This window comes from Ostrea edulis, chromosome 3, assembly GCF_947568905.1.
Source record: "Ostrea edulis chromosome 3, xbOstEdul1.1, whole genome shotgun sequence".
Classification (NCBI taxonomy): domain Eukaryota; kingdom Metazoa; phylum Mollusca; class Bivalvia; order Ostreida; family Ostreidae; genus Ostrea; species Ostrea edulis.
In genome coordinates, this window is record NC_079166.1 from 21,682,906 (window position 1) to 21,754,994 (window position 72,089).

The 72,089-nt window shown below is 34.7% G+C and overlaps 1 protein-coding gene, 2 long non-coding RNA genes and 2 pseudogenes across 5 annotated transcripts; 2 read left to right on the forward strand and 3 right to left on the reverse strand.

Moving 5' to 3' along the window:
• Window positions 1–13,376: 13,376 nt before the first annotated feature.
• On the reverse strand, window positions 13,377–27,037 carry LOC125677596 (uncharacterized; annotated as a pseudogene).
• LOC125677628 (uncharacterized) lies at window positions 15,453–20,380 on the reverse strand. Of its 2 annotated transcripts, XM_056157539.1 has the most exons (6): window positions 20,184–20,380; window positions 18,933–19,079; window positions 18,479–18,548; window positions 17,941–18,032; window positions 16,638–16,747; window positions 15,453–16,346 (listed from the first exon to the last, which is right to left on the reverse strand). In XM_056157539.1, the coding sequence occupies exons 3-6, from the start codon at window positions 18,499–18,501 to the stop codon at window positions 16,083–16,085; spliced, it is 489 nt and encodes a 162-aa protein (XP_056013514.1). In that variant the 5' UTR covers window positions 18,502–18,548; window positions 18,933–19,079; window positions 20,184–20,380; the 3' UTR covers window positions 15,453–16,082. The 2 variants fall into 2 exon arrangements, with proteins under 2 accessions (XP_056013514.1, XP_056013513.1); XM_056157538.1 differs by lacking the exon at window positions 18,479–18,548.
• On the forward strand, window positions 20,394–24,624 carry LOC125677647 (uncharacterized). The gene is made up of 2 exons (XR_008800802.1): window positions 20,394–20,719; window positions 21,730–24,624. It is a non-coding gene; the product is annotated as an uncharacterized LOC125677647 (long non-coding RNA).
• An 847-nt stretch (window positions 27,038–27,884) lies between the features above and the next one.
• LOC125676629 (uncharacterized) lies at window positions 27,885–33,424 on the reverse strand (annotated as a pseudogene).
• A 1,508-nt stretch (window positions 33,425–34,932) lies between these two features.
• LOC125677663 (uncharacterized) lies at window positions 34,933–42,174 on the forward strand. 2 transcript variants are annotated; one of them, XR_008800803.1, is made up of 4 exons: window positions 34,933–35,649; window positions 36,206–41,767; window positions 41,851–41,976; window positions 42,107–42,174. It is a non-coding gene; the product is annotated as an uncharacterized LOC125677663 (long non-coding RNA). The 2 variants fall into 2 exon arrangements; XR_008800804.1 differs by lacking the exon at window positions 42,107–42,174 and having other exon boundaries at window positions 41,851–42,097.
• Window positions 42,175–72,089: the final 29,915 nt, after the last annotated feature.

A 72,089-nucleotide genomic window follows, 5' to 3' on the forward strand; every position in this document is an offset into this window, starting at 1 on the left:
GGTATCCGCAATATAAAAAAAATAAAACTCATACAACTTAAACAAGAATGACATTGGGATCTCCCTAACATTTTAATTAGAATATTTTTAGATAAAACATCAGAAAATAAAAAAAGGTAGGAGCGTTCCCACAGCTTAATAATTCATTAAAAGGGAAAGGTATACTGGTTGCCTGTATTAGTTTTCGACTTTGTGAAAGTAAGCGCTCACCGTTATTCACGTGTTTTAATTCATTCTGCATATTCATTGCACTGATATAAAAATTGTTTTATCTGTGCATGTTTTAATTCGGATATACGATAAACGCATTAGATGTTAAAATTTGATATTGAATTTAATGGCGATGTACATTCATTACCAAGTCAGGTAAATTAACTCTAGTATATCAACCCCTGTATGATAGTTTATCTAAATAATCACCATAGCTGATATGTAACGGCGGTTGTGCATCAAATCACAACAACATGATAATGGATACTTAATTGCAAAATAAAGAATGGAAGTGAAGTGATTATGAGAAACATACCAAGACGGTTGAGAGTGTACTCTTGTGGTACTTTTACCGCGAGTGAGTCTCCATACTTTTAAAGTCGTAACTATGGGGATGTGTGTGTTTTATTTCATATGCGCAAAGAAGAACATTGATATTTGTTTTTATTTGTAAGTAATGTTCATAAACTAACAACATATTAATTAAAACATTACATTTTGTTTTACTTATTTTCTCATTTTACGACATTCATGATGACGTTACGATTGTAAACAAACTCGAGCTCGAAGACGCACACTGTACGATGTCGCATTTAATCTATTCTAAAGCAATCCAGAAAAATACAAGGGCGATTCGTTAGAAGTAAAACGGCAGTCATAGATCCGTCTGCATCCGATATTCTCACAAGTGAGTGGTAGACAAAGAAAATTACAAACAGGCACAACCACGCACATGGTGACACACTACAGTACAGTACATACATGTAGTGTCAGACGGGAGGGGGGAATGGAAGGATGTTAACGATGTAGTGCCCGAATCAGAGGCTGCTGATATAGTATTGAATGAATTTGTAAGTTTTTCAATATACAAGAATTTTTTTATGAAAATAAAATCTACAAACTATGTAGATCTGTACCTAAATTGATCTGCGATCTTCCCAATCCCGCCTAGTCGGTCATGAGCAAATCTCGCTCCTAACGTTCAATGTATCATTATCGAAGCATCATTTTGATTAAAAAGTGTAATCTATATCATTATTTTTAAAAATCGCCAAAGTATACAACGAATTTAATCGATGAAAAAGAGTTCAAAGAGGGGAAAAAAAAGGGGGGGGGGGTCTCCCATCTAGATGATTATGGCGCGCCATTCGTGTACAAATTAGTTAAAAGAAAAGAAAATTTTGTTGACTATATGTACATGTATAGATATGTTTTTGTTTTTTGTTTTGGTTTGGACTACTAGATCGATTATTTGTTTTTAATCAGTTCTGGAAAATTAAATTTTTTTATCAAAATTTTATTTTAATCATTCCTTCAAAGTGTAATTGTCAAAACGTTTTAATAATGTTAAAATTTGTTTATAGGGTATTGAGAATGCACATTAAAAAAAAATGCTTATTTGAATTTTAGCATATATTTTATAAACAGTCATTTATGCATTAACAAATTCATATATAACATTTTGCATAAGAAATTCTTTTAAAGTAACAATTTGTTGGGCAAGGTATTAAACATTATCCCTGGCTACACAAAAATTGGAGTAAGTTGAGGTGGTGTTGTACCAGTCTGGTGGTAAATCTAATAGTATATTCTGTTCTGTTGTTAAGAATTTATAGTATTGATAGAAATTGAGTTCCAATGTTTTCTTTTTAGCTACATTCATTTGGTAACCAGAGTGAGAGGGATGCGTTGTGCTATCATCATATGAAGAACCATACCAGGAAATATATTTTTTTTTCTCATGACCACATGGAAGTTGACTGTTAAAACTAGTTTCTGGATAATAACTCAAGTACTTTGCATTCTATTCAAACCAAATTTGGACATAAGAATACATACAAAGACGGGAAGATGCCTATCAATTTCGGGGTCAGAAGGTCAAAGATCAAGGTCACAGTGCATGGAAATTAGAAAATGCTTATGGGGGGGGGGGGACATATATTTTACACATTCTGTAGTTATAAATGAATTAGTATTGTATATATGCATATATTTTTGTTTGATTATTTTTGTATTTTGATTATTTATCATATAATGAAATAAATATATATAATTTGTAAATATGAATTGAAAAATACACATTTTATAACAAATCGTATATTGTTATTGTTTAGAATGTATGTCAGTGTAAGAAGGGGGTGAGGACACAAAATGGTTCAAATCTTTGTTCCAATGCACACTACCCACGCATTTTTTTTTCATTCAAATCAAGCAAAATTATGATTCAAATTTACATTTGTAATTTCAGAAAAAAGTTTGATACAGATATTCTCCCTAGGTTGAATTTTTTGATGAAATAGATTTTCAAATTAGTGTGATATTTTATACAATTATGTTAATTAATGCTTGATTTTTTGTAGAATTAGTGATATATATTATGTAAATGTTATTGAAATAATCAATTATGCTTAATTTTCATAAAATAAAAGAAAACCAAGATTATTATGTCCTTAATATTTGTTTTATAGTATGCAAGGTGAAGATAACGAACAGTGATCAATTTCATAACTCCTACAAGCAATACAAAATAGATAGTTGGGCAAACACGGACCCCTGGACACACCAGAGGTGGGATCAAGTGCCTAGGAGGAGTAAGCATCCCCTGTTGACCGGTCACACCCGCCGTGAGCCCCATATCTTGATCAGGTAAACGGAGTTATCCGCAGTCAAATCAGTGTGCCAAGAACGGCTTAACAATCGGTACGAAACACGTCAGACAGCATTTGACCTAATGCGAGGTTGTATTGACGAACTAGATCGTTATAACGACCATAGAATTTGCGAAATGCTGACTTCAATCGAGACTGTTGAAATCCCTGTCCCATCAACTTGTTTGTCAGTAGCTTACCTCGATTTAAAATCTGACTATACCCAGAACAAGCTCTTGCATATCGAATCAGTTGAGATATATAAACACCATATGCAGGTGATAATGGAATATTGCTACATAAATGTGGGAAGTTGACGATGGAGAAACTGAAATCATCCCGTTTGTCATACAGTTGAGTTGTCAGTTTGCCGTTGATGTCTACTTTCAATAAAATATCTAAGTATGAAGCAGAAGTGGACGACTCTGTGGTGTCCTTTATTTCGAGCTCACAGGGATATATCAAATCGACATATGAATGAAAGTTATCATTGTTAATAGACAAAACGTCATCGATATATCTAAAAGTCAAATTGAAGGTCACAGTGAGAGATTTTTTCTTCTCACGTAGAAGTTTTTGAATAAATTCTGCTTCATATGAATATAAAAACAGGTCAGCTAACAAAGGAACACAATTCGTGCCCATGGGAATTTCAACAGACTGTTGGAAGACCTGATCACCAAAGACCACGAAGATATTGTCAATGAGGAACTCTAGCATATTTTTTATTTCAACTTCAGAGTACTTGTGCGTGGAATCAGAGTGGTGTTTAACAAAGTAAGTTTTTGAATGACTGATCACTAGATATGAATATTTCCGTTTTTGTTGAAGAAGCAACTGTCTATGATGTCAAAAAGTCTAGTCTTTAATTTATCGTGAGGAATGGTCGTGTATAGTGTTGAAAAGTCATAGGTTTTAATGCTATTGATTTGGGAACAATTCTGTGATTTCAAGTTTACTAAAAGTTCTTTAGAATTTTTTAGAATCCACATTTGATTAACACCACTTCTGGCATATGTAGTCGCACAGTAAGTTTGAAGTTTCTCCTTCACAGCTGTTAACATTTTCGTGAGGAGCAAAGCTAGGGGCTTGATAGAGCACTTACTAGATCCAGCAATGTATCTTTGTTTGTAAGGGTTTTTATGTAGTTTAGGAATCCAGTATAGGTACGGTAACTCATATTCATTCGACCCATTGACTGGAATATTAAATGTGTCTAAAACTGAAGCATGGTTTTGAAGAATTTCGTCTTTTGAAAGGGCAGTTGGAGTATAAGTATGATTACCAAAGGTGGAATTAATGCCAAGTTCGTTTAAAATACAGTTGTAATAATGAGCCTTACAAACAAAGACAATGTTGTTACTAGCTTTGTCATCTGGAACCAAAACATATTCCTCATGTAACCTATCTAATTCTTTTATCACTTCTGGTTTACTAAACACAGAAGGATATATGGTACGTACTTTTGTTTTCATGTGTCTAATGCAGGATTTTAATATCCCTCTTATGCTTTTAACCCATTCTGACAGTGTATCAAGTTCTTCTTTTTCATATTTAGCCCATCGTCTGACATAATCTTCGACAGAACTCATAATAGAGATGAAGTTCTGTCGCCAATTAAAAGACCGAGGTTCTCTGTATTTAGGACCTTTAAGAATAAGTGATTTGAGGTCCTCATTTTCAACTATATCAACATCACCAGTAATGACATGTCCAGCTGGACTGTAGTTGAAAGAAGATGAAGAACAAGAACATGTTGGTGGATTACGTATAAGATGGTCTATATCTAAGCACTGCAAAGTTTGTTTATAATTGAAAAGTGTGGATGCAATAGTAGAAGTATAGCTGTAGGAAATACAGGGTGTAGACTTGAACTTGAAATAAGTAGGAATACACGACTGAACCCTTTTATGACGAAGAATGTTGCTTATGTTGACGGCATCTATTCCTTTGTTTGTAAATTTGAGCTTAAGGAACTGACGGCATGATTTGGAAGGAATATCTTGTTTCTTGTGAAAATTAATGGTTTTCATGAAAAATTAAGTTTCAGCAAAGGGGCAACTTTGAGGGGCTGTAATTTTTTAAAGACAGCATTGACATACTTTTTTATTTTTAAATGTCTTTCGGATAAAGATGTATCGGTTAAAATGGTTTTTCAAAAAAGTTTGATACTTCTGCAAAAATTCAAACCAGGAGAGAACTCCTTAATAAAAGGGTTAAATTAATCTTCATTCCAATATTGTCTCGTAAAATGAAGGGAACTGCCTATAGACCAACATAGATGATACCAATTCTGTCTGTATCATCCATATAGTTTTTTAATCATATCGCATTCTACGTTAACCCGAGACTCCAATCTTCAAAGATTTTTTTTTGTGATTGATGCTGTATAAGAGAAACGTCAAGACAACATATTCATTAAAAGTAACAAACATTTGAAATACCTAGACCTGCATTTGCTTGCAAAATGATTGCTTTATTTCAGTGAAATAAGTTTGTTTTTTGTGATAATGTTTGCTGACAGTTTGGGACGTTCTATTCTATATTTATAAGTAATAAAACCTTCAGATGCCTAGAAGTACGTGTGTCTGAAATATGTTTTCATGTACTTTACCTCAATGAAATGAAAGTTTTGTTAATCAAGTTAACAAAAGTCTGCCGATTGACTAAAATATTTAAATAAAGGTCATTTATATCGAATGTTGAAATAAGTTATATAAATGCGACATTTATGATTCTTCAAGTCTATACTGAGAAGGAATTACACTGATTCCATGCTCGAGAGTGATAAGTTTTTACACTGAAGCAGACTTCTGAAAAATGCCGGTAAGCTGAAATTACAGGATTACAATACTTTCGTTTAAAGTCAACAGTTCGCAAATCAAATGGTCGTTAAAATGATTTGATTTGTAAATACAACCTAGCAGAAGTTTGAATGATGTCTAGTGCGTTTCATACCAATATCTGAGTCGCTATGTACATAGTGATTTGATAACAAATTCACCCATTTCCTCATCAAAGTATAGATTTCATGGCTTGGTTCAGAACTGTCGAACTGCAGTGACGATTGGTACGAATATATTCAATAGACCCTTGAGATTCTAGGAAGTATATATATGTTGTATTGTGAGAACATTATTTAGGTTATCCCCATTAATGCTAAGTATAAGAGCTAAATATATAGAAATTATATTTTCAAGGTCGGAAGAACATCAACTCATTTGAATTGATTCCATCACTAGCATATTATTCCAATGGATTCTAATTTGTTTTCATGTCTCATTTTCTGGTTTTTGTGTCCTTATATCACGTTCTCTGTCTCACAATTATGTGGCAGGTAAGTTTCATTTTTTTCCCATTAAATTTCTGCCATACGATATAGTAAATGTTGTCATTAATAAGATAAGCCATTTATCTAAGATTAGTAGGTAAAATATTCACCAGTAAAATCCATTTTCCAACTCGTTTTTTCAAGTTTTGCTGACAGTAATGATAACAATATACATGTAATGGATTAGAATTGTAGTTAAAACTGGCTATGTATAACATTGAAATTTTCAATGCTAAATGAATCACAATCTAATGTGAAATATTCAATCAATTTTGAATGACTGAATTTTCACTATTTTTAAAAAAAAAAAGATTGATTAAACACAAGACCAGATGCTATATATCAGTGATGTATTTGATATCTTGCTGTGGGTGTTAACTCAGCATTTTGGTATATCGACAATACCACAACGCTTAATTCATTTTCATTTATATGTTGATCCCATATATCTCAGCGAACTCGAAATAAAAAGATTCAACAGAGTCTTCCACTTCTGCTCCATTCATAGATATTTTTTCCACATCGATATTAACGAGAAACGAATAACTCCACTTGATGACAAACGCAATAATTTCATCTTTAACTTCTCATACTTATCTAACAATATTACATCATCACCTGAATGCAAAATTTCTTTCTTTCAAGTGATTCGATATGCACAAGTGTGCTCTTTGTATGTTCAGTTTCTGCATCGATGTAACCTACTTATAAACAGGTGCATGTTGCAGAGGTGTTAACAGTTTCGATTAAAGTCAGCATTTCGAAAAAGGTTGTCATAGCAATCTAGTCTGCGCATACAACATATCATTGGGTCAAATGTTGTTTGGTGTTTCATACTTATTGTTAAGGCGTTTTTGGCACACTGGTTTTGACTACGGATAACTCCGTTTACCAGATCAAGATATAGGACTCATGGCTGGTGTGACTAGTCGACACGGAATGTTTACTCCTCGTAGAAACCTGATTCCACCTCTGGAATAGCCAGGGGTTAGTGTCTACCCAGCTATACACTTTATATTGCTTATAAGAGTTGTGAGATTGATTACTGTTCTTTATCATAACCTTTCCTTTGATGCTTTCTGACGTGTTTTATACCAATTGTTAGTCCGTGTTCGGTACACTGATTTTTAGTACGATTACATCGTTTATTTGATCAAGGTATAGGGTTCACAGTGGGTGTGATCGGTTGACAAGTGATAGTTACTCCTCGCAAACACATGATCCAACTTCTGGCGTATCCAAGTAAAACTCACCTTGCATGTAAATGTGAAGTTGCTCTAGAGATGTGGAATATAGGCAGAAATATTAGTTTTTAGAAAATTCATGAACATCTGTATACAGCATTACCTCATATCACGAATACGCATGCAGCAAATACAACATATATGAAATAATCTCAAACATTAAACGATACGAGCATGCATTCGGAAAATCACATTGTCAGAAAATTATAAATGAATGTATGTATGTAAACTTACAAAACATAGACAATATGATGCCAGATCAATTGTAAAAAAGCTATTTCAGGTATATTTTTTCCTGTATGTCACATGCTAATGAAGTATCACGTATAATGTTTGTGCAAGCGTAAAACAACAACCCATCCTGTTCGCGAGTTCCCACAGGTTTTACATGACTGTACTCATGTATATATGTTTAAATTCATCAAATAAGATACATATTCTTAGCATGATGTAAAACTGATACAGTACCAATGTTGATGCACCAGATGCGCATTTCGACAAATAATGTCTCTTCAGTGATGCTCAACCGAAATGTTTGAAATCCGAAATAACAATGAAGTTTTATAGCTATTATAGCCCAAAACAGCGTGCCAAAAAGTGGAGTCAAATTCGTCTAAGGATAAGAGCTATGCGTGAGGGAGATAATCCTTAATTTTGAAATGAATTTCTAAATTGCATTGCAGCTATTAAATATACATCCGTATTTTCACCTTCCCTTGCATAACTAGCGTGACATCCTGAAGTGACATAGTTTTGACATTCACGTAACACTACATGTATGTAAACAAACGATGCGCATTGTTGCAAATTTGTTTACACTTTCAAAACGTCAGAAGTGGAGTGTAAATGTATAAAAAATAATCAATGTTTTACTTGACCGTTGATACTTTGGTTTACAGTATCCTTCCAACATTAATTCTAAGTACATATATGTATATACCTTGATTTTAGTCCAATATATATTTTCACAGCTGAAATCTTTACGACGCCTTTGCAATGTGTAGCAAGCGCTTATTAGACACGGATGCCAACCAGCCGACAAATTTCAATGGATTCCTTCTATTCATGTAGTCAAAGCATGCAACTTTGATTTATTTTCAACGTAAAATAAAAATCATTCCTAAATATGTTTTTGATGTGCTAAAATTAGGGTCTTGCTTGCATATCCTGATATGGATTGGTCACAATGAAACAACTGTCATGACGTAACAGTTCATTATAACCTGATTACCATACCATTTTAAAGGCCGTAACTCTACTATGTACTATATTTTTAGATATTGACGTATGATACATGTACATCTAGTCTTGTATATCCATGTTGATAAATATCAAATAAAATGTTAGTAGATATCAATTATATATTACCATTTGCTCTGTCCTGAACGTTTGTCATATTTGATATAAAATATCATGTCTTTCACGTACATTATAGTGATTAAAACTAACAATGCTAGATTAGTATTTTAATATATGTTTTTAAATATTTCAGTCGTGACGGGATAGTATGCTGTAGTGGATATCAATGGAATGAAGCGCAAAGAAATTGCACACGTCTGTATATATCAGAATCCAAGTTAACACATGATAGCAAGTTCATAATGAAAATAACTTTTAAGTATATTTACATACTATTCGTGGATTATGGGGGGATTCGTGAAGGTACATTACAATATTCATAGCCGCGTTTTGTATTCATTAGCAACATCTTCTGTGTTCTTTTCTGTAGGTTGTATGGATGGATTCTACGGTACGAACTGTAATATTCCTTGTCCATACCCAAGGTTTGGCTGGAATTGTCATTTAGAATGCATGTGTGGCAGCGAAGACTGTCATCACGTGTACGGGTGCAAAAGAAATACTTCAGGTTAGGATCCAATTTCTCCAATCTAGCCTTTTTTTAATAAAGGCATTCTTAAATATATTTAGCGTATGAATTTAGCCTCTTAAAATCAAGAAAAATAAAGTACATAATGACACACTTTTGCTCCTCAGGTGCGAAACACGTCACATACACGAAGTAGAATAATGAACTTCAAATTTTACCTGTATTACTATTTCTTAACCAAAAATTTCAAATTGTAGCTACATTTGCCAATATATTGATCTATACAGAATGTTAAAATAAATATTTGAATCAATGTAAAAAGGGTTTTTAATAAATTGTCTTCACTTAGTGAATATTGTAGATTCCTTATTTTATGTGAGTACTTAGAATGGCGAAACATGAATACGGGTGTCGCCTGTTATTCAAGAGCTCTTACGTGTACTTATAGTAACACAAAAGTGAAAGCGAGTGATTTTATTTCGCGAATTTACCCGATGATAAATTATTTGTGCAGAATTAAGAATCAACAGTAATTGAATTTTAAAAACCGACTTTTATCATCACACACATTTAATATTAGGGTTAAATATACGCGTGACAAATGGTAAATTAATTTGAGCATTAACTTTTATGTCGTGCATATATGATATATAAGAATAAAATCGCTTTTTCATTATTTTTTGGGAGCATTGTGATTTGGATTTTACCTTATCGGGTATTTGTGGCATAATATTACTCACGTTTGAAAATGGGCCAAATCTGACCCTTAGTATACCGTCTTTCCTTATCCAAATTTACAGAATGTGATGTTGGAAAGTATGGCAAATACTGTGAGCTATCTTGTCGTTACCCAAACTATGGGAATGGATGTCAGTTGTTCTGCCATTGTAATGAAGCGTCGTGTGATCCTTCCAGTGGATGTACAGGTTTATTGTATAGTAATCTTCAATCCAGTTTCAATGTTTTCCTTTTCTATCCATATTCCACTTTAAGATGGAGATACTATCAGATAAAAATTCAAAAGTCTTGCAAATAATAAAGAGTAACCAGATTGTACATCTATGTCTTTTCGACTTCAATGTATCATCGGTAAAACAGACGGTATACACTCTATTTGACAAATGTCATCATTTTAGTAATGTAGGTGGATACATACATGGAAATTTGGAAAAACTCGTTTTCTCTTCTTGTGAACCCATTTTGTCCTGATCTGAAATAACTAATTATATGCACATGCTAACTTTAAGTATCACAAACCACTTTGTGCATTTCAAGATGATCAAAATATTCAATGCGTTTTGGCGAGCAAGAGGTCAGGCAAATTACCCACTTCCACAGTATTTCTTACACATTTTGATGTGGTTGCTATACCTTGGAATCCCTGTTTTGAAAATTACTTCACGCATATTTCATAGAAACCCTTATTTCAAATATTAGATTCATCGAAGAAACTCGCAAATGACCTTCTGTTATTAACACAAACCACAACAACAACTTTTCATCCCAATTAATCATTAATATTCTGAAAGTTCCGTGTTAACCGGAAGAAGCCCATATACGTGAAAATTGAATATCGATTTCGGAAGACATTACTAACTACTTATTTTGCTGTGAACATATGACAGATGGAACCCCAAAGGTTTCATGAAACAATTCACAAACTTTAAGTTCTCTATATTCATTGTTTAGAACCTTTACAGGAAAATTGCACGGTCTTTACCGATCAGCTCCCAGTAGAAAATTTGAAAACACATAACATGATCAAGCATGTACGTTAGGTTACGCTGGGTTAGACTGTGCATAATTTTCTCGGTATCTAAGTTATGGCGTCGTCCGTCAGTTACATTGTAAATGTTAGTTGGATCTTTGTAAAAATAAGAATTACTGAAACAGTTTTTTCCCCTTCCTTCCCAGACAGTTCATCTACAGTTTACAGAATTGAACCGTCAACTATCCGTGTATCTACCCCAAGGACACATTTTGAATCAAGCACACATTATGACGGTAATGTTTGAGATGTTTATGCATGAAAACACTAGTCGTACTTTCAGAAATATTAATGTTATTTTCATGTACACAAATAGCATGGGTGTGTTTTTCGCCCATTCTGTAGACGTTTCGTTATAATCAAAACAGAAGCTGCACCGAAGTCTACCAACATCCTCCATATGGACAAAATGTGTGCTGCAGAGAAGGGGTGCGTATATGAAAGTAATTCTACATCTTTAATAGCTGGTATTATCAGTCTTCTGATCGTTGCGGGAATATTGATGATCTTGTACGCAATGACGTATTTACATAAAGTCACGTGTAGAGTTCACAGAGATACAGACTGTAAAGGTACACTTTGAAAGAATAAAACTCGTGACTTCCATGTTCAATGGAAATTATTTTCTAAGGTGCTTTTCCATGGCCAAATATGACAGCATGAACTATTTTCTCTGTATATTTGTTTAAAAAGGTTTACGATGTGGTAAACTATTCAGTATTTGTTTTGGATGTCATATTTATATGGATTATACTTACATGCATATTTGTGTGTATTACATTGAAGATTGTAAATATAAAGGCAATTGTGTGCTCCATAAGAATTGATATCATTACTTGTTAGAATTACTATCACTACTTGATAGCTGGCAGTCATAGCCAGCGCAGCGCTGGCTCGTACTGCTAGCTCTAATGACTAGAGCGCGGGAAATAATCCGAGCTAAGTCTCAACCTCTAACAAGAATTTTTTTGACGCCAATCCCAGAAGTCCCTCGTACAAAATGGCGGATGGTTCGATTCATAAAATAATAATAAAAAAAATCTTTGAAGTATTACAAACCTTTCTTATTTGAAAGGAAAGGATGAAAATCATATTCTTCCCCCTTTCTTTTTCTTTTAAAAATATTTTCTAAAGAAATGTAAACAGTCACGTCACAACTACCAGGCTACGTCACAACACGCTCGTTGCATTTCCCGCTAAACTGGTTCTACATTGGCGAGAAGAGCAAGACAGTAATCCTACGTATTGACAGTGAACCAGATCAGTTTTTCTTGTTTTCAATATAGTTTTTTTGAAAATGTATTCATATATACTGCGCTCGCCCCAACGGTCACACCGTAATCATATTAATTGTAATGACAAATGATTGCGCCCATGACAAACGGTCCTTATGGCATATTCAGTAGAACAGAGATAAAACGTCACAAAGATTTGACGTTACGTAGCGCCGCGCCGTAAATATTCGTGCACCAATAATTCAGAGATCCACGTGTTAAATTTATTAATGTATGTATGCATATAATATAGAGCTCTACACTTTATACCAAACGAGAAAGACAATTTGAAAACAATGTGTTTGAATGAAACATTTATATATCCAATGATTTTCATGATAAACATATTCTTTCTTCTTCTTTTTTTAAAAAAAAAGTCGGAATGTTCCGTGTCGGTTTCTTTTTTCTATATATGCAGTGAACCGAAATAAACTTTTAACAAATAGGGCCTAGGTATCACTACACCACGAAGATTCATCAAAGATTATGTCATTTCTTTGAACAACTAATCATGGATGAGTTTGAGGTAAACACAATTCATAATTATCAATACAAAAGTTGAACCCACTTTCAAAATATGCAAGATCCGCCTCGTTATTTGCAAAGTGTACAGTTGTCAACGGGATCGATGCAATGTGAAACAGACGATTGTTGTACATCCCTATATATAAGGCTATATATTATTAAAATCCATTATATAGTCGATATAAAATTTACAACGTAGTCATGGAAAATTGGATAAATTTGGGAATAGTAGAGATCTACACTTTGTATGAAAAGTCTGTGAGTCTGGTAGTCCTATTTATAAATCCAAGAGAGATAACTCTTTGGCAATAGCTTAATTGTTGGGTTACACCAAAGGAAAATCTTATGTGTAAATTTAACAAAATTACGATTTCATGCATAGTCGATATATTTTATTGTACTGATATTGATAAACTGGTGAAACTTTAAATTTTTTAAATATCTTCATGAAAAAAAAAGAATTATTTAATAAAACTTTATCCTCCTCATTATTTTTTTTATCAAAGATGAAATGCAGAAAATAACTACGGGGAATCACCCAATGACAAGATGACTACGCAACATATATTTTGTAAGTTTATTGGCGATGATTGGTCATGACTGCTTATAAATGTGGGAGCCAGGCATCAATTCTTGCCTTAGAGGGCATCCCTAAACACAAGCAAAATATTTGAGCCCTGGGAACAGATGTTCAGATTGCTTGCTCACCTAGTCCATAATAGAAAATGAAAATGTCAATTGAAGTGAAGTTAACATAGAAGCACTATTGGTAAGCCAGAATGCCGCCACGAGACGATGCACAGCATCGTCTGCGCTACCAGTAGAGCTATGCCCCATGTTGTGGGCTTTCTTTCTATCAGAGGCCGGTGTTCGAAGCAGAATGAACAAAAATGTGAAATTTGGGCGAGCTTTTAAAACCAGTTGGTAGAGAGACCCCCTCCCCCATGAGGAGAAAAAAGACAACCAAAAAACAAAACCCCAACAAACAAATGATATGGCTCCCCTACATACATATTAGTCTGTAAATATGTGTCTATATATAGGTATAGACTGACGGTTTAATCCCGCCTATAATAGTCAAAATGGAACAAACAAGATAATCTACATCCGTCATAGCGGATATATTAGATATCTGGTAGACTGGACTAGGTGAAAAGAAAATCATACATCAGTGTCAAGTATGAGAGACTATGACCCAATTAGTCATAGCGCAGCCATGGCCCTTCTTCCCCGGTTTTAGGAGATGCAAACACAGTTGAATCGGACAAAAATGTTTGCTTGCTATAATTTGTACACAAACAAGTCATTCCCGAACTTTGTCTGACGAGAACAGATCAGGACAATATGAACGTAGCTCAGGGTATCGAATGTATTTTCCACCCGACCTCTTTAAAAGGGATGCCACAGCCCTATTTGTCCGATTCCTGACTCTCTCTAAAGCCACATGATTCCTCTCACCCCTCCATTCACCTCGAGGCAAAATCTGAGACCAAACTAATGTAGTGGATGGCAAAATTTTTGAAAGATGCTGCAGCGTTTTTATTATGTTAAACCTAAGTTTAATGGACTTTCCCTCTTGAATTGGGATATTATTGCCCCTACAATGTAAAAGTAAAATTTCGGGTGGTCTTTCAGCCGAAGCAACAATTTAACTCTTTTATAAATTTGCCCCCACCTCATGCACCCTTGTCCTTGCCAGAAAATGGATGCATTGCGTCTATCTAACTGCAGGTTGGTACCAAAGAGAGACTTTCTTGCATGACAAAAAGCATGTTTAACAATGGATGAACCGACGATCCAGATTCTTCTATGCTCTAAAATGGGTAATAAACAAACTAACATTAAAAAAAACAAAAACAAAAAAAACAAAAAAAAAAAAAACAACAACAACAACAACAAAAAAACAAAAAAAAAAAAAAAAAACAAAAAAAAAAAAAAAAAAAAAACACCCCAGCTAATTTATCTGGATGAGCTAATTCCTAATATAATTACGCAAGCATTGAGATTTCCATCTACCTTCTGTCGCCATATACTGCTCACTAGCTCCGGAAGCCCATGTGTTACACTGCTTGAAAAACTGCCTTTACAAAGGGAGTAAAGATATTGTAAATACTTTATTTACAATAGCTTTAAGTGTATTTAATCACATTTACTTAAATAAGAAAAATATGGTAAATATGGTCTTTAATTACCTTTACTGGGAAGTAAATTTTTGTAATGGCCCAATTTACAATACCTTTACGAAAAAATTAAAGACCATATTTGCTCAAGTAAATGCAACTTTACAAAAATTTAAAGGTTGTCTTTTTCAATGAATTTACAAGAACTTAAATATAATATTTACGAGAGTAAATTTATGTTTACAAAAAGTAAAAGGTCGTATTTACCAATGACTTTAATTTAAGTAATTTTTAATAAAGAGCATATTTAATCAAATTTAAAGGTGTGTAATTTTTACCATTAATATGGAAATCTGTATACTCCCCTTTTCAGATTTTATCAAATTGCAATAAATTTCTTTATACAAAAGTATATATTGTGAATGAGGAGTTCATATCTTAGTACAAGACATTTCTTGTAGAATCACGTTTTAAATGATCTGTTGAGATAACAAAAGCTGCATATTCAAATATCAACAGTCAATTTATTAATTTCTATTTTTCACAAATGTATGATTATATACCACAATAACGGTGGTTAATATACATGGACATGTATAACAATATAAAACAAATTGTACACAATAAATCATTGATATTTCAAACATGCTGGGATGCATAACAAAATATTTTTGATATATTTTATGATAGAATGCATTATCTTGAATTTTGTGCAAATATATGCTTAATTTGAACAATTCTTATTGTATCAATGGTATCAAATTTTGTTTTAAAAGAATTGAACTACAAAGGTCATTTTCTGAACCTAAAGATCATAATTGAAATTGTCTTCGAAAAATTTAACAGATTTGAATGACTGCTGCAGAGAACTTTCATCCGCAAATAATCTGTATATCTGCAATATCATTAACACATATATATAAAAACAACAATGGTCCCAATACAGATCTTTGTGGCACTTCAGATTCAAAGACTAAATATGTGTACAAATGAAAAAGTGGTGTTACAAAAAAGAAATTGCATATGCATCACATAGTCAAAAAATATTACATGTTAAGAACATATTTTAACATGCAATTCACATGTTTAAAGTCCATGCATGAATAATGTTCAATTTAGGTGGCTCTTCTTCTCTTAGAGACCCGCTACTTTTTTGGACAATAACCTCTTGCTACGTGGAGGACATGTCTCTAAATATTTTTTGTCCAGACTTCCTTTAACTTTCTGTAATTCCTCACTCTCCCAGGAATATGGATGGGACACAAAACCATCATCTCCCTCCTCATCACTGCTCATATATTTGTGAGCATTTGGTAGCTGGAAAAATGTTCTAACTTTATTTTTCTTCTCCTCGGACCATCCCGTCTTCTCTACCGCAACAAGTCTCCTCTTCAATTTCTGTCCAAAAAGATATGTTTTAAATTAAAGGAAAAAAATAATTGCAGTTACCTTCCATATTTATCCAAATCACTTCAATGAAACATTTGTTTTGAATATATTTTTAAATACATGGGCACACAATCAAGTCCTCATATAGACACCCTTTCATCAACTTCCTTTTCTTTCCTCAAGTGACCTAAACCATTTCGATAATCTTCATCCAGTGTCATCAAAATCAATAATAATGTTCTAAGATGAGCTTTAAGTAAAACTGTATGATTACTGAGCTAAATTGAATTTCAAGTTTACCTCTTTCTTTCTTTCATATGTTGCTTGCCTCTTTTTATTTAACTCTTCTTTATTCTTATTGTGCCTATTGTTGGCCTCCTTTTTGGATGTAAAATATCTTTTAATGGCAGCTAGAAAATAAAAGATGCTGAATAAAAGATCTTGCACAAAATAATGTAAATATGTTTCAAAATAACTAATTATAGCCTTAGTTCAACCTACGATTTCTTTGTAATTATACCCCCCCCCCCCGCAACAAGTTGCGGGGGGTATACTGGAATCGGGTTTTCCGTCTGTCTGTCCGTCCGTCTGTAGACGCAATGGTTTCAGGGCTCTAAAGCATTATCCTTTCCACCTACCGTCACCATATCATATATATGGACTACCCATGGGCTGAAGATGTTCCCTATCGATTTTGGGGTCAAAGGTCAAGCACACTGGACATCGAAGTAGCAATATGGTTTCCGGGCTCTAAAGCGTTATCCTTTCCACCTACAGTCACCATATCACACATATGGACTACCCATGGGATGAAGATGTTCCCTATCGATTTTGGGGTCAAAAGGTCAAAGGTCAAGTGCACTGGACATTGAAGTAGCAATATGGTTTCTGGGCTCTAAAGCGTTATCCTTTCCACCTACAGTCACCATATCAACCATATGGACTACCCATGGGATGAAGATGTTCCCTATCGATTTTGGGGTCAAAAGGTCAAAGGTCAAGTGCACTGGATATTGAAGTAGCAATATGGTTTCCGGGCTCTAAAGCGTTATCATTTCCACCTACAGTCACCATATCATATATATGGACTACCCATGGGATGAAGATGTTCCCTATCGATTTTGGGGTCAAAAGGTCAAAGGTCACGCGTACTGGACATTGAAGTAGCAATATGGTTTCCGGGCTCTAAAGCGTTATCCTTTCCACCTACAGTCACCATATCATACATATGGACTACCCATGGGATGAAAATGTTCCCTATCGATTTTGGGGTCAAAAGGTCAAAGGTCATGTGCACTGGACATCGAAGTAGCAATATGGTTCGGTTTGTCATGCCATTTGTTTTTTACACTCAGAAAAGAGGTAGTTTATACCTATTACCAACCCCCTTTGGGAGATTGGGGTAAGCGGGGGGTATTCTTAGTGAGCATTGCTCACAGTACCTCTTGTTAATTCTAAATTAGGACAAATAAATAAACTTATAATCAACGTTTGCTTTCTCATTGGTAATAACTGTTGAACCATAATGTAATGCTTTTCAGATTAAATATAAATTGAAATCTGTTAGATTTAGCAAAATTTATAACAGCATTTTCATTAGTACCATCTATGACGTCAATTCTTTCATCTGGCGCAATCCCTTGTACACTGTTCCTCATAAATACTGTCAGTGGTACATTTTCTTCATCCATGAATCTACAAAATAACAAGATTGTTACTTGGTTACAAATTACTTTAAAGTAGTTAATGTACTCCTGGGAGTTAAACTTTCACCCTAGAAATGAATTAGTGTATAAAATTCAAAGTAATTCAGCTGGGTTATTTTTTTAAATTTAATATTTTGAAATAGTTTTACTAAATTTGCACAATTAACATTGGTTCAATGATTTATTTATACATTTATGGACTGCGAATCTGGTTTATTGTTTGGAGAATGTTTTCAGGAACATCCATTATTTCAAAACAAAACAAAGATGTAAAGAGACCCACACGAATGTCCTAACCAATGCATTCATGTGCACAGTGTGTGATGGCCTTACAAGTAATTTCATTAATTCATAATAACAAAAAAACTGACAAAGCATTTATAAATTCAACATTTGCAAGAAATATTGTCTCATTATATATGTATGCAAAAATACCTTTTGCTGTACCGTAGTTCCATTTCAAATCCGTCTGTTGACCATTTAAATAAGAGTCCTTCACTGCACTCTGAATGAAAGAGAAAACAATAATGATATATATATATATATATGGGAAACAGGGAGGCCATTTGAGTAATCTAATTCTGATGGGGAGAGATGCCTCATCCATGATGCACTCTTGTCCTTCAAATCTTTTCTTGGAGACCTTCGAACTGCTGTTGTACACTCAATACTTTTCTTTTTCTGGCAAAGAACCGAAAGAGTATTCTAAATTCATATTCCTCTGGAACTGGTTATGTGTATGTTTCGTGAGGTGATTTTACACATTTTCAACAATTTCACACATGGAAGGACAGACACAATATTAAATTATATAGACTATAGTCAAAAAGGCATACAATTTATAATATTTATTAAAGCATTGGAACTGCATTGAAAATTGACTCTTAACCTTTTGTGCTGGAGGATCATGTTGGGGTTCATCTTCATCTCCAGACTCACATCAAGAAAACTGCAGAGTTTCATAGAGCCTGTCTTTGGCAGGTTTTCTAGGAGATTTCCTTAAACCTGTAGATTGCAATGATGTGGCTGTTCTTTTCTAAACGAGAAGAAAACAATAGTGTAAAACATAACCGATTCCTTACTCTGTACAAAAAGGAAATTACATGTGGAAATTAAACAAATGCAGAAAAATAGCCAAATTTCTGTCTAAAACTACTAAAAGTTAATGCCTATAATAAACTACTTAAAGATAATGTCTTAGTACAATAACCTACACAATTTTTCTATGGATAATATATCAAACTTCATCAATACATGCACGTCCAATCAGTCAGTCATACACACTACTTGCAATATATATCAATTACAATTTCATTGTTTTTGCCTAATATATCTGATATCAAAAATTGTATTATTGAATGCCATTTCCTCATGAATATGTTGCAGTTGTACACAATGCACATATGGATCTTGATAAATATAATACATCCATTTTAAAAACCAAATATCTATTTACAAACCATAGAATTTAATCTAAAAATTCTGAAAGTAAAAATTGGAAGCCAAATCATAAAAAAATAATCTGCTCTAATCACACTAATATATTACAAATTAAACTGACTGTAAAAGTCAGCATCTTTTACGACTCAAGTTTGCAATCAGAAGATGCCAGACCCCCCTCCCAACATATACATGTAACTATAATAATTCAGAAAAAGTGAGATCAAGGAAGTAGATATATATATATATATATATATATATATATATATATATATATATATATATATATATATGCAGGCGCGGATCCAGAATTTTATTTCCGGGAGGGGGGGGTCGAACCTTTTCACAAAAACATATTTATAATATAATAACAGTCAACTAATTTTTCTTATAAATCGTTGTATTGTAATTTTTTTTATCTTTGCAAATTCCGGGGGGGGGGGGGGGTCCGGACCCCCTCCCCCTCTAGATCCGCGCATGTATATGTATATTACATGCATATACCTGTGCACAAATTCAATGTTTAATGAAAGTGACTGATACAGTGTATGGGGGTTGGGGGTTGGTGGGGAGGGGGGGGTTATGTTGTTAAAGTAAAAGATAAAACAACTATAGGCCTAGATCTAAAATTACAACAACAACAACAACAAAAATTCATAGGCCTATCTAAGAAAAGAAATGTAGGTAAACATGATCAAACCTTTGTCTTGGGTGTTGCTGATAACACAGATTCTGGCTCTGATTCGCCTCCTGATGAAAAATGAAGATGTAAACTTTCATCCTTAACCTCTAAATCTGTCGCCTCTGAATCCAATCCATCGGCAAATGTTAAAAAGCCTTGGGTCCAAGTCCATTTTAAACTCTGTGTAAAGAAACTTGCCGCGCCTTGAGATGGAGATCTGTTGATCTTTGACGTCACGATTATACCCATAATGCACTCGGCGGCCATATTGTAGGGCAACAGATTGAAACGTGGAAGCGTAAACAAGAGAGGGTTATTTAAGTTACAGCAAGAATATGGTTAATACTTGTGTTGTGTGGAGTTGTAACAACCGGTCAGTGAGTGGAGATGAAAACAGACGCTTTTATGACATTCCTAAAATTGTAAAACATCAAGGAAAGCAGACGGAAGAGTTGTCAGCTGATTGGAGAACACTTTGGCTGGCGCGGATCAACAGATCAGATTTCAACCCGAGAAACGTCATTTTAAAGTCAGTTCAGATCACTTCGTTTCAGGTAATAGTTTTAATTAGGTTATATATTTTGTTAATTTATAATAAATCAAAAATTGTTTGTCTTATTTTAATATGTTGATGGTGCTAGTACCGTCTGAGCGAGCGCAGCTTCATGCATGCACATATTTTGCAATGGTCATGCTTTGATCAGGCAGGGATCCAAATTAACTTTTTTCACTACTAGCAAATTTATTTTAGTGGATTATTTTCCAACTAGCAAAATTGAGCCTTTACTAGCATTTTTCAATTGATTGCTGTTTTACAGGAATTTAAGAAAACAAGCATGTATCGGTGCATGGTGAGGGTCATAGGGTACACTTGTGCAGCGAATTCGCTGTCCAGAGATCTACCACCTATTTACAACATCATGTGGTTTGAAATCTTGAAAACTGCGCCAATTCACACTATATGTTCAAAACTTTTGGAAATTTCATCTAAAAAATTCTAGTTGAAAAAAAAACCCGCGAACTCTAAGTGTTTGACTATAGACTACAGAAGGACACCGCGTGAAGCGGTGACACTATTTCACTAACACTTTCATGTGTTGTTTCATGTAAACACGGACGAGATCAACATGCTTGCTACTTAAATCAGACGTCTCTGAGACGCCCGAAGTATGCATGAAGTAGGCCATCTTCGACATCACTGACTGATATGACCTTGGCCTTAGCTATTTATTCGATCTACGTTTACTTTTCAATACTTGCATATTCATTCTGTAAAGCGTTTCTACGCACAAGACAAAATTATTGTAAACTTCAAAGTACAGCCAATAAACCGAGGAAATCCGAAAAAAAGATCCGGGTTTTTTCACTCGCAAAAAGTTGCAATTGCTTGTGATTTTTCACTCGCAATTTCAATTTTTAACTCGCATTTAGCGAGTATTTCCCCTTAATTTCGTTGCCCGTCAGGTTCAATTTAAAGGCCGGGAGTAACCTATTATATTCTTAATGAAATCTATGTATCATTTAGGTAGATTGATATAGCATTATATTGTAATTCATGTTTCAGGAACAAAGGCTGAACTCTATGACAAGACTATTCAAAACCTGACTGGGCACCCTCTCTTAAGTTAGGACCTGTGGAACAAGATCCATCGATAACTTTATCAACAAAGAAGAAGTACGAGAGAGCCCAAAGCCGTGATGCATGAAAATTGGAAAAGACACTGTCAAAACAGGCACTAGATTTCCAGGATGTTGAAAGACTTGAGGATTGTGATGTGAACTATGAACTGTGAACTGTGCAAGTTTAGTTACATTGGACCACTGGAAGCACTGGCACCTAGAGAGGAAGACAAAAGCAATAAGGAAGACCCAGACCTACTCCACAAGATGCGTTGTGAACTGCAGAGGCAGTAAAACTGCAAAGAGTGATGAAGCAACCGATCCTCCATGATAATTTCACATTGGTATCGTGATAATGGACAGATATCTTCATTTGAGAACATGAACCTCAAACCCAGGCCTGGTCAAGTTGAAAAAATAGTATTGCATAATATTCTCATTGAAGGAAAATCACATGTCCATTGCCTTGCCAGGGTGAAATGGTTATGCAAAGTAAACGAAACAGTTTGACATTATTTTGGTAAACCAGTTGAAGTTTGGAAGGCCAATATGTATGGATGTGAAGGACCTGCTAGTTTTATTCCCATTCAAAGAATAAAATCCAAATTTGTATATGCTTTTGAGAACTTTCAAGGAATTAACACAATCGTTGTTATACCACGTGAAAGATTCTTTTGACTTTGATATGCATGATATGAAGCCGGACACATATGTTGATCTGGATATATACAGACACAATTTGACTACCCAAGTCTGCTCATTACAAAAACTTGTGAAGTCGGGCACATGCAGCTGATGTGTGAAACCGGACACATAGGTCTACATATACATGCATGTACATCAACTATTTGATTACATCAGTCTGCACATTACAAAAACTTGTGAAGTCGGGCACATGCAGCTGATATGTGAAACCGGACACATTGGTCTACACATACATGTATGTACATCAACTATTTGATTACATCAGTCTGCACATTACAAAAACTGGTGAAGTCGGGCACATGCAGCTGATGTGTGAAGCCGGACACATAGGTCTACATATACATGTATGTACATCAACTATTTGATTACATCAGTCTGCACTGCCACATTACAAAAACTTGTGAAGTCGGGCACATGCAGCTGATGTGTGAAACCGGACACATAGGTCTACATATACATGCATGTACATCAACTATTTGATTACATCAGTCTGCACATTACAAAAACTGGTGAAGTCGGGCACATGCAGCTGATATGTGAAACCGGACACATAGGTCTACACATACATGTATGTACATCAACTATTTGATTACATCAGTCTGCACATTACAAAAACTGGTGAAGTCGGGCACATGCAGCTGATGTGTGAAGCCGGACACATAGGTCTACATATACATGTATGTACATCAACTATTTGATTACATCAGTCTGCACTGCCACATTACAAAAACTTGTGAAGTCGGGCACATGCAGCTGATGTGTGAAGCCGGACACATAGGTCTACACATACATGTATGTACATCAACTATTTGATTACATCAGTCTGCACATTATAAAAACTTGTGAAGTCGGGCACATGCAGCTGATGTGTGAAGCCGGACACATAGGTCTACATATACATGTATGTACATCAATTATTTGATTACATCAGTCAGCACTGCCACATTACAAAAACTTGTGAAGTCGGGCACATGCAGCTGATGTGTGAATCCGGACACATAGGTCTACATATACATGCATGTACATCCACTATTTGATTACATCAGTCTGCACATTATAAAAACTTGTGAAGTCGGGCACATGCAGCTGATGTGTGAAGCCGGACACATAGGTCTACACATACATGTATGTACATCAACTATTTGATTACATCAGTCTGCACATTATAAAAACTTGTGAAGTCGGGCACATGCAGCTGATGTGTGAAGCCGGACACATAGGTCTACATATACATGTATGTACATCAATTATTTGATTACATCAGTCAGCACTGCCACATTACAAAAACTTGTGAAGTCGGGCACATGCAGCTGATGTGTGAATCCGGACACATAGGTCTACATATACATGCATGTACATCAACTATTTGATTACATCAGTCTGCACATTATAAAAACTTGTGAAGTCGGGTACATGCAGCTGATGTGTGAAGCCGGACACATAGGTCTACATATACATGTATGTACATCAATTATTTGATTACATCAGTCAGCACTGCCACATTACAAAAACTTGTGAAGTCGGGCACATGCAGCTGATGTGTGAAGCCGGACACATAGGTCTACATATACATGCATGTACATCCACTATTTGATTACATCAGTCTGCACATTATAAAAACTGGTGAAGTCTGGCACATGCAGCTGATATGTGAAGCCGGACACATAGGTCTACATATACATGTATGTACATCCACTATTTGATTACATCAGTCTGCACATTACAAAAACTTGTGAAGTCGGGCACATGCAGCTGATATGTGAAGCCGGACACATAGGTCTACATATATATGTATGTATGTACCCACTATCTGATTGCATAAGTCTGCATATTACTTGTGAAACTGGACACATAGGTCTACATATATACATACATACACTCTATGATCATTTTAGTCTGCACATTACAGAAAAATGTCTGCATAGCAAATACTATTCAGGAAGGGTGATAATATTCTTGCAATGTATACGTTTTCAATCTAATTTGAAGTGTTTATTTTCCTGATCTTATAAGTATTTTTGTAGTTAATTATTTATTGACTGTAAAGTGTTACATTAAGATGGTATTTATTATGTACAGGAAGCAGTTTTTTTAATTTATTTTGTAATTAAAAAGTATATTAATTTGAAGAAAAGTGTTGTACATCATGAAATGAATTTGAAAGTGCAAGGAACGAACAATTTATTCATTATATTTCAATTTACAATTGCAAATGGTTTTGCTGTGATAACCAAGGAAAACAATCTTTGGATATACCCTCAGTATGGAAATTAGATCTTCCGATTAAAATATGAGGCCAAAACTGAATGGAGACAATATAATCGAAAACTATGTAAATAAGGAATGTGCTCCATAGGTGATATCCAACCTCGGAAGACAATATAATAATTTACACAAGTTCTAGAACAAAGCCCTTTAAGCGATGAAAAGATTTGCAAGCTCCTATGTTGTGTTTATTTCGCCTCACTTCAAAATGTGTTTTTGTGGGGCATGGGAGAAAATCTGTTCATTGTTTTCTGATCTGATGTGTTCAAGTTAAACATATACAATATATATCTACATATAACATTTAAGATATCCAATCCATATACATTTTTGTTTGTACAAAAAGTCAATATCTGAAGCACTATGCCTTTTGTTAAAACTAATTTTTAATGTGCTAACAATGGCAGATTAAGAGCCCCCCCCCCCCCTTTTTTCGCTACATTTTTTTTTAATTTGTTAGAAGTAAAGGAACTTGAAGAATATATTTAATGCGAAGTAAATCGTAAAAGGTCATCTTTAGCCGAATGTTGAAAGTAAAGGAGTTTAAAGGTGATCTTTATAGGTTTAATTTCGCGTAAACTTACTTAAAGATAACCATTGCTTCTTTAATTAAAGTAAAGTTGATGCAAAGGTAACCTTGATTTTTGGTTAACCTTTAGGAGAATTTACTTCCGAAGTAAAGTTTTGTAAAGTTATTTTTTCATGCAGTGTTAGAGACTGCACCTATACGGTACGAGTGCGTTTTGTACGCCCTACTGTCTAGCCCCAACTCATGGATTGACATATTGAAAACTGATACAACCTGGTATCTGGTCACAGGGCTTCCTGACAGGTGACAGAAACGATCCCCTACGATTAGGTCTTAACTCTAAGTATAGCCGAATGAAGGAGACAGGACAAATGGTCTTGTCAGTAGGTTCTAAGCGAATCACTACCCCCTTTCCCTCCTGGTCAGTTTTTGAATGTTGTAGAAGAATCCTGACGATATTGTCGTGTGGCGAGTATGGAACATTTTGAACTTAAATGGCATGGCCTGCATCATGTTTACTGTTCTGGACTAACTCCCCCATTCGGAAAAACCCCAAAAATGCTGTCACAAATATGATTGAGAATAGTGTACATTCATAATATGACTGGCATGTCTTTGGAAGTGCCCGAGCCATGCCAATTAAAATGTCAAAGGTGATTGGTTTCCTTCCATCATTGTGTGGGTTACTACGACTAAAGCCCAATAAGACTTTCTTAAGTACAAATGACTGTGTAGTGTCAGGAAAACCGTGCAATTTGTTGTAGTAAGAAATGCCTGCAATGTATGGTTTTACTGTGTTAGGTTAAAGCTTCGTGAGGGATACTTATGACACAAACTCAACCAAAGTTGCAGGGGATGGGGGCCAGACTTGCTTTGGGAGATAACTGGAACAAAACATATGATATGCCTTAACTGCAGACTCATACAGTTTTTGGTATTGGCTGACAATGCACAATCTAGAAGCTCTTGGGATCAAAGGTGTAAATCATGTGTAGTAAGGATGGGGGATTGATGATGATTGCGCATCTCCCTCTGGGAAACTAGATCTGAAGCGCTTACATTGCTGTCGGGAGAGAAAATCCGCTTTAATATTATGTATACCAGAAATATGTTCGGCTTTAAATTGTATATTGAGTAGTACAATTTGGAGAACTAATCTCCTGAGCAGAAACATCACTTTCTTGGACTTGGAGGTTTTAGAGCTAAGAATTGAAACCAAGGCTACGTTATCAGTATGAATAATGACTCGTTGACCTGACAAACTATTGCCCTAAACCTCAAATGCCATGGTTATAGGAACCAATTCCAAAAATGTTATGTCAGAGAAAATATCTTACCCCTTCCACTGGTCTGGCCAAGCTAAGTAAAACCAATGAGTACCAAATACAGCTCCACATCCCAAACTGGCATTGCCTGCACTGTCTGTAAACAACTCTAGATAAAAATCATTCAACCAATTGGCTATTCTATACGAGGTAATGCCATTAAAATCATCTAAAAATGCAAGCCAAGTGTATATATCTTTCCTCATTTCCTCGGTGACTCTACGCCTGTGATACGGATGGGAAAGCCCAAAACATGCATCATACAGCCGCCTAACGAAGTCCCTACCTGCTGGGATAGTACGAATGCAGAAATTGAGTAAACCAGTAAGTTCTTGGAGGCCAATCAGAGTAACTTTACGTTTTAGCAAGATCCGAGACAACTTGAACCTGAGCTGCTCAATTTTATCGGATGGGATCCTAACTGTCATACTAAGAGTATCTATTTCTAAACCGAGATATACTAAACGGGTTGTCGGCCCTAGTGTTTTTTCCTCAGCTAAGGGGACGCCAAGCTCTGCACAAATTGCTCTAAAAATAGACATGAGATCGACACAGTCTTGAGTACCTGCCCTCCCAGCGAGAAGAAAATCATCAAGGTTGTGTACCACATTAAAACTAGTTGTTTGTTGCTTAACTAACCACTCTAAAAATGTTGAAAATTTCTCAAATTTCGCACAACTAACAGAACAGCCAAATGGTAAGCATTTGTCTATGAAAATCATCCCCAGCATTTTGAATCCTAATAACTCGAAATCAGACTTATGGACTGGCAGCAACCTAAAGGCAGATTTAATATCCAGGCGAGCTATTAAGGCGCCGGGACCAAGGTTAGCTAACATGTTAAGGGCTTCATCAAAAGAAGAATATCTAACTGTGCAAACATTTTTGTCAATAAAGTCGTTAACACTAGACCCATGTGAGTATGATAGATGATGTATAAGTCGGAATGAACCATCTTTCTTTGGTATCATACGCACAGGTTACAACCTAAGGTTTTGGAGTGGTGAATGAATGAAGGGACCAGCAACCCTCCCTAAGCTTATTTCTTTGTTAATAGTGTACATAGCCTCCTCTTGCAAACTGTGCAATGATTTAAGGTTTTTACAATTCGATGCCACCCTTGGGCCTTGGTAACAAAGTTCAAAACCCTCTCTAAACCCCTGTAATAATTCTAAAGCTGCTAATTCATCTGGATAGTTAGCCAAGTATCGAGATAAAACGGAACTACTTATAGGGGAGGGGGCAATATCCCCAAGGTCTAAATTGCTGGGTTGTTTAGGGGGCCGTAAAGTGCTGAGGTTGTGGGGGTCTAGTAATGGTACACAAGATACACTCGTGCTTGTATTGACATGTAGTTTTGCTACATTGACCTTTATAGTTGAACTCATAACATCTTTAGGGAGTGGCTTGTGACACCGGCCCTTGGACAGCGAGTGGGTTGTACATGTATAACAGCCACAACTCTTGATCAACAACAGCAAATGACATACCGGGGTTGCGTTCTTTTTTCAAACAGAATTGAATGTCGTAATCCCTCTAGCCAAGTGCCTTGGATCGACTGGTCCCTAGTCTGATAGTATGTATGTATTTAAACAGGGAAGCACTACATTCTGGGTGTGCCAATACGTAAATTGAGGCATAGATAAAAAATGCATCGGTCCACACCTGAATATCTGAAATGACCCTGGGTTTGCATTTTGATGATAAAGTTAAGTTGCCTCCTTGCATAGAAAAATATTTAGTATCGTCATTAGGATCAGAATCATAACTCCGATCGATCAAAAGCCCCAAATTAATGTACTCACCATTGGCAATTTTGAGTTTGAGATCATTGAAGACATTATGCCCAAGTTCATTCAGATAACTCGGCACCTGTGAATTGTTGGAGATAGCTACTGTGGTTAATAAATCAGTACCTGAGTGGTCGCTGTCTGTTGGTGCCTCTTGGACCATCAGGGGGTTAGGGGACTCCATCCTCTGAGAGAGCACAGCGACTACCGCCTGCGTCACCTCATTCAGTTGCTCCCTGGACAAGGACCTAGTTGGCGCCGAGTTGTAAAAAGTAGATGAAGCATCTTGTTGTAAGGGGTACGGTACGTGGAGGATAGGATAATCAGCAGGTACATGTACATTTTTGGACCGTCCGTGCTGGGCGGAGTGACGCGCCTCTTTCCACGTGGTCTCGGCACGGTGCGGCTTGGGGCATTTTGTTGTTTCCTTTTAGGCATTTTCTTTCACTCAATTGAAATATAAAATAGATTCAATAACATAGCGGTTTGCCAAAAATAAATAAGTAGCTAAACTAGGTTTTCTAAGACTAATGAAATACGGCGTGTCACACGAATCGTAATGGCGACGTGTGCAGCATCCGAAAAATTAAAACCAATCCAAGCTAAATCTACATTTCAATTTGCCATCGGGGACTGAAAGTGTAATACAAAGGCTAGAGTTTCATCAGATACCTCGATCAACAACCTTTTCAACAGAAAATTGAAATCACGACGAAAATTGCAAACATATTCGGCTCACACAAAAACACGTCTTACCTGCTGATTTTTTTTCTAGCTGAATGTGACGAAATCACAATATGACGTCATAAGAGCTAACCGCCGACAGTTACGGACAGCACTAAAAAACCCGGTAACGACTTGTTATCGTCAGTGTAGAAGAACGAGTGAAAACGAGTGGATACAAGATTAAATAATCTGAGAATAGATAGAATCATGAACGAGCAGCAAATCAATATACGTTTCCCTTTGATAAATGGATTTAACCTCAAGTGGTTAAATCTTAATAGTCTATAGGCTAAATGATGTAGAACAATATTTTGACATCCGTAGCACACACACAAACACACATGTATATATATATATATATATATATATATATATATATATCTATATCTATATCTATATATATATATATATATTGCAGCCCTTCACCTGCAATGATGACGTCTCCATCTGCGTGAAATATTCTGGAGAGGGACGTTAAACAAAATAAAATGTATCTATCAATCAAATATACTTCAATATTTCATGGTATAAATATTTCTTTACACTCATTAACAGAAGCTGCACTGAAACCTTCCAACATCCCTTTTACAGATGAAACAGAAGCGAAAAAAGTCGCAAGTGAAAGTAATTCCGTGTTTTTACTAGCATACATAGTTCAAAGAGATTCAGTCACATAGTGCAACATCAAATCATACACAACTCCTATAACGATTCCGAATTATTCATTTTCCGCTATTCCTTTTGTAGAAACCACTAAATACATTGTAACGTTTAACTTATCTTTTGAGTGCCTACTACATGCCAATGACTATTATATTCAGCGTTCCATACATTTTATGACTCTCGATTTTTATTACAGTTTGACGACCGTCCTTTATATTCAGTATTCACAATATTTTGATGACTATCATGTTCTCTACATTCTTATGACTGCCTAGTATAATCAGTACTTGAGCTCCGCTCCTGTAATGTCCGTGCCAAACAAAGTTAATGACTCCTCCTTCGCCAAACACTCTGCATGTACGGGTCTTTCGGATATGACCTCCAAAGCAGACATTCCATGTCATGGCAATTGGTCGCACGTTAAAGACTCTCACTGCTATTGGCCTGAACACATAGGTCTAAATGTGTGGTACTTCTCCTATCAGTGGTGAAGTCAGTATCCGTAAGGAATTATCAACGGGACGTAAACGAACCAACCAACGTATACCATGTACATTTATTACAATTGTGAGTATGTGTAATGAAATTAATTGATCTCAGCCTATGCTATGCACTTCCATTTCCATTGTATATATGTTGGATGAAACCATTGACCTCAGATCAGATTTTAAATCTGACTATCTAGATATGTGTTCCGATGTCAAAATTGAAGTCAAATAAGACACTAAATCTGACTATATAGATCTATCTTGAATAAAAAAAAAATCCAATTTAAGTTGCACATCTTCACCTTTTTAAACATCTTCCCAATAGAGCTAAGAAACTGGACATAGAAATAAAATTAAGAAGATATAGATTCTCTTCCGAGGTAATGTTTACACATGTAGGTATTTTGCATATAGGAAATCCACAATAATTCCTCATCTTATCACTCTGATAGACGAAAACGAAATTTAACCGCATTACATCTTCATCAGTTTTAGTCACAATTCACAAACAAGTGAACACTTGAATTTTGACGAATTAGGAATATTTAACCGTGCTGTATTTATTCGCAAGGAAAATTACTTTAAATGATGAATAATGTTAATGAAACATCATCCACGTATCACACTGATTTTTCACATCGCAAGATAAATCCTGCAAATTTAGTTCTTAAATGGTTAGATGGAGTATCATACATGCGTCGTGTTTTGTTTGTAATTTTCCCCCCAGATATCTCCTGGTCACACAGTTACCACGTAAGTGGATGTTGTTAATAGATGGATAACGTATAATATACTATGAAGTGTGATGTTTGTTCTCACGCATCTGTATTTTTCTTAACATAACTGCTCTCTCAATTCTCTCTCTCTCTCTCTCTCTCTCTCTCTCTCTCTCTCTCTCTCTTTCTGAGCGTCTGGGGGCTGTCTTGTGACCCCGGTTGGGTTCAGGACAAAGTCCTTATAGTGGAATCAGGGGCAAATATTTCACACAAAAACGCATACATTTTAGACCTTTTGAGCGCCAAGCGAGTCGTCGTTAGATCCACCTCTGCTAAATATGTGCTTCTTTGAATACGTCAAAACTATATTGAAATCTCAATATATTACATTTTGCACATTACTTCTGAATGGAGTATGCCCGAAAATCTTTTAAAAGATAACTGATTTTAGCATCTATATGTATACAGGAAAATGTTATAGGAGTAGTTCCTGGTTAGAGAGAGGCTTTCGAATGGCATCAAGTGGATTTAATCGTGTTTTTTCTGTCATGTTTTAAGGAAAACATATCAAATGCAAAAAACCAGTACATCCTAAAGCTCTTTAGCTCTCAAACAGAGACATATATATCATGCATACACGTGTGACTAACCGCAGAAAACTATTGTAAGCCATGCTGCACAACTGAATTAGACTGATAATATGTTCGTGACATCCATGGCGTTGATGTATTAGAGTTAAACAGATCACATGGCATCAACTGGAGGGTTAAATTTAATTACAATGTTTCTTATAACTTTTGTTACCCACTTCAAGTTGTCCATTGCACTGGAATGTTATAGGTAAGGTACCAGCATCTGTTACATGTGCTTAATCAATAATACTGTAATTGTGGTAATATTTAGCATAATTATTATTAATTCCATCCCTACTGATTTACTTTCAAAATGTATTAATATTATCTCTCTCTCTCTCTCTCTCTCTCTCTCTCTCTCTCTCTCTCTCTCTCTCTCTCTCTCTCATCCATTGCATTTATTCTCATATTTAGAATTTTCAGAGCCTCTCCCTGCTGCATTCTCTGGAATGAGGATTTGAACATATGTACAGGTTAGTGGAGAAAAAAAAAGACATACAGATAATTCATTATATACAGTGTAAAAGCCTCGGGAAGTTGGTTTGTTTCACAGACTATACTATGCAAGAATCCATTCGTTACGTACATAACTATATTTGCAATGTTTTGCCTTAAATAACATTAACACTACAATGTGTTACATTTTCTCATGAATTGGAACGATGTGCGAATGAATTTTGATACATTTAGTATGACTATTACAAGGGATGGGAATTCCACCAGAAATTAGCAAACAATGTCAAAATGAAAAATAAATTGGATAGACTGCACTTTACGGGTACGGACGTGTGTGAGGCGGGGCGGAAGGAAAACTTAGCAATGTATCCACTATTTGTTTGGTATTGAAGCGATAAATAAAGTTTGATCAAGAAAAAGAAGGCCTTACTGCGTTTAAGCGTACTTAAGCGGGGACCTTTGGCGGTAGCCCCCAATAATTACTAAAATAGAAAGGAAAACTTACATCAGTCGTTAAATAAATAGACGCTAACATTCAGTTGGTCTTCGATAGTGTTATCACATTTACTCATACCCTGGGTGGCCAGTTATTGTGTTTTTTGCAGACGAAAATTCGTTTGATGAGGTTAAGGAAAGGTATTAATTCATCTTCAATTTATTCAAGTATTTTCTGTTTGGATACAACATTCAATAAGACATCTGTCATAGTGCTGCTTTTATTTCTCTGGGTTTTTTTTTGGGGGGGGGTTGTGGTAGATATTTTTAACACTGAATTCCATGTAGATTCAATAAGGTTGTGCATGATTCGATCTCTTTATTTTTTTAATTCAATTGAATGATTGACTGTTAAATTTCCATATCTCCCTGATTTAAAAAACTTGAATAGGCTTTCCAACAGTCAGGAAATATCACGGTTCCGGGTTCTACAATTATTTTGTGATCATAGGAATCAAAGTGGTGTCGCCTTTATATTCAACTACTTCAAAGAAACACTTCTTGGACTCACTTTCTATATCGCAAAGCACCCATACACCTTCCACTCGCTTACCACGGTGGTATTTTCTTTTTACAAACTTACTCCCATCTGTCTCCACGTGTTTTTCTCACTATTTCAAAACACATAGACCAACCTCTCCCGCGAGATTTTCTAGTCAATAATAGTGTGGTCACTTCCTATCTTCAGTTCCTGTGACATGAAATCCCTAGATAGTTCGTAAACCCAAGTAATATGTAATTTGTACTGCCTGCTCTAATAGCAAATGACTACCTGAAACCAGGATCCTTCTCTTACTGACGCTTTCTTGTTACAATGCGGATTGCTGTACTTCCAAACAACACCGCCATTACTTTAAGATTTATCCTCCACTAATTTCACATTTCTGTCATTGGAAATGCCACATTTACCACTACAAATTCCCAGTAGTCCCGAATTTTGCAGTCAATCAATTTAAATAGTCATAGACAAAGGGTATGATATTGCTATCAGCTGATTCAATGTTTACGTTTTTTGCAACTGTCAAACTTTTATTTTACCTCGCGTACATTGACCAATGAAGATCCTTCAATAAATGGCGAGCTTAACAACGGTATTACTGTGGAATGTGGCTGATAGAATGAAAACGAAATGTTTTTTAAAACGTTTTCAGTTTTGATTAATTTACTTTAAATAAACGAACTTTCTAAATATAACAAAAAATGTTTTTTCCCCATTCCATTGCCTGTTTTAGCGAAATCGTCAAACTGACGCGTGACTCTATAGTATAGGAAGAGCATGTGCATATCACCATGTTACTTGCACTTACCGGTAAAGCGCAATCGTCCCAATGAATTTCATTTTTGATAATACACTAACGATTATAATAATTATGTAAAGTAACAATTTAATATAAAACATGATGACGTAATTGTGCAAAATAACAATCAATGCACAACACTTTAAGTCTGTTACCAGCATCAATACTAAAACATGACCACTTTATACAAGTCACACGTCCTAACCCAAAGTCAAGCCAGCTACGGTCAGAAGTATCCATAGTCACCTGCACGGTGCAACACTTCTTATATGAATCCATATAAAACTTAATCCATTTACCTGATGAAGACAGGGCTCACGGCTGGTGTGACCTCCTCCTAGACGCCCAATTCCACTCCTGGCTTCAAGACCATTGACTGAGAATAGTCAAATTTTGATTGCTTATATCTGATGATTTATCTAGCACAGATATTTTTAAAAAAAACTGCAGTTTTATCCCCAAAAAAAATTCAAATGCAAATATATAATTAAAATCGTATTTGTTTATGAAGATGTTTAAAACGTTAGTTGGATTTAAGATTTAGACTGAAGTTTATTCTCGGTTTATGGTATTCAGGTCTGGTATATACAGGGGTTCATGTATCTGCCCAACTTTCTGTTTTGTATTCTTTGAGGAGTTATGAGATTGATCAATGTTCGCTATCTTCACCTTTTATGTATTCCCTGGGTCGTACGCGCCTTCTGTGACCTTTTAAGACAGCCATTGATTCCATTTACTTTTAGTGAATACATTCAAATCCAAATTATTTTGACTCAGTGGAATTTAACATATTTTAGGGAGAGGAGGGGGTGTTCTCTTCCAACTCATCCTCCACTTCAGCATTGTTTTGGTTCAATACAAATGATAAGTATATGATATTGTATTATTGATTGTATACATAAGCAATTTAACACATTGTCGCTGTGTTTCAGATTGTAAAGGTGGATATATCGGGGGAAACTGTGACTTACGTTGCCGCTATCCTAACTATGGAGTACTTTGCTAGTTAAAGTGTAACTGCAATGAATCGTATTGTAATTATAAGTATGGGTGTAAAGGTAAAGATACGTCTTTACAAAGCTACATTTAAAAAAAAAACAATATCGAATAGAGCATGGTGAATAATCAATCAATAGCATTTCAAAACATTTATATTTTCATTAATGCACGTTATAATATCTTTCAAAAGAACAGAACATTCCAATAGTAATCAAGTCCTAAATTATTCAGGAAAAAAGCATCAGCATTCATTTGCATGAAATATTGTTTGAAATTAAGAAATATATTATTTGGCAGAGAAGTGTGTATAATTTCTTTTTATAGGGATTAATGATTTTGAATTAACCATAGCCAATGAAGATCGTTCAGGGAAAACACAAAATGAATCAACACAAAGTAAGTAAACTTTCGGATCCGCCCTAAAACCCACATTTTGGAAAACAACTTCTAACGCAAGTTACCTTCTATAATCTTGTTTTATACTTTGTAACTGTATATATCATGATCAATAGTGTATGTGTATTTTACATATAAAATCATTGACAAAATGAATTGTTTGACGAAATTTAATTCCACGTGCACGATTTAACAACACTTATCTAATTGATTTCAATAGAACAATATATCTTATCCAATTGGGAGTTTTTAATTGCGCTGACTGTCTAGAGACTCTAAAAAAAACCCGGTCCATCCAGCAGGAACGTTTTCTCTCGTGACCCGATTTCTGTCTCGTGAAGTGACATATGGAGGTTGGTGTGAAGCTTCATACGGACGCAGGTAGGTGCCAGAGTTTAAGGAATAAGATATCGCCGAAAGGGCGTTATAGTAGCTTTGATCACTTACCAACTTCATGTTATATCCGAATAACACTCAAAAATGATTTTTTTATTTCTTAAGTTTATATTTATTATTTTGATTTGTGTTTTTACCGAGCGTCCATGCTCATGTAGCAGATTATTGAAATAAGGATCGGGCACACAAACTACAGTTCATTGGATTTTTATCGAATAAATAATTAGGAACACTATCTAAGGGTACATGATATATATATATTCAATATAGAAGGTTAAAATAAACCTAACTAGTTTAAACTAAAGGTAATTTACACCGTCAAGTCAACGGAATTAAAGACATGAAGAGCGGAGTAAACTACATCTGTGATATGATTTGGTCGCAATCAGCGACGAAGAAATCGTGTCGTTGGCCTACTTAAAGTTAAAAATGCAATTGTTAAATACATTTTTCGACAGAAATTCAGGTTGTCTAAGAGAATTGACGGATAATAGGTGAATCAAGTTAACGTTAAGTTCTGTCAAGGTTTTGCAAATTTTAGAAGGAAACAACGGTATGTTCATCGTTTAAATAGGACTCGTGGTTTTAGACATGTACTATGACGTAAACCATATTTGGGCGAAGAGCAGGTTGGTTGCTTTTTTACCACCATGATGTATATGAAAAATAAAAACGAACTGACAGAGAGTTTTTGTTCAATTGGAAAAATTCTGTTGTAGGATTTTACTGGTGCCCTGACATGAACATAATTATTCGAGTCTCGAAACCAGTCTCGCTCATGCCGAGACATGACCGTGATGGCTGTATTCTGGAAATCACAGATTGTCTTCACCATCAACGTAATATGCCTCCATTTCTCTGCTTTCAATGTTAGAGTCATGGTATGAATTCCCAATCTTGCATGAACGAATTGAGCGGTATGTTTAATGTTGTTGTTCTCTTAATTGATGAAATTCTTGTCTCTTTACAAAATAAACCCTGTATAAATATTCTGATGAAAGGTGCCAATAACGGACATTAATAAATCTTATAACTCTCTGAAGGAATACAAAATAGAAAGTTGGGCAAACACGCACCCTACATATACAAGATGTAGAATCATGTGCCCAGGAAGAGTAAGCAAAATACATCGTGTAAATGCCTGACCTTTGAAGCGGTGATTGTATTCATACGCTAAAAAGCCTGATCACGTGACTGATCTCATGTTATACATATATTATGTAAGAACATGAATGCCAACTTCGTAAATTTAATCATATAAGGAAATGCATTAGCAAATGTAAATATATTGGCAAATATATAGAATTAATATTCATGTACCTGGCTATCAATTATGTATGCATATATATACACACCAGGCGTAGAGAACATTTAACAACATACAATGACATAATGCAATGATATATATAGTGATCTTTTATTTAAAAAAAATAGTGATAAACTGTTTTTGATATACTTAGCTAACGTCATCCTTATAAATACTAAACTGCAGACATCTTATCAAGATCTTAGATGTATGAAAGAGCTACAGTTCAAATCATAAAAACATGTTGCTCCTACATCAACTGTTTTCTAATAGATTAACATGCTTCAGTCCAGACCTCCCAGACGTACATAAACTATAATTATCTATATCCATATGCGCATTGTGTAGAACTGCAAATCATTGATGAGGAAATGCCTATCATTTTATATATCTAAACTAAAAGTATTGTGATGTAAATCGTATTTGATAGCATTCACGAAGCCATTGAGACAATGTTTAAATATATAAGGAAAACGCTAATAACTCAAGAGGTTTTATTAAATACCTTCCCGCTGCATATTACAGCTATATAATTGCCTTGAAGTAGAAATGTCGATATATTACATGCTTTCAGTAAGACAAATAAAAAAAAAAGAACTACAAGTTTAAAAAGCAGTAGCTAATTACTTCGTTACTAGCTTGAAAATACGGATGTGTATTTAATTGCTAGGATAAAATTTAGAAATTCAAATCAAAATTAGGGATTATCTCCCTCATGCATAGCTCTTATCCTTGGACGAATTTGGCTCCAGTTTTTGGTACTCTAGTATTCCGTTAAGCTCTTCCAAGACTATTCTCATTTCAAACTTCCACAATTTTGGCGTGAGCATCACTAAAGAGACATTATTTATCGAAATGCGCATTTGGTGCATCAAAATTGGTACCGTATAAGTTTTATAGGAGGAGTTGTCAATTAAAATATTTTCCCGAGAAACTATTACGTCCAAGGACCAAAATATGCACAGCTCCACATTGTGATCTTTCTTTGTACCGAGTTTCATCAAAATCCCTCAAAGGGTTTAGAAGGAGTTGCGAAGACAAAGTTAAGGGGATATAAGGAAAGACAGACGGACGGACAGACAGACGGAGGGACAGACAGACGGACAGACATACAGACGGACGACATCGGTATAGCATAATACGCCCGAATTGTAATGCGGACGTATAAAAATAATACCTTTAGCTACACTGGAATAACCCTGAATACATTGATATGATATCTGAACAATATATTTAAATATTATTAAAATGTTGGTGAATTTTCCAATCAACAATAAGTACAAAATAACTATTTAATTATCAGACAAAAACGAATTATATTCTTATAAATTTTGTAATTAAACAATCCCCCCCCCCTCCTTTAGAAATGCAAGCTTTTCATACATTTGAACCTTTTACAACTTTTTCTGTACTTAAGTTCCCAACGAATTTTATTTTACAGATACAATATATAGATGCCCCCTAACAAGAATATATACTTCATTTAACCAAGGACGGTTGTATATTCTAACTATATAGCGATAATCTTCTGTTATTTTTGAAAATCAGTAAGTGTTCAAATCCATGCTTTTATCTGTTGTCATGGAAACAATTACCTTGGAAAAATTGAGTGCTTGTTATTTTTTTAAGTGGGTAAAACCATTTTAAAACAAAATTAAGTAGACAAAATAACATATAGCTTACAGGAAATATATCCCCGTATATAGCTAAAAATCATTGTTTTCCACAAGAATTTTGCACCTGTTGCTAAGGAAATAAAAGGCCTTGGAGATAACACCCGTATTGCGTTTAAAGTCATTTATCTAATCTCTGCTTGTTACATATAACACCTCAATTGATACTGAAAGCATAACATTCTTGTAAAAAGCTTTGAAAACTTTTATACAAATATTCAACTCAGCTTAATCAATTCATGGTGCAGAATTTTAAAATGAAAATGGTTTTACCGCTTGTCAACAAATTCCTAAAGTTTTGATTTTAATCAAAATCAATTTTATTTTTCCAATTTATGATCGGTGATTGATACCGACATGGAACGAACGCGTGAGTGACGTGTAACAGTCTTCCTTTCGGATCATGTCAACGATTTTTTTAAAGAATTTATGGGAATAAAAATGAAGTAATCCTGAAACAAAAGGTGAAAGTGGTAGATTTATTAATTCATTGATTAATATTAATAATTGAGAGAGAGAGAGAGAGAGAGAGAGAGAGAGAGAGAGAGAGAGAGAGAGAGAGAGAGAGAGAGAGAGAGGTTATTGTGCAATAGGTGAGATGCCTGTTATGCAGTACCCAACTGGTTCTTAAGTATAAACCTCTTTCCCTAGTTTTAGTATTGACCTAAACATGTTGATTTACATGGAAAACACATATGCATATCTACTCACAAAAACAATGATAAAAAGGAATCTACAAGACTTGGTTTTTCCCCTGGAATCACCCCAAAAGTTACAATCTCCGCACGGCATGTAACAATTTATGACATACTGTTGCCATACGCAGCAACGTATGTGACAATTTGTAACAAAGCGTGGTACGAATGGCCACGCTATGTAACAAAAAATAATACCGTGTCGTATCAACACAAGAGCTTATTCTGCGTATGGTCTCTTTTTCAAATCGAAGCAGGCACCTAATCCCACCTCTGGTATATCCAGGGATTCGTATTTGCCCAACTCTCTATTTTGTATTGCTTGTTGGAGTTCTGAAATGTGTTCAGTGTTCGTTATCTTCACCTTTCACGTAGTTCTAAAACTTAGAAATGAGGATAACCGCATATTTTCAATAAGCAAACAATTCATGGCAAAAACTATATCGTATTTAACATTTGACGTGACTACTATCTTCGTTGAAGGTTGATGTGTTGTTTATACTGTATACGAGGCAGTTTGGGACAATAAATGTTTGTAACGAACAAAACTTGAATATATCGAGATTCAGGACAAAGAGTTTTCCTGAAATATATTTTCACTTTTGATTTGATGATAGTATTTAGGAATGTTTGTCGATCGACAAATGAAGACATTGAAATAAATCGCCATATATTTCAAATATTGGAATAATTGGAATAATTCGTATGATTGCAGCATTTCCACATCAATACTGAAAAGGAATAACGCTGATTCCACGATTTCATAACTGAATCAGGTTTCTTAAAATTTTGGTAATTTTATGTTACTTTGGTTTCAAAAGTCCCGTTTAGAGTCAGCATATCGTAAAATCAATAGTTCTTAAAATGATATAACTTGTAAATACAACCTAGCTTGACCTCAAATGATGTTTGGCGTGTTTCATAACAATTGCTGTACTGTGCAGTTATTTAGGGAGATATTTAATTTGGCCAAAGTGAAGACCCTTGGCAATTCTGGAAGTATGTATATGGTATTTAGCTATGATATTGATGTTGCATATATAGGGACGAGAATTTGAAGGACAAAAGAACATCGATATATTTCGATTGACACAATCACTAGTATATGCTATCAATATCTTTTAATTTGTTTTCATGTCTCTTTTTGTGGGTTTTGTCACCTTATATCACGTTTTCTGCCTCATAATTAAGTAGTGGTTATCTGTTTTCCATTCATTTCCCACAATACTACGTAGTACATGGTGTATCTATTTATACTCTCATAACTTCAGAATATGTGTATAAATCTATAGAACACAGTAACTATTGTCAACTTCATTCTTGACAACTTTGGTTTCAAGTACTCATGCGTAATAATTCAAGAATATACCTCGATTTCTCCAAATTTCAAGACGCCTTTGCCTGTAATAAACACTTCTTTCACGAATACTTCAAGCAAACGACAAACTTCACAGGGTTAGTTTTAGTCACGAAACATTAATCCATGTAGTCAAACTATGGAAATGTGATTCATTTTAAACATAGAATAAAAACAGTTCTGTTATATTTCTATTTTACTCTAATTATAGAGGTATTTGCATGCATCTCCTAATATGGATTGATCAAGTAACTGCCATGACGCAACAGCTCATTATGACTTCATTTCCATACCAATTTGATTTGTAACTTTAACTATACTCTGCACTGTATTTCTAATTATTGATGTACGATATATTTTATTTTATATCAATTTTGATTGATATCGATTAAATGTTAGAAGATGTTAATGTTTTTGTTACGTTCTGAACACGTGTATTATGCCATCTAAACTGCATTATATTGCACTAACATTATAGTGATTCTTGACTAATGGCATATTTGATTTTTACATCTTTGTTCGTAATAAGTTAAAAACATGGAAGTCGATGTAGTATTTTGATACACGTTTAAACAATTTCAGCCCTGGTGGGAACGTATGCTGTAGTGGATATATTTGGAATGAAGCACAAAATACCTGTACACGTCTGTATATATTAACATCCAAGTTAATACATACTAGCAAGTTTATAATGGATATTACATTCAATATATTTGTATACTACTCATAGATAACACGTTTTTAAATGAAATCAGATTCAAACATCATGGATACCGATGGGATGCTTGAAGGTAAATTGCATTGTCGATTACCGTTTTTGATTATTTTCTTTGGTTTCCGTCGGTTGCATGGATGGATTTTACGGTACGAACTGTACTATTCCATGTCCATACCCAACATTCGACTGTTGATTACCGTTTGATTATTTTCTCTGGTTTCTTTAGATTGCACGGATGGATTTTATGGTAGGAACCATGTCCATACCCAACGTTCGGCTGGAAGTGTCAATTAGAATACATCTGCAGTAGCGAAGACTGTCACCACACGTATGGGTGCAGGATAACTCCATCAGGTGAGGAACTATTACTCAAATCTCGCCTTTTTCTTACCGAAAAAAGGATAGTGTTTCAGATTATCTCATATCCAATTTTACAGAATGTGCGCCTGGAAAGTACGACAAATACTGTGAGTTATCTTGTCGTTACCCAAACTATGGAAATGATTGTCAGTTGGTGTGCCATTGTGATGAAGTGGTCTGCGATGCTATACGTGGATGTACAGGTTTATTGTATAGTGATTCTCATAGTGTGTTTAACATGTGTTTAACATAGAACTTCTATCATATATGGAGCATTTTTCATTAAATGTCTTGTAAATGATTAAAATAAACTAGATTTCCTTTTGTTTGCAGATTATTTATCATTGCACATCATTGCAATATCAACCGTTCCTGCATCTGCTTCAAGTATAATTTATACCGGTAATTGTTTATTTGATTCTGCAAGAATATAATGATATTTAATTAAAATAGTCATCACATTAGTTTTTGTGTGTACAGATAACATGTTTACATCTTAACCTCCTACATACTTTGATTTTCCTTAGTGTAAAGCATTCTTTATATGCGCATCTGGTGCATCTAAATTGGTACCATATAAGGTTTACATTGTGACCCCTGGGTCTAGTCCTCTGCTGGTGCACTATTAGTTCCCGAGGGTCTCTATAGCCCAGTAGCTAAGTACACCATTACCAGCTTGAAAATACGGATGTATATTTCATTGCTGTGATAAAATATATAAATTCATTTCAAATTAAGGATTATATCCCTCATGCATAGCTCTTGTCCTCTAACGAATTTGGCTTCAGTTTTTTCCTAGAATAACTCTTACAAGGTTGTTGTTATTTCGGATTTCAAACATTTGAGTTGAGCATCACTGAAGAGACATTATCTGTCGAAATGCGAATCTGGTGCCTCAAAATTGGTACCGTATAAGTTTTGTCTCATAACAGAAGCTGCACCGAATCTATCAACATCTCCCATATGGACAATATGCGTGCTGAAGAGGAGGAAGACGTAAATGAGAGTGATCCTACGCATTTAATTCCTTGTACATGTATCATCAGTCGCGTGATTGTTGCGGGAATGTTGCTGATCCTGTATGTAATGACATATTTACATACAGTTATGTGTATAGTTCAAAGAGATACATCGAGTAAAATCACACATTGAAATGATAAAACTTACGACCCCTAAGTTCAATCAAAATATGACCGCATAGGATATTTTCTCTGAACATGTTTGCCCAACTGTTCACTTTGTATTGCTTATAGGAGTTATGAGATTGATCATTGCTTATAGGAGTTATGAGATTGATCATCGTTCGTTATCTTCACATTTCATCTAAAAGAGTGAAAATGCAATAAAAGACACAAGTTTTGTATCATTCAGAATTCTTATCTATACCGATCAAAAACAAAGAAACACATAGTACAAATTTTACGCTGAATCTCATCAAATAATTTTTTAAATATCTTTTTGGTAAAGAATGACTGTTTTAATTACTCATTGTAACATCGAATGCTGTTATTCACTCGATATATATTTGAAAGAATTTGAGGACAATGGAACGTGTTTTCATAAAATCTTAAAACAGTCTCTGTAACTCGAGATTGTTTTAACTCCCTATTCCACGTGTTTCATGCATCAGTAATCTATCAAATGAACATGTTCTCACTATTTCATTGCATTGTTGTTAATTGTAACCGCTTTTTAAGATTTGTCACGACTAAAAGATGCTCAACGCACCGATCCAATTGGGATGCAGGTGTATCATAATTTACAGTTGAAAAAGATTGCAATGTTACTCAAAGCAACATATATCGCTTTGGAACATATATCAACACTATGGTACAAACAATGATTGTGATAGAGCATGTATACCACAGATAAAATCATCAGCACAGTATCGCTTCATCTGTTTCCTTCATTGTGAACGATTCACGACAGTTCTATATGCAACTATCATTATTGGGATTCACAGAATGTAAAAATGAAAAGGGTGAAGATAACAAATAGCGACGAATCTCAAAACTCTTATTAAGAATACAAATTCAAAGTAGGGCAAACACGGATCCCTGGACACACCAGAGGTGAGGAAATGTGACTAGGAGGAGTAAGCATTCCCTGCCCATCGGCCACACGAGTGATTTCTTGATCGCGTAAACGAAGTAATCGATTGTCAAATGTGTGTGTAAGTAAAGCCATCAATTGGTATAAACATGGCTGACAGCATTTCACCCAATGGCAATTTCTTTTTACATTGTTATAACGAACATGGATTTTGTGAAATGCATACTTTAAACGAAAATGATGAAATCCCTGCACCATCAACTTGTTTGTCAATAGCTTGAGTCGATTTAAAAACTGATCTTACGCACAGCAAGCATTGCTTATCGAAGCAGTTGAGAGGTATAAGTGTGTAGGTGATAATCGAATATTGCTACACACATATGGGAAGTTAACGATTGGGAAGCTGAAATCATCCCGTTTGTCATAAAGTTGAATTGCTAGTTTGCCGTTGATATCCATTTTCAATAAAACTTCCAAGTATGAACCAGATGCGGAGGGCTCTGTAGTGTCTTTTATCTTGCGTCTGCCGGGATGAAAGGCGACGGTAAAGGAACGGTGATCAATATAATAACTCCTTCAAACAATACAAAATAGATACTTGGACAAATACGGACCCAGGGATATACCAGAAGTGGGATCATGTGCCTAGGATATATATGTGCAGTTTTATGTTACAGTTGATAAGCCATGAATGCATTTTGATAACGGACAACAATTTTGAGTATTCACTATATTTTAATGACTAAGCGTTGAATTCAGTGTTCATTTCATTTTCATCCATTATAGTCAGTGTTCACTAAAGTATGATGACTACTATGTTTAGTGTTCACTTAAGTCTGATGATTCTATATTCCGTGTCCACTAGAGTCTGATTTTTACTATATTCAGTGTTCACTAAAGTATGATGACTACTATATTTAGTGCTCACTACATTTCGGTGACGGTTGTATTTAGTGTTCACTACTCTATCATTATTGACTATTGCATTCAATGTTCACTAATAATGAAGACTGTCTATCATATTCAGAGTTTGAGCCCCGCTCTTGTCATGGTCGTGTCAAACCTATGACGTAAATATAAGTACTGACTGCGCATTTCCAAAAGAAGGCTATAATGGGTCTTTCGGATATGACCTCCAACACGGAGATCCCGTGCCACAGCAGGTTTTGGTATGTTAAAGAACCTTCACTGCTACGACCGTGACCTTAAATAGAGTGTTTGGCAAACACGGACCCCTGGATATACCAAAGGTGGAATCAGGTGCCTAGAAGGAGTAAGCATTCCCTGTCGACCGGTCACACCCGGCGTGAGCCCTATATCTTGATCAGGTAAACGGAGTAATCCGTAGTCAAAATCAGTGTGCCAAGAATCAAAGCAGATTTTATCGGTAGAGACAATTACATATTTTAGACATTATGCCTGCTTCCTTTACTTCTACACTCACCCTATCACAAACAAATATACCTCTTATTCCTAATTTCCTTACAATCACATTTTGTAAATTGAAGTTTTTCTTGGAAAATAGTATAAAATTCATTGGAACCATGTGACATATTAAGTATTGTAATATGTGTGAAGTATCATTTTGTATTTGATGTTTTACTTTTATACATATTATTTTTCTTTTATTTCTTTTCTTTCTTTTCTGCATCTTTTTATATACCCAGTTCTACATATTTTCATACCTATTTCTAATTGACACCTAGTTTGTATTATAATTTGCAGTTTCTAACATTTAATTTCTCATTTGCATTCTATAATTTTACATTTGTATTCTATAATTTCACATTTGTACCCAAATATGTTTCATTTGTGTTTTATCATGGGGATTGTTTTGTGTATTTTAATTTTGTATCTCGATATATATATATATATATATATATATATATATATATATATATATATATATATATATATATAAACTCTGAAACTCACTTTCAACTTTTTATATATTCACACATACGTCGGGTGTTGAGAACATTTAACGTCATACAAGGATATCATAAAGTGAATACATAGAGAGTTATATTTGATGAAAATGTAATGATAAACAGTATTTGTATACTTAGTTGACTTCTTCATTATGAATGTTGAATTGCAGCTATCTTATTAAGATTAGAGACGATGAAAGAGTTACAATTAAAAGCACATACACATTTTGCTCCTAATTCATTTATTTCTAATAAATCAACAGTCTTTAATTCAGAATTCCCAGTCGTGCATGAACTTTAATTATCTATATCCATATGCGCATTGTGTACAACTCTATAGTAATGCATTGATGAGAAACGAGTTCTCATTATCATATATCAAATGTGAAAACATTGGAAATGCAAATCCTATTTGATGACATTCACCTAGCCATTGCTTCTTAGATGTTTAAGGAAAACACTGATAACTCGGGCCTTATCAAGTGGATTTATCAAGTACTTTCCTCCTATATATTACACATATCTAATTGCCTTCAAATCCAAATATCGATAAATTATACGAATTCAGGAAACCAAATAAAAACAAAATGAACTAGGAAGAATATATTGTGCACATGTGAATAATTCCAGTTATTTCACGCATTGATATCATACCTATTGATTTTGGACTTCGTAATGTAACAATAAAATTGATAACTTGTAATTCCATTTTGCTATCATAAAACTTAACAAACGTATGTTACAAACAAATATATGAATAATTGAATGATACACATTCATCAAATAAAAGAAATTTGGTCTTTATTCTGAGATCAATAAACGTGTAAACAAAGATGGCGATGCACAGACATGCTGACCCTCCCATGTGTTCGCAATTTTGTTGGACTGTGTATTCAGAGAACAGCAGATAATCATACGAAATACCGTCTCGGAAGCTCCTATGGTGTCACAAAGTGGCCTAACTTGTAGCTTAAAGGGAAACCATTGAGTACATATCAAATATGTCAGGCACACGTTTTCGTGTGTAATGGCATCTGCTGTTTGGGCTATTTGATAACATCGAGATTTGTATATTTGTAATAAATGGCCTACATCGTTCACGTTCTATAATCAAAATGAATCAAATGAGAGAAAAATAAAATGACATGGACACGATTTGAACTGAACATTCACAAATTTATTTTTCCAGTTTTAATGTTTATAATGCTTAAGTGAAGTTTTTCTAATGGTCAACAGAATTTAATGCCAATTGTCGAGATGTATGATATGTACAGAGCTCTAAATTCTTTGTAATATCAAACAAAATCCGTGTCATGTTTTTGTTTACATAGGTTAAATGTACTGGTAACAGTTTCGTTTCAAGCGAGATTGTTTTCAATTTGCAAATTCATTCTGAAAACAAGTAGTTTCTAGTGTTTATTACATCTCATTTTGTGTTTAACATATTTTCTATTGAGCACTGTATATGGAAACAGAAACATGACACGAGCCTTGTGTACATAACAAAGAATTGTAAGCGTTGTATCTCACTTGTAACTCAACAATTGATATTCAAATTGTAATTGACTCTTAGAAATACTTTAGTAAAGCATTGTAAAAATTAAGAATGAAAAAATAAAAGTTGAAAATGTTCAGCTAAAATCGTGTTCATGCGCCTTTGAAATGAGATTTAGTAATATCCCATTATCATCTGCATATGATATTTATATCTTTCAACTCATTCAATAAGTGAAAGTTATGTCTGCGTACGATGCGATTTGTTTAAAATCGATGCAGCATACAGACACACAAGATGATGTGACAGGAGTTTCAACAGTCTCGTTTAAAATCAGCATTTCGCAGATTCTATACTCGTTATGAAGATCTAGTTAGCCAATACAACATACCATTGGGTCACACGTTGTTTGATGTGTTTCATACCTAATGTTAGGCTGTTCTTGACACCATGATTCTGACTGCAGATTACTTCGTTTACCTGACGGTCAACAGGGGATTCTTACTCGTCCTATACACCTGATCCCACCTATGGTATATTCAGGGGTCCGTGTTTGCCCAACTCTTTATTTGTATTTCTTATAAGAGTTATGAAATTGATTATTGTTTGTTATCTTCATTTTGTAAGACCCAATGCGTCGACGAATGGTGTGCATATTCAGATTCTTTTTTCTTGATGATTAAATATTTCTGTCGGTGACCTAAACAATAGAGTTATAAGCAACCTATCATAAATATTCCGATTACGTCATTGGGCAATTTGAAACTTCTGCATGTAGCATGTAGAAGCTGTCTACAGTCGTCATAAAACAAGATATTTGGTGCCCCGTCGAAAACATAGAAGTTGACTTCGTTAAAAATGCAGAGTGATTTCCGTGCATCCTATTTCTGCAGAAACTGTTAAAGACCCCCCCCCCCAAAAAAAAAAAAACTCGTACGGTTGCTCCACGGATGACTGAATGTGGGCGGAGCTTATCCATGGTCAATGTTTTTTACCTGGAATTTACCTGGCCAAGAGATCGGTTGTTGTGTATATTTTTATGATATACACAGGAAATTTCTCAGGTTATATACAAATTATGCTTAGTGTCTTGATTTGTGCACACACAAAAAATAATTAAAATTTCTACCTACATGCATACCGCATTTCTATTTCCCGTAAACCTTCAAACTTGGTCATATTTACGTATTGCAAATGACAGGTTTAGCCCATTTCTAAACCTTTGCTTTTAAAACTTCTAATTAAATTATTATATATCGTATATAAATAATTTCCGAAATATAATATTACCCGGCGTTTCCGGGCACTTCCTGGTGTCCTGGGACTTCGCGGTGTCGTGGGTGTAGTAGGTAAAATATACATGTTTCGAGAGAATGAATAAATCCAAGTAGATCTGTGTACATGTACAACCAAATGAAGAATGGTCAAGATGCTCCTCAATATGGGTCGTCTGTAGGGTTTCTCTAGCTGTAGTGTTTTCGTAATGGTGGTATCCCAAACAGAAGCTGACACGAATTCCCCCCCTCCTCTCTCTCTCTCTCTCTCTCTCTCTCTCTCTCTCTCTCTCTCTCTCTCTAGGGTTTCTGTGGACGTAGTGTTTGTGTAACGATGGCATCCCAAACAGAAGCTCACACGAAGTCTACACCCCCTCCTCTCTCTCTCTCTCTTTAGGGTTTCTGTGGACGTAGTGTTTGTGTAACGATGGTATCCCAAACAAAAGCTGACACATAGCTAGTCTACCCCCTTTCTCTCTCTCCCTTACTCTCAATCATTGACTAAATGAGTAATTATTGTCATACGTATGCAACACTATTGCCATGCCATATTATTTCATCTATATTATTGCTACAGTTTTACACATTTCTCTCTCTCTGTCTCTCTTTATAAATATAAAACCGTGATGAATTATAAATAGCTCTCTCTCTCTCTCTCTCTCTCTCTCTCTCTCTCTCTACCTTTATAAATATAAAACCGTGATAAATTATAAATAGAAATATATCAGTAACTCTCTCTCTCTCTATATCTCTCTCTCTCTCTCTCTCTCTCTCTCTCTCTCTCTCTCTCTCTCTCTCTCTCTCTCTCTCTCTCTCAATATAAAGCCGTGATAAATTATAAATAGAAATATCTCAATAACTTATTTATGCTTTTTTACTATTGTTTGATTTCTGATTGTGTAATTTATAATCCATATAGTATCTCAAAGAGAAGCATTTTTTTTTCGCTACTGTAACAATTTTACGCATGGGCAATATAACCATTATACATGTTGATGTGCTGCGCCAATAAAGAATTGTTCATGTTTTTATAAATATAAAGCCACAATAAATCATTAATAGCAAATATTCCAATAACTTATGTTTGGTTTTTTTTTTTTTTATTATTATTGTTTGATTTCTGATTGTTTAATCTATAATACATGTATAAAGATGGAGAGAGAAAATACGATGATAAATTACATTGTATAGGGGACGTTAGAAATTAAAATATTCTAGGTGCGAGTCAATGCTATCAAAAATCCGGTATACTGGGGCTTTCCTTGAGATCTGAAGACTGCCGGTCATCATTAGCCATGATTGTTATCAAAACATCTTTCTCAGGTAGCTGAAGACCACGGTCTCTGCAAACGTCAATCAACCTAAGCGATATTGTTAAAAGTTTGATTGACCAGCGGCTTATCATTGATCGCGACACAGGTAAAATTTGGGGGCGTTAACTTAAAGTTGGGTCTTTAATGATCGTAGTCTTTACACAATATTGAAACATGATCAATTTTCATATTTTAGGATGTATTTGTATGCTATTTGTAAACTCCATTTGTAACACTATTTTGTGTTCTAAATGGAGTTTGTTTTCCTTTCATGTCACATGTTTTGCTTTTTCTCTCTTTATGTCGGGTCTTCAAGTCATTTTAAATAATATTACTCTATAGCACATAGTACAACGTATCATTTAGACAACATCATTATGGATTAGTGACTATTGAGATTATCACATTGTATGTGATTGTTTGCATGTACAACCATACTAACTTACAAAGGTTTTCTCTCGGTTATTGGGACAATATGAAAAAATACAGATTAGAATTATATCTAAGTTAACATGAAGTTCCTATCCATCACTTACACTATATCTACAATTGTTTGCCAAACTCTCTATTTTGTATTGCTTATAGGACTTATGAGATTGATCACTGTTCGTTGTCTTCACCTTTACATTCTTTATATGAATTAAGAGATTGATCACTGTTCGTTATCTTCACCTTTATATCCCTTATGTGAGTTATGATATTGATCACTGTTTGCCATCGTCACCTTTATAGGAGTTATACGATTGATCACTGTTCGTTATCATCACATTTATAACAGTTATGAGATTGATCACTGTTCGTTATCGTCGCCTTTAATGAAATACAAATAAAATACAGATAATCAAATACAAAACTAAACTAAATCACGGCATCAATTCATTTTGATAAAACAAATGTTTCAGAACGTTGCCACTATGGACTGCATTAGACCAAATAAATCAACGCCGAAAGCAGTGAAACATATCTTAAAAACAACTAAGAAAAATATCAGTCGTTCAATTAAAGTTTTCAGTTAATGTAAATTAGTGATGACCGTTTACACTGTGTTAATTATTGATAAAATAATTATCATTATTTGTACTATGCCTCGTCGGTCCCTTAAATTACAATAAACCATACGTAGCGCTATAGGTATCTATAATTGTGATAATTGGAAATTTTGCACGGGAATGAAAATTGATCTATGAAATTTTCAAATTTTCTAAAAACTACGCAAGGTCATATTCTTTCAGGTATAGTTCATTACCTCATTGTGTGAAATGGGACCAGGATCATAAAATGGATGCAAAATACGAGTTTATTGCATTGGATTCAGTAATAGATGTACCATGATGTCATTTAAGTCGTATATTTCTATAATGTAATTCCCAATCTAACTTTGTGAATTAATTGCTATAGTGCATTTTTTACAATACATGAATTCAATTGGAGTTAAATAGTTAGATTGTATTATTTACAACAAGGTTGTTTTTTTAAGAAGCACAAACTATTCTGGATACATAGTATACACTATAACAGTTGACTTTATTACAACCCATTATTATGTGTGTAAATTACTACAAGTCCATTATCACAGAGATGAAACCAGTTACAGATATATAAAAGTAAATCTATACTCTGAGATGCATCAACTATTTTCAATCTACCATATCTAAAATTGTCAGGTTACATGATTAATTCTGTCAAATTTTGCATTTCAAGGTATATTCATAATGTATGCATTTTATAACTCAAACTTCCCAAATTAGCAAACTTAAAGCATTAAAGAGAAATCTGACAAAACAAACGAACAGAGTATTGATAAACCTAAATTTATTGCAACAAAGCATAACAATATGAAATAAAGTAGAACCATGTGTCTAAAACTGTCTGTACTACGTCTAACTTATGCATACACAACAACAACAAAAAACAGATTTGTTTATTGTGATCCGTCCATTTCTATATGCCATTGTAACACTGTTTCATTGGCCATTGTAACACTGCAAGATCGATAATATATCACACGGAGTTACTTGGGAACAAGCTGCATGTTAAAATTGATAACCAGCATGCTACCCGGAAGAACTTAGAGGCAAGGAGTGCAAATGACACCATCCAAATATGCACAACATTACAGCAATTTGGCTAACATAATTATCCATACTTCATAACATTACCTCTCTAATAACTTTTTTAATTTAATATTTCCATCATTTCTGATTTGATCAATTCAAGATTAAATTTACAGGTACACAGCTTATTTTTACATATATCACAAACAAAATCAATATACAGATCAAGTTTATTTATATAATACATCATATGATGAACAAAGGCACACAGTTTCAAACACAGTGTCAAAAGAAAACGAAGTGCATGTACGTTATTGATAAAAAATGTATTATAGAAGTTTTTCAAAGCATATCATCTGTTGTCCATTCCAAGAAAATGTCCGGTCTGTGAAAGAAAAAAGCGAGTTTTTAAGATCAATTAATTGTTGGGTTAGAAAGAAAGTGACCGCACGTTATGGGTTGACCATTCTAGTAAGTGGTGACTTCTTACATTACCTTGAAGCAGTCCAAATGACAATATTGTGATATAGTAACCATGTTTAATACGATCTTCAAATAATATACACTAAACTAAAATAGCACTAGTACCTTCCGTTAATAATTCCATGACTGACGCAATGCTCACTTAATGACTAGTCCATATAATAAAGAAACCATGACTGTAAGCAGAAGTATCAAATTTCATTGCAGTCAATCAAAAGCTGTAAAAAAAATGGAATACCCAAGGCATTGGTGATGGACAGAGAGAGTGACATGTCATAGCTCGTTCAGGAACCAGAATTCAATCTTCACCGTGTTATGTCAAACACAAATATATACCGCAGTATTACGTCAAATGCTAAACGATTGAATGTCAGAATTGCCTTACAGCTTGAAAATTACACGATTTCATCAACAGATTTTATCAATAATTAAAAGATATGCAATAATGTACTGTCGATTTGACAAGCAAAGGCCTATAACTCACGATTAGCAAATCACAAAATATGCAAAACGATAAACACGTCCTCATATTGACTGTTTGCTACCGATTAAGATAGTTTGCCCATTGGAGAAAAAATGGCACTGCACGGACTGACTGGTAATTAGACAGGCAGGCAGGCTATTTAAAGGGAAATGCATTAAGCAATGAATTTAAGACTTGAAACTAAATAAGGGTATATGTATTAATTGCGATGCCTTGCAATGATATATGTGTCGATATGAACCGTTACACTTCATACCCCAATGTATTTTGAAAAAAAAAAAATACATTTTGCCTTGATTGATGTAGGAATTTCAAACCTTTGAAATAGACATGCTATGTCTATATCCCTACACTCATTTTTATAATTGCTCCACTTTCATGAGTAAATATTATGATTACAATATCAAAGGCAAGAACATCGCAAATGTAAATATTAAACAAATATGTAATTACCATAAAACTATAACATAGGATGGGCGTATTACATTATTATCTTACACACAGCTCATCTATACAAGTTTGATAATAGACGACCTTCACATTTACAGTAACAAGTTATCACAATCTAGTAAGTCATATATTAATTATTATACATACCTAACATTTTAAAAGAATGATTTATTTGATTTAAAACAAAATCTTACTATAAGTAGTTTAGTGACAGTATTTAACTTGTCTGTTTCATACAAATTAGAAGTGCTACACAGTAACAGTTAGTCTGTTCCAATTGTATGTGAGAGTTTTCACATTCACGTGCTATGAAGCTTAAAATGCCCTAAGAAGTAATGCGTTTTCTTATCAATGTTGTTACATTAACTTGCTTTGCTATATGACATGGTGTAAAATAGCAGAACCTTTGTACATTGCTGGCTGTTCTTTTATGTTATTATGAATTGTACGACAGCTTAGGTGGGTGTTTGTAATGTTACATTTCTACATATTTGATGGAGGATTTTCTATATTACTAAATGTATAGGCATTTCTAGTGGAAATCCGGAAACGACGATCTGTTTGACAATTAAATACTCTGATGCTAGGCCTAGGCTGGTTGATGACATCACCCCACCTCGGACAAGTAGTTTGGAGATCCTGAATAGTGATTGGCTCATTACGGTCACGTGAAGACGTGGGATATTCCATCCCACTTCATCGTGGAATATTCTATTCCACGTCACCGTCAAAATTTGTACCAGGCTTCCTTGCGAGTTATCTTTCTTGTTGCATTTGTCAATAACAATGTCGGCGAAACGGTTTCCAAGTTTGGCAGCAGACGAGATCGAAAAAATAAAGAAATTACTGATTAACTCCAACGAAACTATTCAAAACAATCAGAATGTCGCTAATTTGTTAAAGGTCTGCTTAGGAGATCTCAATCAAAATCACAATTTCGAAGAATTTGATGCCGTTCGTCTTCATGAATACAAGAAAACAGGATAGATAATTTTACAAGGTCACAATGTTTGAAAACATGAGACATACGATCAACAGGTACTTCTGGGAGCCCCCTATAACAGGGAGTTTGACATAATAAAATATTACGAATTTCGCGATGAAAATATGTCATTCAAGGCTGCCCTGGCTGAACTAAAACGGATAGGGAAAGGGGATGTCCAACATCATCCTGATATTAACGAGAGTGACCGTAAAAGCTGCACGAGTCGAAGTACATGAATCCCCAAACACCGTACGGACTTTTGAATGAAGTTCAATTTGATGTAGGCTATACTTTTGCCGTAGATTTGCAGAGAACATGCATATTATGTCAAAATCAACGTACGAGGTCATGAAGGAACCAAACTCAGGACTGAAATATGTGGCGAAATGTACAAACTAATGAACTAAAAATCATAGACGTAACGACAGGGAAACCATCTCCGGTGTGATGCCAGAATCCCTAGGATTTCCATTATGTCCGGTAAGATCTTTGGAAAAGTATATCAGCAAACTCCACCTCGGCAGCTGAAATTGTTGGCAATGACCAAGGGATTCGTTTGACGATTGTGATAAAACTTGGTACTGTAACGTGCGATTGGTTGAGAAAAAAAACTAGCATCATTCATGTCAAAACTAAGCCAGTACACAAGTCGTTCACAAATCTATACCAACCATTCAATAAGGGTCACTGTTGCTACAATTCTGACCAAGTGTTTGTTTAGTCCATTACAAATAATAACCGGACATAAATCAATGCAGTCTCTAACAGTCTACCAACGAACCGATGCAGAGGAAACATTCAACATGGGACAGGCAATGCGGCAAAGTCTTGCACCTCAGAGTACGAAAAATATCGGTGCTTTACCGAGCACTGCAACACTTCCTATACATCCACCCGAAGCTGTTGGAGACAGTAGACTGGTGCCAATACCTCAGGAACATGGTGATCATGAAGCGGTTGTCGAGTTGCAGAAAATCAACATGACGGATCTCTTTAGGAACTTTAACAGTGTTCATACTCGACAATCTCAAACAGAGACCAGGTTTCCGAGCGTCCTGATCAGGCATATTATACCAGCTTTCAATGGATGAACAATAGGGACAATCAACTTAAGCATAAACATATCAAAATAATAACTGTGAACATTGAAGTGATTTGTGCCATGTTTTGCCAGTTCTGTGTCCATCACATTCATATCAATTTGAATAGACTGTGATATCGGTTTAATGATGTTATATCTATAAATATTAGTGTTCTTATTAAATTGTTATATTTGAATTTTATATTCTTCCTTTAAAAAGGCTGCGCCATGAAACACATAAATGAATTGGCTAGGTTATAGGATTTTATTTCCTCTCAATAGCCTGGAATCAAACCCAGCTCTCCATGCAACATGTGCAATGCAGGGGAAAATATGGGATGTTTTTTTTTTTTCTATCCACGAAAATCGAAATCGAACCTTTGTCCCTCTGCATTGCAGTCAAGTGCTATATCACTTACAGAACTACTTACAGCAGGAAATTCACACGGTTATATTTGCATTGATGTATATATAATGGTATGATGTAAACATATAATGGTATGATGTATACATATAATGATGTGATGTATACGTATAATGGTATGCTGTATAATGGTATAATGTATGAATATAATGGTATGATGTTTATATATAATGGTATGATGTATACATATAATGGTATAATGTATGTATATAATGGTATGATGTATGAATATAATGGTATGATGTTTATATATAATGATATGATGTTTACATATAATGGTATGATGTATACATATAATGATATGATGTATACATATAATGGTATAATGTATGTATATAATGATATGATGTATACATATAATGATATGATGTTTACATATAATGGTATGATGTATACATATAATGGTATAATGTATGTATATAATGGTATGATGTATGAATATAATGGTATGATGTTTATATATAATGATATGATGTTTACATATAATGGTATGATGTATACATATAATGATATGATGTATACATATAATGGTATAATGTATGTATATAATGGTATAATGTATGAATATAATGGCATGATGTTTATATATAATGGTATGATGTATACATATAATGATATGATGTTTGTCCATGCAAAAGTTCGCAATAGACTCATGTATATTATTATAATATATCATCGGTGGTGTGAATGTGTTACCTAGTCATTTAGTGACCTGATACAGAATAGCACCAGGCCATTAAGTTTTATACCGGGCGAGGTGAAGCCAGGTCACTAGGTGACTAGGTAACTGATATTACCACGTGATGATCTGACTTAACACATGGTATATGTATGAAGCTGATCTGTGGACATGTGGTACTAACAAGGATGTGAATAGTGCATTCAAACGGACACTTTCGATTCATGAATTAGAATCTTTCCTTTCTTAATCTGTATATGTTTATTTGGTTTTGTATACGATTCTAAATACGTAATCGACGGTCTTTCTTTTCACTGGTCAAGCTAGAGGGTGTCGTGACACTTGGGATATCCTTAATACTTCTTAAACATCTTGTCAAATTCAATTATCATAAAATAGAAAAGATAGAGTGGCACCTTAAACTTTGGCCACATTGTGAAACAAATATAATAGTAAGAAAAATAATTCATATAAACTGTTAATTAGCAAGAGGAAATGGCACACAATAAATCTAAATGCAAGGAAGTAATATTGTTTTGGTGGAGGGAAAATCTAGTATTGCTTCAAAACGATGTTTCCTTAAACTTAAACAGCCACACGGATAATACCACGTGACAGGTGGGCAGTAATGATTACTGATGACATGATGTGTAACATAAATACATGTACTTAGTTTGTGATCAAGAAACATAAATAGTTATATAACACACTCTACCTTATTTGATATGTACAGGAACACACGGTCATGGCTAGATGAATTAGTCAAGCGTTTAAAAAAAATCGCATAATACATTGTTTAACGAATATTTTTTTTTTATAAAAATGCAAAATATTGTGTTTTGAAAGCACTTCAATCAATCTCGTAGTTATGTTATTGTTTTTGAGAGTGATTAACAACAGAACATATATTGTTGGTTGAAGATTGGCATTGTCAAAGTTGAAAATCTATTTACAATACCTATAATAGGGACATCCCCAATACAAAAAAATACAACTCATACAACTTAAACAAGAATGACATTGGGATCTCCCTAAAATTTTAATTAAAATTTTGTAGATAAAACATCAGAAAATAGAAAAAATAGGAGCGTTTCCACGGCTAAAGAATTAATGAAAAGGGGAAAGTATACTGGTTGCCTGTATTAGTTTTCGACTTTGTGAAATTAAGCGTTCACCGTTATTCATATTCACTTCATATTCACTGAACTGAAATAAAAATTGTTTTATCTATGCATGTTTTAATTCGGATATACGACAACCTCATTAGATGTTAAAACTTGATATTGAATTTAATGGCGATGTACATTCATTACCAAGTCAGGGAAATTAACTCTAGTGTATCACCCCCTGTATGATAGCTTATCTAAATAATCACCATAGCTGATATATAACGGCGGTTGTGCGTCAAATCACAACAACATGATAATGGGTACCTGATTGCAAAATAAAAAAAATGGAAGTGAAGTGATTATGAGAAACATACCAAGACGATTAAGGGTGTACTCTCGTGGTACTTTTACCGCGAGTGAGTCTCCATATTTTTAAAGTCGCAACTATGGGGATCTGTGTGTTTTATTTCGTATGCACAAAGAAGAACATTAATATTTGTTTTTATTTGTATGTAATGTTAATAAACTAACAAAATATTAATTAAAACATGCCAATTTTTTTACTTATTTTCTCATTTTACGACATTCATGATGACGTTACGATTGTAAACAAACACGAGCTCGAAGACGCACACTGTACAATGCCGCATTTAGACTATTCTAAAGCAGTCCAGAAACATACATGAGCGATTCGTTATAATTCAGTCTACATCCGATATTCTCATAAGTGAGTGGCAGACAAAGAAAATTACAGACAAGCAGGCACAACCACGCACATGGTTGCACACTACAGTACTGTACATTGTGTCAGACGAGAGGGGGAAATGGAAGGATGTTAGCGATGTAGTACCCGAATCAGATGCTGCTGATATAGTATTGAATGGATTTGTAAGTTTTTCAATATACAAGAATTTTTTTTATGAAAATAAAATCTACAAACTATGTAGATCTGTACCTAAATTGATCTGCGATCTTCCTGATCCCGCTTAGTCGGTCATGAGTGACTCTCGCTCCTAATGTTCAATGTATCATTATTGAAGCATCATTTTGATTAAAAAGTGTAATCTATATCATTGTTTTTAAAAATCGCCAAAGTATACAGCGAATTTAATTCATGAAAAAGAGTTCAAAGAGAAAAGGAAGGTTTCTCCCATCTAGAGGTTTATGGCGAGCCATTCGTGTACAAATTAGTTAATAAAAAAGATAATTTTGTTGACTGTATATACATGTATAGATATGTTTTTTGGGCTACTAGATCGATAATTTGTTTCTAATCAGTTCTGAAAAATTAAATCGTTTTATAAAAAAATTATTTTAATTATTCCTTCAAAATGTAATTGTCAAAAAGTTTTAATAATGTTAAAATGTGTTTATAGGGTATTGAAAATGCACATTTTAAAAAATTGCTTATTATAATTTTAGCATATATTTCATAAACAGTCATTTATGCACTAACAAATTCATATATAACATTTTGCATAAAAAATTATTTTAGAGTAACAATTTGTTGGACAAGGCATTAAAACATTATCCCTGGCTAGACAAAAATTGAAGTTAGTTGAAGTTGGTGTATTGGCAGTCTGGTGGTAAATCTAATAGTATATTCTGTTCTATTGTTAAGAATTTATAGTATTGATAGAAACTGAGTTCCAATATTTTCTTTTTAGCTACATTCATTTGGTGACCACAGTGAGAGAGATGCGTTGTGCTATCATCATATGAAGAACCATACCAGGAAGTGCAGATTTCTTTCTCATGGCCACATGGAAGTTGACTGTTAAAACTAGTTTCTGGATAATAACTCAAGTACTTTGCATTCTATTCAAACCAAATTTGGACATATGGATACATAGAAAGACAAAAAGATGCCTATCAATTTTGGGATGAGAAGGTCAAAGATCAAGGTCACTGCATGGAAATTAGAAAATGCTGATGGGACATATATTTTACACATTCTGTAGTTATAAATGAATTAGTACTGTATATATGCACATACTATTTATGTTTTCTGATTATTTATCATATGATGAAATAAATATATAGAATATGTAAATATGAATTGAAATATACACATTTTATAACAAATCGTGTATTGTTATTGTTTAGAATGTATGTCAGTGTAAGAAGGGGATGGGGACACAAAATGGTTCAAATCTTTGTTCCAATGCACACCACCCCACATATTTTAAAAGATTAGACCCAGGTTGCATGTCTCAGTCAATCTAAATTAAGCATACGTATTGTTTCACATTCAGAGTTTGCAGTTCAAGTATAACAATTTCACAAGATCATACCCAGGTAGTAGGTCTCAGTTGCTTTGGTGTGCGCAAACGCCACATGACAATGAACCAATCACAATGGTTCAGAATCATCCCTACATGGGGGAGCACCCAAGCAACTGAATAACCACCATGAACTAATTCGCCCTTTTAACTGAAACCTTCGGCATATACCCGTCCTAGTTTTAAAGTGAAGAATTCAAGCTCCATTGTAGAGTATTTAGGAAGATGAAATTGCCCATCTCATTAAAATGAACCCCATCAGGCATCAAAAACTGAGAAATGTTATATATTAAGTATGGGTACTTGATGTAAAAATCATCTAACTTTAAGACAGTGAAAGCTGCAATACCTTTTACCTTAATCCTGCATCTCTCCATGGCTTTACTATCCAATGAATGTATCCATTCTAAACATGGGAGGATTTGTGACCAACGAAGAGTTGACTGTGCAAAATGAGTCTCAGTTAACTCTAATTTTGACCTGATTTTTGACAGGAGTGTGTAAAGATCTAGATACCCAATACCCCCCCCCCCCCTACAATGAATGACCATAATGTCTGGTGCTTCTTCAAAATGTTTAAGTGGATTTAGTTTTTTTATTTAACTTAAGTAACTTCAAACCTGAATATCCCTGCCACCAGATATTCATGTTTAATGTTTAATCTGTCCAGTCCTAGACATGTCCTCCTGATCTGTCTAGTGACTCCCTAATAGCATGTTTGATTATGGATAAACCTACACACCACACTTTAACTTCAGGAGATTCTACAATTGTAAAAGAGAATTAGTAAAGACTACATCATAGAAGAGTGGGATTTATTTGCTAAACCCCAGCATGTGTCCAAATGGACATATAATGTATTTTTGTATACCCTAAACTTGTATCGCCCTGCTTGCATTATGTCTTTTTGTAAACAGCCAACCTGGAATGCAGCTGTGGCTGCTCCTATCCTAAATGAATGGGTCCTAAAATGCCCTTTCTTTCCAAGAACCCCCAATGTTCGATTTAGTACTGAGGAGAACTGTTGTCTAGTAAGTGGATTTTTACCCAAATGAATGAATAGTGGCCCTACTATATTAGGTATAATCCTCAAGTAAATTACCACGCTTGTAACTGGGCACAGTATACCCCCACCCTATCTATGGCTAGAGAAACACCCCTCCCATTTTGGTCAGGTTTAGATTTACTAATGTGCACAAACATTTTGGAATAATTAGTTTCGAAAGTAACATATGTCACTTGTAAGATATATTGGACATCATTCCCAACTGACAATGACAACTCGTCATCTCCCTGGAGAAAGCAAAAATGGCTAGCGAATATGCTGCTCTAAACAACTTTGCTCCGTAACTGTCAAAACAAGTAGATGGCAATACTTGAACAATTTTCGTAAAAAGTGTTAATGTGATGGGCAACCGAGCATCCGTTGACCTGCTCATCCTCGTCATACCTTCCAGCAGTTTAACCACTAAGTGGTGCGTCTGCCAAATTTTGAATTTTGCATTGAAAACTAATGGCTGACAGGTAGGTTCTGGCAGCGGCATATGAACAAATTTTACAAGATAAATAAGCAATGAACTACACAATATCATAGAGTGAAGGGGCCCATATTTGACCATAACAAAATTCCTTACAAAATTATGGAATGATGTTAGCCCTGTTTCATAGGATGCCTTGGTATTCTTAGAGATTGATTCATCTAGCAACGTTTTCATCCGCATATGTAAAGGATATTGACTAACTCTACTGGGATAGGCTCTGACATGCTGCTTGCTTCTGTTGCTGGCTTCTTGAAACGATACCACTGTTTATGAGATACATAATCTGCAATCTTATCATCCACACTAGATATGTGCTTAGCCTTGAATATAACACCAAACAACATGAGTATATACACAAAATGCCCGACTAGCTCCATTACTCTTTTGGATCTAGATGATTGGCAATTAATTACACTGACCATAGATAGATTATCGACATGAAATTGCACCTTCTTGTGTTGCAACTGATTTCCCCATAACTCTACTACTAACACTACAGGTGCAAGTTCTAGGAATGTCCCGCCTCCCATAATGTCTTGTCACATCCAATGACGTGGCCATTGTAGAAAACGCCACCACCCCCACCCCTAGATTAGCCCCCACAACCTAGCTGACATGTCCCTGCACTATATGTAAATAATGTAGCACATTAGAATCCTCCCGCACTGTATCTGGAAAACATGCTACCCCAAGTGATCCAACAACTAGAGCCACATTCTAAGGTCATTTTGGATTCCTACTGACAATGTAAAACTTATACGGTACCAATTTTTATGCACCAGATGCGCATTTCGACAAATTATGTCTCTTCAGTGATGCCCAACCGAAATATTTGAAATCCGAAATAACTATGAAGTTTTAGAGCTAAATATAGCCAAAAACAGCGTGCCAAAAAAGTGGAGCCAAATTCGTCCAAGGATAAGAGCTATGCATGAGGGAGATAATCCTTAATTTTGAAATGAATTTCTAAATTTTATAACAGCAATTAAATATACATCCGTATTTCTAAGCTATATATGATGTTGTGATTTAAGTACTCCACTAAAAGCATTATACGTTCTTTGAATGAAAGTTTTACTGGACCGTATTGCCTTGGAGAAAAAATTAACATACTAACTAATGGTGCATTTCCTGCAACGTGGTTTTTCCATTCCAAAAAAATATTCACTATATCCCTCAAAATGTCTAATTTTGTCTGTGGAATCCTAATAATTATGTCAACAGTGTATATTTCAAAACCTAAAAATGTAAGCCTAGTTGTGGGGCCAGTAGGTTTTTTCATTGGCTATTGGTACACCTATCTCATCAGCTAAACTACTGAATATGGACATGAGAATCAAACATTCTTGACTACAACGCCTACCGGCAAAAATAAAGTATTCTAGATAGTGATTTAATGTAGCTAAAACCGACTGGTGCTGGGTAAACCAGTGTAGGAAAGATGCGAATGTTTCCCAGATTCTGCAGCTTATAGAGCAACCCACCGGGAGACATTTGTCTATATAGTGTAAACCTGCTACCGAAAAACCTAACAAATCCTGGGTACACCAGTATTAAACTAAAGGCACTTTGATGTCCATTTTCCCTAAAAGAGCTCCCTTTCCCAAAGTGGCAATCATATGAACTACGCTATCAAAAAAAACAATCATACTGTGCTGTACACAATTCAGGGTGTATAAAATTATTAATACCTCCAGAAGTGAGGGATGGTACACCACCCCCAACCGGCGAGATGTGAGGGCTAGTGATAGGCAAGCTAGGAAAAGGGCCCAATATTCTACCCAATTTTATTTCTTTATGAATATTAACCAACAAATCATCCTGGTTTCCATTGCAGATTTCATTTTTTTAAATACATGTATTTTAGGGCCTGTATAATGTAACCGAAAATCATTAGAAAAGCCATTCTTTGTGTAATTTGCAGCTTTCCTATCCGGATAGTATTCCAGATAATGCGCCAACTTCGTTATATTAATATGGGAATTTCCTAGGGCCCAAATATTTTTGAGGTCCTGAAGCTGTGTTTGCAAAAGGAGGGGACCCAAACAGAGGTTGGGTCTGCCCTGGTGATGGACCCCTATTGTGATTTGATGACTTTGAAGCACTGCTAGAGAGAGGGTACAAGTACTGGGGATGGGCCCCGCTACACCGTATGCACTTGTGTAAGTAGTGACAACCTGGTTGGTCGCAGCTCCCCTTAAAGTTGAAAATGTAGCATTTGTAGTGACGATGATTAGTTTTGGTTACCTGCTGATTGAAGTGATGGCGAGGCCATAAAATCAGCCAGAATTCATAGTTTACTGTAGACCATGATACGGAGGGGTCGACACTTCGTGAAGTCTAAATTGTTCATCATATGACTTCCACCCCGAATTTGATTATCCACCTGTCGATGTCCCCAGTCTAATATCATGCATATATTTAAAAAGCTCTTGAAATAAAAACTTGGATTACGCAGTCAGGTACAGACACTAACTTTAAAAGATTACCAAATCCTTATATTAGAAAAACATTTACAATGTATTGAAGTGTAAAAAGTCTTTTTATGAATTTTTAAACAAAATCTCTTCAGTGACTGCAGGTACAATAAAATGAAGTCGGCTTTTGGATATTGATAACAGAGAATGGAAAATTTTCAATATACTACCTTTTAAAATAATTAAAAAATGTAAACTCCAATGGTTTCAATACAGAATAAATAACAGGAGGGGACCCAAACAAACAAAAACGTTTCTATCAAAATTAAAAAAGTAAATTGTAAAATGTGTACGTCACAGAGAGGAAGAGACAATATAACATATAATGTGGGAATGTGATTGTGTTCAAGCATTCCTAGATTAGTTTCAACTTTACATAGAGGATAAAACAAACTTTCATATAGTTTTTACCAAAAAATATTTAATTTTGGGTACTCCTGGTAAAAAGTTTTGTATGCAAAATACTCTTATCCTTTGGTTGAAATACTATATTTATACAGCAAGATGTACTGAGAAATCATTGGACATTCGTTTTGCAATATCCTACTTAAAACTCTTTATGAAACATAAAAATTCCTATTTTACAAAAATGGTGATAGCGAAAAATTTGATACCCAGTGGAACAGATGGAGCCTGATCTTTACTTAACTCTCTCTCTTTCTATCTCCCTCTCTCTCTTTCTCTTCCTCTCTCTCTGTGTGTGTCTCACATATAAAAAAAAATTGTCTGTATTCCTACACCATCCTTGGTATGCATATACTGAACATATATTATGATATATACAGATTGTTTACAAAAAAAACCTAAAAAAAACAAACTCTTGAAATGAATGTGGATGTGCTGCTGCATATATACTAGCATATGCTGAAAAGGCATCTGTCCATCTACTGATGGATTGAATCTTAAAACTAGGCTTGGCAAGCTCCCTTGTAACCAACTCCTTTCCTTCATTATAAAATGTTCTTCTTTCTGTACATTCAGCATGAGATGTACTGTCCAGCAAAAGCTCAATGTCTATGTAAGAGGAACTTATGATTTTAGCCTTTAAGGAACTAGAAACATTAATGACTAACACTGAATAGATGCTGTCAATAAACTGGTTCTCAAAACCTGTAGCATTTCTAGTACCTGGTTGAATGTTCGGTGCTGTCACCACTTTAGAAGGGGGTATCCAGTATCAATGAGCTGTTGGCTACTTCTGAGAGGCCTTGCAATGCTTCGTCAGATGGATCCCGGTCCACTACACTGGACAGGTCAGTCTCCATTAATATAAAGTCATCTACTTTATATGCATGAAATAGATGATCATATTTACAACAATAAAAAAATCCAGACCTCCTGACTTACGACAAAGGTTGGTCTTGAATATGTTCACTCTTATATCAGTGAAATAAATGATTCCTTGATAGTAGTAAGAAGAAATTGACGAAAGGCAAATAAAAATATTTAGAATAATTGTCATGTGATTTGAATATTGGAATGGTTCCTATAAAGTCAGCATTTACAATTCTTATGGTCAATGACCAGTTCAATGTCCGAGAGCTATCAAATTTAAAGACCCGATTTTAAGTTAACACCCCCAAATTGTAAGCTGCCTGTCAATCAAACATTTAACAATATATCTCAGGTGGAGTGACACCTACAGACACCGTGGTCTGGAACTGCCCAAGAGAAGTGTTTTGATAACAATAACAGCCAGTATCCACAGGCATTCGTTAGATCTTGAGGAAGCCCAGTATACATGAGTTTTGATAGCATTGACCTGTCCACAACTGCTATTTTATTGTAATTCAATTGTTTTTAAAATGCAATTTCAATATAATTGTAATTTTCGCCCCTCTATGTACATTAATTGAAATTGAAATAATTTATGTCATTAATTTATGATACCTCTATATTTATAACAGAAATAAATTATTCATTGAATCAATGAGTGAGAGTAAGAGAGAACGAGAGAGAGAGCGAGCGAGAGAGAGAGAGAGAGAGAGAGAGAGAGAGAGAGAGAGAGAGAGAGAGAGAGAGAGAGAGAGAGGGGGGTGGGTGGGTGGGTGTAGAATGTGTGTCAGCTACCCTTAGGAATGCAACCATTATTTAAACATTATGACCACATAAACTCTGCAGAGGTCCCTGAGACAGGTCCTGCGTATATCAAAACCATAAAAACATGGACAGGTAGATTTCTACCATGTTCTGTCTCTGTGTATTTCTTTGAGTGTCATAGGATATAGCAATTAACACCTTGTTAAACCCTAGCAACTCCAGGTAAATGACATCTGTTTAGATTAGGCTCCGCCTACATTTTCACTGACCGTACGGTCATGATATGGGTCTTTAAACTGAAGTAGGCTACTGAAAAATCCAAGAAGCTGATGTTTCAGGAGGTTCAATAATCCTGTTCAAAATCAGCATTTCGCGAATCAGATGGTCTTGATATGATACATTTTGTAAAGACAATATAGCATTATCTCGAAAGCTGTTTTCCTTGCCTCATACCTATTTTTGAGCCGCTGTTGGCAAACTGATTTCAATTTTGTATACCTCATCAATTATTTCGAAACTATGAAACTGCAGTGAAAATTGGTACACAAATATCCAATTGGTCTAAATATAAAACCTTGATAAATCAGAAAGTGTATCTATATGTATGATATATTGTTAGAATAATGTTTTATCTATCATAATCATGTCATATATTTAGGAATGATAAATGCAAGGCCGGAAGAAGACAAACAAATTGACATCAAACACAGACCTTTATATATACCAGATGTGTGATAATGTGCCTCATACGAGTAAACATCTCCTGTCGACCGGTCAACCCTGCATAATTCTTATATGTCGATCAAGTAAACGGAGTAGACCGTAGTTTCTATTGCGTAAATACTTCATTATCTTCATATAAATGTCTGGAGCCTTCCAATAACCCTTCCAAGGATGAAATATGTATAGAAGAGAAAGGAGACACAAACGAATTAGGTATTTTCTAATTTCTTATATCATTAGATCCCTACACGCAATCGAGGCAGGACTTTCTCTGGCGTTGTATGCAATGACGTATTTACATACAGTACCATACATAACTCGAAGAGATACGGCCAGTTAATGCAACCTTTGAATGAACAAATCGCATGACTCCTACATAATCTCCGATTTATTTGTTATTTCCGCTATTCCGTATGTGGAATTCACCAGATATATTAGAAATTTTACGTACTTTGTTACACATCACTCTGATTCTACACAAAAAGTACTATGTTGTTGATATTAAAAAGATGTTCTGATTATGAACCATCTTTCATAATTATGTCGTACGGTTGTAAACATTTTACCGTGTCAGATTTAACCCTTTCTCTACCGACACATTTTAGAGGTGTTCAAAAACCAAATGACAATATTTTTAAATCGAGTTACATCTGCATGGATCACCATTTTGGGTAGGCATGTGACATATAATTTTGTTAAGATTGGAGAGGGGACATTATTTCTATAAAGTTTGTCATCTTGTTCCATGACCCCAAAGAGTTGTACGGTGTCAAAGATCATTAAAGTGCACAATTTTGCAGTCTATTTTCTCTGGAATATATATATTACAACCCCTCTCACTAGATTCAAGTCCAGAATAGGAAATTCTAAATGTATGAGCTGATGTGTCTTTCAAAATACTACAAAAACATCTCCATCAAATTAATCAATTTTATTGACATACAAATATTTTGGTCGCTAAGTAATAACACGCATGGTATAATTTTGACCTTAATTTGCCTTTCTACATCCATTCGACACAATTTAAGCATACTTACATTGCATGATGATTAGTAAATGTCACACTATTTTAAAAATATAATCGTTGACTAGATCTTAATCATTTTAAAAGGTTTTTAACAAAACATATAATGAGAAGAATTAAGATCAAGGGTCATAGAATATGAATTTCGTACTTTATATACATATTCATCATTTTCTAATAATATGAAGTTTTGCCATTATGTTCCACAAAATAGCATAAATATTGCAACATTTAACAAAAATGTTTACTGTTAAAATCTAAAATAATGTATTGTTTGTATTCAAATATATTTGGTTACTAAGCAACAACACCATTATTATATCAAATGTTATGAAAAAGCACTGCCCGTTTTCCTCCCCAAGTTCAATGTATACGAATGTTCAAGTACTTACTTTCAATCACTAAATTGCAATGCATTTGCATTATATTTAACAAAAATGTTCTTCTCATATTCAACCTCTTAAAACCTATTTCTAGACATAATTATTGATGCTGGGTTGTTCCGATAGGGCCATGCGTTGCTCAACATCTGTCTATCGACTGGAACCTCTCAGCAGACATGCATAAGATAATGCCCAAAACTCTGGAAAAAGAGATATCTTTATACTTAGCCCAAATACTGATGTATTCTCAGAATTTTTGAATATTCAATTGACTCTGTAAATGTTTTCTATAATCAAGGTCCTCTGAAAAGTATGCGTCTAACTACTTAGGACATTTTATCAGAGATAATTGTAGTACATATTTAATAAATGTGTTAGATAAACAGCTAGATTAATTTTGGTAAAGGTAATCTTACTAAATTGCATTTAATTATTCATTTTAAACTAGAAATCACTGTTACAATATCGGTACTTTAAAACTAGTAATACCTGTACAGTTCCTCTTCAGTGACAGGCTGTGAACTTCCTTGGGAAACGTATGACAATCCTTCCCCCTAGATATGACCATCTCAGCATAATGGCTGGTGGTAACACATATGGAGAAAGCCAAATCTTTTGTCAAAAACAGCTTCATAAAATCTGCAGTTCTCTGAATATTATTGGGTCCCATATCTGAAAGGAAATTGCACATAATCAGTATTGGCCATCATACCTTATTTGTCAGCATTTAAAACACTCGTCATACCTTATAATTAGAAACAGAATAATGATTTTCCGTATTTAGTCTCCTTTTTGTATTACATGTTATATATATTAATGCAACGATAAACGGTAAAATGGTACACACATATCAGTGTACCATAATGCCATGATTCCATGTGTGAATGTATTATCTGGATTAGTTTGAATGTTAACCAAATGTATTCGGATTTAACCTTATATTCAACCTCAAAGAGTAATACCAACTGCATGCCAGGCTGTCGCTCCGCATGAAATGCCACATTTCTTGTAACAGGTAGCCCTGTGTCCTCTACACCAAAATCCTTTCAATGCATGTCTGGATTTGCCAGTAGACTGTCAGTAGCGGAATATACCTGGACACTTTCCACTAAAGACTGATATGTTAATAACCTTTTTAAAGATGACAAAATTACAAATGTTAATTAAGAATTATTTGTTTATGTTTCAAAGCAAAATATAAGCTTCATGATAGTAAGGGACAGTTTCCCATGAAAGCACTGGTCATACTTAATTTAAGATAAAGATGTCCTATATTTGAAGTGCCATTTCGTAATGGATTACATACATGTGTTAGAAATTAATGGAATATTTCATTATACATTCCGATTGTAGCATATGATTTTCAATAGCCAGTCATAACCAAACTTTGATTGATGCCCCCCCCCCCCCCCCAAATTTCCCGACCTTTTGTCCCGAACACAAAATTCGTTTTTATTTCTGTTACAATATGAAGAAAAAACTCAAATTACGGTAATATGTTCTATTATTACGATAATACAATAATGTGATATGTGTTTTCCTAACAGATTGTGTTTTCTTTTCATAGAAAGATAGTCTTTTTATAAACATAGAAAAACCTTGGAAAATAACCTCCGCACCAGCGGTCATGAATGTCCATTTTGAGTTTAATCCACCCCACCCCCTTCTCATCTTGTACTAAATCTGACCTCTTCTTACACTCGTGCATCAGGTAAGGAGATACCAACAATAGCTGGGTTGGTGGTAGGTGTGTAATCAGATTGATTAATGCCGGGGCGGGACAGATTAATTGATGTCAGATATATTCAGTTCTTAATAAACAATTGAGTGTTATACACTTGGATTAGATATCAAAAAATATAAATATTTTCTTTCATGAAACGAGAAATCATGCCATCAAATCACGGTTAATATATTAACCGTGAATTTTTCATAACATGATATAACCACGAACGTTCTTTTGTTCTAGTTGGCCTATGTGGCTACATCAACTTATAGGTTTATACTGAATGTATGATCATTTGGGGCATCCTGCAACAGGAGATCTAGTGCATCTTCATATGACATCAATGTAAAATTTCGCTGTGTTGTTTTCATTGAAACGGAAACACGTGTGTTGCCTGTGCACACATTCAGAAAACCCCGTGGCCGCGATCCGGATCACGGGGAAAAAAGTATATAAATTATGCAGACTGTTTTTTTCCCCTTTGTTTGGCAGAAAAAAATATTACTATTCCGAACAAATATTACATAAATTTATATCTGAATTTGAAGTATTTCATTTTTTTTTAATTCACTCTACCGATGTAACGTTATCATTAGGTGTTTTATGGAGGTACAAGTAGGTGGTGTTTATTCACCAATACTGGTTCTATACTTTTTTTAAAAAGCAGAGAATACCTGGCTGATTATTTCATACATATGTGTACTTTGCTTTAGTGTATTGAAAAGTATTCAATTACCAATAGAGGGCATACAAATAGTTTTCACTACTTTATTGTGCGACGAGCGGCGATCGCTTTGAGCGACGACCTTTTGTAGCCAATTTTAAATATAAAAACTACCAAGAATTATGACACGATTAAGGGCCCATCAAAAAGAAAATCTCCTTTGCTTTTACAGGCTGTATATACTTTCCCCTATTTCCATTTATGAATATTGGTAAAACGCCGATCTGTTTAAACATTGAGAAATAAAATCGTAACAAATCGTACATGTGCAAAAAAAATGCTATTTTCTTATAACTTTGCAAGGAATTAATATGATTTGTATCCGTTCTAAAAGCAGGGGATATATGCGTTTAAAAAAAATAAAAAATAGTGCATTCATACGGAAAATAAACAAAAATCTTATCGAGGGGAGAAATGGCCTTGGGACAAAGCGTTGCGTCATATTTAGCTGATTTTGGCTGATTTTCAAATAGTTAAAAAATAGCGAAAATCTCCAAAATTATGATATATAGATCATATATCTTATGACCGTAATTTCAAAGATTTAGAGGCACTCCTTTTGCGTTGCTCTGTTTTTACGCACAACCACTCAATTTGACCGGTACGGTAGAGAAGGGGTTAATATAGGCGACAATGCTGCATATGTAATGGTAAGTTATTACAATTTAGATTAAAACTTTTATGAAGTCAAGAAACCGCAATTCATGTAGCATTTTCCGGTGCATGATGTATGTGTGATTTCGGATTTAGATTCATAGAAAATAAACAACTACCCGGTACTTTCTGTTGGAGCTTCCCAAAAGTCGATCTGTATCCTTCTCCGGGTCGTCTCCCACCGTGTACAACCCCACATTTGGGGCTACGGAATATTAACCTTAGGGGGTACGGAATTCGAAGCGTGTTCTACTAGACAAGTTGACATATTTAGCTTGGTTACAGCTATAGTGATAAAAGTAGTCATATATTAACATACGACGAAACACAGTGATGTCTCGCCTTACTCTTATTCGTCTCCCACCCCGCAGTTCGTATTAGAAATAGGTGAACACTTCAACAATATTCTGCAACCACACCTAAGGATGCAAATTTGATCGATATTTTGCGAACTTTTCAATTATACTGCCACTCCACATAATATACCTAATACGCATGGTTTCTGTACATAACACTCTAGCAGATACTTCTATGATTTCCGAAATTTCACGTCAAATAAACAGTGAAAACTTCAATTTTAGTGTGTGTCACTAGGGGATACAACTTTCAGTAGAGGCAAGGGGGCAATGAACTAATCTCTAAGTTATTGGTTATTAAGGAAATATAAATGATTTTATCACAGTAATGAATTTATTCAGACGTTATGCCTATGTTTACTTTTTACCTTCTTTTAAATTACCATACAAAAAAGTTTCTTAAAGAAAACGCTATTAATATTTGGTATTAAACACAGTAACCCTTTATCCATAACCACGTATTTTCATGCTTGTACGAAAGGATCTAATGTAAAATGAATAATGTTATTTAAATTTTGATTGTGAAAATTCAACATATATAAAATATATGTATCTATTTATTATCTATAGAT

Bases quoted from the DNA above. Each gene is read 5' to 3' on its own strand.
- LOC125677628 (XM_056157538.1), bottom strand. From the start codon at position 19,006: ATGAAACTCTGCAGTTTTCTTGATGTGAGTCTGGAGATGAAGATGAAC. The intron at 18,033-18,932 runs GTTAAGAGTCAA...GTTATTTTGTAG, and splicing joins ATGATCCTCCAGCACAAAAG to ATTCATGGATGAAGAAAATG. The intron at 16,347-16,637 runs GTAAACTTGAAA...CTTTTTGGACAG, and splicing joins CATATGAAAGAAAGAAAGAG to AAATTGAAGAGGAGACTTGT.